The sequence below is a fragment of the Punica granatum genome, chromosome 7, assembly GCF_007655135.1.
Source record: "Punica granatum isolate Tunisia-2019 chromosome 7, ASM765513v2, whole genome shotgun sequence".
NCBI lineage: Eukaryota > Viridiplantae > Streptophyta > Magnoliopsida > Myrtales > Lythraceae > Punica > Punica granatum.
Window position 1 is genome coordinate 7,710,117 of NC_045133.1, and position 67,986 is coordinate 7,778,102.

Sequence of the window (67,986 nt, forward strand, 5' to 3'; positions counted from 1 at the left end):
ATACAAGCAAAGCTCATGCCAGTATATCGCCTCCGCAAATTAGAACATCTCACTTCCTATTCCTTGCTCTGGCTGCTGAAGTCTTGTGCTCCTTGTGTGATGTTTTAGCTGATGACGGATCTGTTCGGCGCTGCAAAATCTGATCCCTTATAGACCTACTTGTGCTCCTTTTTCTTGACTCCTTTCCCTGTACTTGCTAGCCCAGCTACCTCAAATACACCTTCGTTCCAAAACTACTACTCAAACTCCCCCGACGGACCGGGCAAGATATAACTTCTTTTTCCTTTTTTCTTTATATATATATATATTTATATTTATATGTATGTATGTATATACTATTCCCTATAGTATCCTAACTAATGACGAAACTGAACCAATATATGAGTTGCTTAACTCATAATTTTTTTAAAAAAAATATAACTGCAATCACTAATCTTCTTTTCCTCTTTACTCTGCCCGGTTGACAACACTAAAATAGAACTGCACACTGTATGGGTCCCATCTGAGTACAATTTCATCATTTGGCTAGAGATTCCTCCGCTTTACAAATTTTTCAATCCAGCACTTGTTGAGAACGAAAGCCTCCATCGACCACCAGTACTTGAACACCATCAGGTCCTTGAAGTCCATGTCGAGGTCCTGCATGGTGGCGCTCATCCCTTCATCGCTCCCGATCTCAGCCACCATCTCGTTGCTCATGAGGAGGAGAACATGGGTCTTAACAAGGGCTTTTGGGACTAGCAACCTTGATTGGCTACCGACATCACTCTTTTCCAACTTCTTCTTAATCTTCCAAGGACTCTCGTAGAGAACCAGCTCTATGGATACGCACTCTTCTTGAGCAGTCTGGACATGGTCGTAGTATCTCAGTAAAGCAACCTTCTGGATCGTCGACTTTGTCTTCGCCTCCTCTGCTCTGGACTTCTTCCTGCTCTGGGATAGTTGTGTCATGAGATTCGAGCGCCTAGAGTTTTCAGAAGCAGCACTATTATGGGGAGAGAGTCGATCCTCCGAGGTAGACATCTTTGGCAATCGATTCAAAATGAACCAGTGAAGTATTAGGAGAGGGTTAAGTTTCAAACTAATGACAGAGAAAATCGATAACCTTATGCTAATTCCTTCGGATCATGGAATTTAAATGGTGCCAAGGCAATGTTCATTTATATAATATATAGCCGTAGAAATCTTAATTTTGGTATACTATAGAAAATATAGTACTATGATATATCTTTTGTGAACTCTTGAATCGAATTGGTAAGTATATCTATTTCAGTTTTTTTTTTGGTGGAGGTATCTATCTATTTCAGTTTAAAGCTAAACTTTTGGAGCAAGACTTCTATGGACAAGATATTTTTTTTTTTTGCAGACATTCTTTTCTGTTTTATTGAGCTGAGAATATCCGGGATTTGATTTTTAAGTTGTCCAATAGGATTTGATTACTAAATCTATTTCTTTTGGTCAATATTTTCAAATTATATATATATATATATATCTATGTTCTTAGTTACCTATTTATCTATTAATAATTAAATACTGTTTTTTTTCCCTTCTTGTCGGTAGATTATATCTTTTTCTTGTTGAGTTCCGCTTCCAAATTGTTTTTGAATTCGTTTTTCTTTTATGTTTTTTTTTTGCGTCCTTTTTCTTTGTTCTCTTCTCCTAAAATAAGTAGATGTTAGTAAGGTGGACGAACTTATCCGTCCAATTAAGCAAAATCGATAAATTTTTCCGATGGGTTTCCTAATGTTCGAAAGTCCAATTGGCTACGATTAATCCATTTCGAGTCGACTGGATCTACTAAAAGATAAACTCTCATAATTAAGAATTTTCTCGGTTTCACAAGACTTGAACGCGAGACTTACAAACGTTGAACCACTTGAACTAATTCTTATTGGTAAAATTGATATAAACTTCTCCTATAATATATCTTCTGGAAAAAGAAATGTGATAATGAAATAATATCTCAATTCACAACTCAAGTTAGCAAAATATTCCTGATGACATAGATACTAGCTAGATCCATGGGGATGATGCTGTGCTTCCAGCAGTCACTGCGGCATCTGTTGTGTCTCCATATGCAGTCACTTCATCTCATTGAATGCAAGTTGAATGGAGAGAATTATCTTACATAGTCTTGGGGGATGCAAATGGCCCTCCGTGCGAAAAACAAGGTGGGGTTTATCGATGGAACCTTGTTTGAACCTGGAAACAGAGATCCCAACAAGCCGTTATGTATGGCAAACTCCCTGGTGGTCACATGGATGGTGAACTTGTTGGAGAAAGATTTGCAACCCAGCATAGCTTGCATCGAGAATGCACGGGGTTCTCTGGGAAGACTTGAGACGTTTTGTTCAAGGAAATGAGATGCAGATTTATCAACTCAAAGGTGAGAATTATGCATCTCGACAAGAAGGAAAGCTGGCTGTAGACTACTACGGTTCCATCAAGGGGCTTTGGGATGAGCTCGACAACCTGCTGGAATCCACGACTTGCTCCAGCACATGCACTTGTTGAACAATCCAGAGTCGTCAGGGGCAAAGAGAAAGCAAGAAAGCTCATCAATTTCTCATGGGATTGAATCTCGAATTTGCCATGGTTCGTTCCAACATACTTAGCATGGATCCTTTTTCTAATCTCAATCGTGTTTATCAGATGGTTTGCCAGGATGAGCGACAGAGAACCATAGCTCATTCTCAGGAGACACAGGGACAGGAAACCGCTGCTTTTGTAGTAAAAACACCGGCTGAAAGCAAACTTGCAGGACAACAAGGACGGAGTTAGCTTCACTGTGATTACTACCATCGAACTGGACACACAAGGAGCACCTATTACAAGTTAAACGGGCGCCCGATGAACCAGGATTCAGAGTGAAATTCTGGTGGCTGGGACAGTTAGCCCGAGGCAAGAGGATGGAAAGGGTCGAAGGGCACATACATGAAGAAGCAACATGGCTCATATGGAAAGAAAGCTACCGATGGCTATAATCAAGCCAATGCTGTGCAAACCGTGAACCAGTCCATTCCAACGCAGCCCTTCTCTGAAGGACAAATTCAGCGGTTGCTCTTCATGGCCAGACCCGATGAAGAGGGCGAAATGCAAACTGGTAATTGTTTTGATTTTGTTCCCTGCAGTGAGACATGGATCATTCACACCGGAGCATCTAGTCACATGACTGATTGCCCTCATTTCTTGTTTAACTCATCACCTTTACGAGGTGATTTGCCGGTTTTTATTCCTAATGGAAAGTCCGTTCAAGCCACACATACTAGCAGTGCACGTCTTGGAGGCAATCTAGTATTATCTAAAGTCTTATTTGTGCCGGATTTTGACTGTAACATGATATCCATTGCTCGGCTTTCAGAAGAGATGAACTGCCATATAATCTTTTTTTAAAAATATGTATGTCTTGTTCAGGACCGCGCGTCAAGGACGATGATTGGAATCGGCGAGCTCCATGGGGTGTATTTCGTCTTTGCTATATTGCTCAAGCACGTGAAATAAATACAGTGGCAGCGATAACAGAGAATAAGGTGTGGCATAGGAGGCTTGGGCATCCATCATCCCGCATCTCTTTTCGTGGTCTTTTGTTAGAGAATAATGTGATCAAGGATGGTGAGGTTTGCCATAAATCCAAACAAACTCAATCAAAATTCCCAAATAGCTTGAATAAAGCAAGTTTTATTTTCCAATTGGTGCATGTTGATATATGGGGTGCCTATAAGGTTCGATCTCATTTGGGTGCATATTATTTTTAACGATAGTTAATGATTTTAGTAGAGGCTTGGGGGTTTACTTGATGTGAGATAAATCAAAGGCAAAATGACATTTAATATATTTTTGCAATCTCGTGCAAAATCAATTCGATACGACAATGAAAGTAGTTCGAAGTGACAATGGATCGAAATTTTTATCTTGAGATATGCAGGAGTTTTACTTGCATAAGGGAATTATTCATCAGACTTCAAGTGTCGACACTCCTAAGCAGAATGGGCGCGTTGAACACAAATATCGACACGTCCTTAACGTCGCACGAGCATTCCTCATTCAGGCCTCCCTTCCGGCTAAGTTTTGGGGTGAGTGTATTTTGACGGTAGCCTATTTAATCAACATCACACCTACCCCAATACCATTCGGAAAAAAGTCCATACGAGATATTGTTTGGCAAGCCTCCCATCTACTCAGATGTGAGAGTATTTGGATCTCTTTGTTATGCGCAAATAAGACCACCACCGAAGGATAAGTTCCAGGAATGAGCACGGCGATGTATTTTTGTGGGATACCCTTATGGCAAGAAGGGATGTCGTGCCTATGATTTAAAGAATCGAGAATTTTTTGTCTCACAGGATGTTAGTTTTTACGAGAATTCATTTCCCTTCCAAGTATCGAAAATAAATGGAGAGGATAATAGGACACCTTTATTCTTGAGCACACTACCTTCTTGAGCACGCGACTCGAGTACGTGGACCACCTTTATTCTTGAAGCACTATGTGTGTCATACGATAAAGACCGAATGCCTTCTTGCTGTTACTGTTGCCAAGAAATGGAAGATTCATCATATGGATGCGCATAATGCTTTCCTCCATGGGGATTTGCACGAGCAGGTTTATATGTCACTCCCGGTTGGTCTCTCTACTGCTCGACAGGGGCAAGTATATCGACTTCACAAATCCCTTTATGGCTTACAATAGGCTTCCAAGAGTTGGTTCTCCAAATTGGCAGATGCTTTATATGCGTATGGGTTCAAGCAATGCGGGGCCGACCATTCTCTTTTCACTTACTCTAGAGGCACTATCTTCATTGCCGTACTTGTTTATGTGGATGATTTACTGGTGGTTGGGAACTCATCAGCTCATTGCAACTCATTCAAAAGGTACATTAGTTGTTGCTTTCGTATTAAGGACTTAGGCGCCTTGAGGTATCTTCTCGGCATATAAGTGTCTCACATGGAATAGAAATTATTTCTTTGTCAATGGAAGTATACCGTTGATATTCTATTTGAATGTGGAATGTTCAACTCTCGTCCTTTTGATTTTCCTATGGAACATAATCATCGACTTTCCTCTGATTCTAGTGCTCTGCTTAACGATCTAGGGCAATATCGTCGACTTGTCAAGCGCTTCCTTTATCTCACCATCACGAAACCAGAACTCACTTATTTTATTAAGATCCTGTCACAGTTTATGCAAGCTCTTGCGTCGGGATCATTGGGATGCAGTTATTCGCATACTTCGTTATATCAAGCAATGCCCGAGACAAGGAATCTTTATTCGTCCGCAATCATTGGCGATTCAGATTGAGTTAGTTGTCCTATGACCAGGCGTTCCATAACTGGGTATTTTATAAGTATCGGAGGTAGTTTTGTCTCCTGGAAAATGAAGAAACAAACTATTGTTTCTCGTTCTTCTGCTAAAGCTAAGTACAGAGCCATGGCTTCTACAGTGAGTGAGATCATCTGGCTACGTAGCCTATTGTCTTCTCTCGGCATCACATTATCTTGGTCCACTCAACTGTTTATTGATAATTAGGTAGCACTCCATATTGTTGCTAATCCAGTTTTTTGCGAACGCATGAAGCATATCAAGATAGATTGCCATTTTATTCATGATCATACTAAGAATAATGCCATAGCTGCCGCACATATTTTGACTAAACATCAATTGGCAGACATATTCACTAAGGCATTGGGATGAGACGGATTTCAGTTTCTTCTCAACAAGTTGGGTGTTCAGAATTCTCACGCACTAACTTGAGGGGAGTGTTACAATTGTATTATCTAGTATTACCTTCTTGTACCTTTCTTAGTATCCTTAGTATCTCGTATTTTTGTCAACTGTATTTCATTTAGGATAGATATTATACGTGCCTATCATCCTTAGGTTTTTTCCTTTTTGTTGAGATGGGCAAAGACCACGTAAGGCCACTCTTCCTAATGAATAATACAGAGAAGAATATTCTGCCATTTCTCTCGCGGTTTCCTCCATAGCAGATTATTCTGCTATTCCGTTTCAACTCTCATCATATCTAAACCAAAACCTCAAAGTTTTCCAGTTTGATTTTGCAATCAAGTTATGTTTGATTTTAGAGTTGAGTTGAGTTGGGTTTTGATTTTAATTGGTTTATAATAATTGTGTTGTTGAATTATGTGAAAAAGTATGAAAAGGTAATGAATAGTTGAGAGAAAGTAATGATTGTGTTGTTGAATTATGGAAAATGTAATGAATAGTTGGGGGAAAGTAATGATAATGTTGTAGAATTGTGAAAAATGTAGTGAATAGTTGTGAGAATTTAATATTAAAAGTTGACTTAAATTGTTAAAAAATTGAAAATAAAAGAAAAGTAATAATTGTTTTGTCGAATTGAGATAAGTGAAGTTAAAGTGAAGTATAGTTGAGTAGAGTTTAAAAATGTTTTAAAACCAAACAAGAAAATTTTAACTTTACCTACTACACAACAAAAATCAACAACACAATTATTACTTTTTCATTTGTCTTTAATTTTTTTAATAATTCAATTCAATTTTTAATACTAAATTCTCTCAACTATCCATTACTTTTTCCACAATTCAACTAGAGACGTTTTTTAGTTGAACTTCAGTCGTAGTCCGTTCAAGAATCAGAAATCTAGTGGCATTGGTATGTAGACTAATGATTCCCAATTCGTTTGACAACAGACCTAATCTCGATAGGAAAAAGAACATCTTATCTGGCGAATAAGCAATCTGATAAACACCTCCTCTGAAACTCACAATCTGAAAAATTCATCATGCGTACAAAATTGATAGAGATGTTGTAACCAAAAAAAAAAAACCGATAGTGATACGCAACGAATTTAGTTCTAAGCCATCTCATATCTATTGATTCATGATGTGGAAAAATAGATACACACACTAGATTTGGCATCTAAGCCTCTTCTTGGACTGATTGAATACGCAATGATAGTATGTAAAAGAAGCAATATTTTAGTAGCAGCGAGAGACATATACATGACTAAATATATAAGCATCATCTATCAAGCAATTGGCACAATAACTAATGAGCAAAGCTCTGGAAATTGCTTTGCACTGTTCTGCTGCGCCGCGACCAGCATGGAAAAAGTCTTTATTATTCCAAATTCACTGCATTATTCAAACCAGATGCATCGTGGAACCAACAAATGATTCCAACCCAATCTTTTCTATTGTGATTGCATGTGTCAGCACAATCATGTGAGAAGAACAAGTGATTGACAAAGGGCACGCTAAATGACAGGCTTATGTAAATTAGTATAATTTATTGAGTATATTGCACCATATAGCCTAACGTAGACAGATATTCTTAGATCTATCCCAATGTTGATTTTTTAAGGTATCCCAACTTTACTAATTTGATGTCACCATCTAGCTCCAGGGGACAGTTGGTGAAACAAAAATAGCAATGTTGAGATACCTTAGGTAAAAAAACGACGTTAGGATAGATCTAAAAATATTTGTCAATATTAAATTATATGGTGCAATAAATCTAAATTTATACAGCACCAAACGTACGAGCTAAGCTCATGCCAGGATATCTCCTCCGCAAATTAGAACATCTCATTTCCTATTCCCTGTTCTTGCTGCTGAAGTCTTGTGCTCCTTGTGTGATGTTTCAGCTGATGACGGATCTGTTCGGCAAAATCTGATCCCTCGTAGACCTACTTTTCAGTTTAGTTCATCGTTTACCATGGCTATAGTATTAATATAAGTCCTACATCCTTCACTTTTTCTTGACACCCTGTACTTGCTAGCCAAGCTACCTCAAATAGACCTGCGTTCCAAAACTACTTCTCAAACTCCCCAACGAGCCGTGCAAGATATACCTTCTTTTTAACTATAGAAAATATATTACTATGAATTATCTTTTGGTGGAGATATCTATCTATTTCAGTTTAAAGCTGTAACTTTGGAGTAAGACTTCTATGGACATGACAGATTTTTTTTTTCAGATTTTATTTTCTGTTATATTGAGCCGAGAATATCCAGGATTTGATTTTTTTTTTGTCCAATAGGATTTGATTATTAAATCTATTTCTTTTGGTCAATATTTTCGAATTATATATATATATCTATGGTCAATATTTTCAAATTATATATATATATGTTTTTAGTTACTTATTTATCTGTGTTAATAATTAATTACAAATAATCACATAAACAATACCGCTTCAAACGGCCATGGCACCTGTTAAATACGCTTTTCTTCTTGCTGTCGGTAGATTATATCGTTTTCTTGTTCAGTTCCGCTTCCAAATTGTTTTTGGATTCGTTTTTCTTTTATGTTGCTTTTTTGAGTCCTTTTTCTTTGTTCTAGTCTCCTAAAATAAGTAGATGTTAGTAAGGTGGACGAACTTATCCGTCCAATTAAGCAAAATCAATAAATTTTTCCGATGGGTGTCCTGATGTTCGAAAGTCCAACGGATCACGATTAATCCAGTTCGGGTTGAGTGGGTCTACTAAAGGGTAAAACTCTCATAATTAATAATTTTTTTCTGTTTTACAAGACTTGAACGCGAGACTTATAAGCGCCGAACCTCTTGAACTAATTGTTATTAGCAAAATCGACATAAACTATGGATCTTCTGGAAAAAGAAATGTGATAATGAAATAATATCTCAATTCACAACTCAAGTTCGCAAAATACTCCTGATGGCATAGATACTAGCTAGGTCCACGGGGTATGTTGCCACGCTATAGCACCTGAATTTAGCCTTATTGCCTCTATCTATTAGTTTAAAGCTCTGATAAAATCATAAAATACAATTTGACTAAGTAAAAATTAAATCTAAGCCCGAATTATCGAGGACACGAGGAACCAGAGTCACTCGCTACATTTAAATAAGATGGTTTTCGATTCAGTGACTTGGAAAATAAATGTACCGTATCATTAAATCTAGGGCGTTACAATTTTAAAATTAAATCTTAGCCATTAAAAATTTTCATTCTCTAGTGTTTATATTTTAAGATCAAATCCGTCCACTGAAATATAGAGAGCTATCATACCCTTATTATCTGAGAGCCCGATGTTTAGGTTACAAGGCGCCGAACTCTAACCTCCACTTCGGGAAGAGAAAACCAGTCCTTTCAGATGGTAAATGAATAAGAAGGATTCGACGTGATAAGTCCTAAAAAAATCTTCACAAGTTACAACGATTAATATTCGGTCCAAGAAGAGTAATCAATAGATACTGACTATGATGCGAGAAGAAAATGTGAAGGAATTGTTTTGTGTTAGCTTCCCCTTTCAGAATTGCAGAACAGGGCTGGAGCGGGAGAATCTCAAGTCTATGCTCATGCGGAATACAGGACCAATCCGGATCGCAATTCTGGACCCAACAACCAAATCTGGGAATTTCTAAACGGACCGGAATTGCAATTCTTAATCCCCCAACCAAACAGATCGTAAAAGCTTTCTTGGTAAATTTAGAAAATAAAAAGAATTCTCCACATGTGAACTGCTTTTCCTAATTCAGCCTACTAAGTATCATGTAAGTAGAAATCAATATGGATCGATTCAACATTTGTTTCTCTTAAGTAAGATTTTGGATTCGAATTTTGACCGAAGAAAATTCATGCAGGAAAGTTTCACTCTTTAATTGACCGACCTGACTCGACCTTAAATAATTTGGGGCCACTAGACTTCTGTGTATTCTAGGTGGTGCATAATAAAAGGTAAAATGTATATCATACAAGTAGAAGATTTCGACATTACAACATATTAGAAGAATCTATATAGATGTGAAGATTTCACTTCCCATGCTAACATAAACACTCCAAATGACTTCACCATTTCCTTTTAATTTGGCCACCTATTTTTCCTTCCCAATAGTATATATTTCAATCAACCAATTAATTACATATGTAAAATTTTCAGTGAACTACAAGTAGTCGATCCCATATCGACTAAAAAGTTCAATAAATAGGTGGTGACACCTAATCCTATGCATAGTCATATAATTTTTTTTCCTCGGCCATGTGTGGAACCTTACAATTATTGCTCTCAACACCCACGAGATCCCCCTTGAATGATTGACCACAAGTCGAGCTCTCTTTGTGCTCGGACTAACTACTGTGAGGTGGGCTTCCTATTTCATACTCAAACTGAGCATATGGTAGCCCCACATAAGCATGGTGTTAGTCCCATATGAGCATTTGAATCGCACTTTTGAAAACTCTCCACATTGTCCATTGAGCCCATTATGGTGTTAGCCTCACATGAGTGTGTGAAACCTGGTCTAATACATTTAGAATTTCCATTAGGTTATGAGTGGTATCTGAACCAAAACCTCAAACTTTTAGCTAATTCTCATCTCTCTAATATTTACGATATTTTTATTATTTAATTATTAACAAAAATATAACACGTTATTTTTGTATTGAAACTCTTGAATGATATCAAAAGTTTTCTTATTTGAAAAATAAGAAAATTTATCGATTTATGAATAAATAATAGTAAATGATATTTTGAAAACGAAAGTTTATTTGACGATAAATTAAATATAGGGCAAAAGACAGAACTTCCCTTGAAGTTTATGGAAAAGACGCTAAACCCCGTTTTTCCAGCAAAACGCCCATCTTTTCCCATTTGACCCGTTTGATTAGCGGAGTTGTTAAGAGACTTACAGAGTATTCTTTCTAACCATCTATGGTTACACTAAGGTAATAATAATTCAATATTTGCCCAAAAAATAACAATAAGTCAATGGACAAATTAAAAAATATATAAAAGTAAAGAAATTCATTAGACTTTGTCCCTTGCTGATCTGACTTATATTTATGCCAAGGAATAACGGAGATCAACCAAAATACAACTTAAGAAGAATTCTTCCTTATCTTGAAACTCAGGATAAAAGTAAGGAATTTTTATTTGTCCATTGACTCATTATTTTTTTATTTGGTAGAAAGTTTTATGAATTTTATTTTTATATTTTTTAATTTGTCCATTGACTTATTATTATTTTTTGGGTAAATACTGAATTATTATTACCTTAGTGTGAACATAGGGGGTTAGAAAGAATATTCAGTTAGTCTCTTAACATATCCGTTAGTCCAAACGGGTCAAATGGGGAAAAGTGGGTATTTTGCTGGAAAAATGAGGGTTTAGTGTCTTTTCCATAAACCTCAACGGAGGTTTCTGTCTTTTACCAATTAAATAATTTTTCTATAAATACGTAAAACCGTATAACGCGTGTCTGTACCTAGTAATTACAAAAGCTAATGAATCCATCATTGTTCTTCTACAGGTATCACTAATGAAAACAGCCGACTTTGCGAGGGATATTACAGAGGGAAAATTCCCTCCATAGAGAAGTTTTCTGCAACTTCAATGGGTATGAACAAATTCATCTTGATGATAAGAAGACTACAAGGTCTTTGTCAAATACAAACTCCAGGAGTCTCGCATATACGCTGGAACTTCTAACATGCACCGCTGGACCAGAAGGCCATGCGATGGGGAGGGCTCGCCGTTGAAGCTCGTATTGCAGTACTTGACTTCTCTAGAGCTTTTTCCGTTTCTTCCCCTTCACTGATAAAGGAAAATTCGTCTCTTGGTCCTTGACATGATCTTGAGAGTCCAAACTATATGCATAAAGTGCAATAGTCCATGGCATGATTGCCTTAATTGATAATGATATCCCGTTAAAAGATCAATAATCGGTTTAATTATACATATCCTATGGCATAATCGTTTCTTCAGTACCTATCACAAGTCAATTACACAAAAAAATAAGATTACAAATTGACCTGATAATGAATAACAAATAGAAATGCAAGGTAAAATACGATCGTCCCAAACCAAGCAGGGCGAAGATTAATTGATGACAATAACAATAGGAGAATTGATCTTTTCATTTTTCGACGTATTTGGTTTTCAATGAAGAAAAAATAAGTTCCTTGGAAAAGCATAGTTAATGACGCGAAATCAAAGGAACTGCCTAAGAAAATTGAGAACCTTTATATGAGTGGGGCTGGTTCATCTCTGGTAAATCACTGACCCGATATATATCCAAGCAGTTCAACATTTCAATATCACCATCATTTTCTTCTTCATGAGCATCTTCACCCCCATCGCTGATGTTCCTCTTCACAGCCCTAAACATCGTAACAAGGTGCACTTCCCCCTTCGACCATGTAGAAGAACTCGTTGGAGATGAATGAAATCAGCTTCATTTGCCAACTTATATAGAGAAAATATAGAGAATTCCCGTATCCGCCCATATTAGTACGTTTCTATTATTGAAAGCTTATGAATTTATTGGATATTAATAATGGACATTTTGAAATTAATTAGGAAAAAATGTTGATATTATTTCCAAGTTTTGAAACCAGACTGCAGGCGGACCACGTGAAGATCCTAAACTTCTAAAAATTTTAAAACAGACTGCACGCGGACCATGTCAAGACCTTTTACTCTAAATTCACGAAGTTCCAAATTTTAAATCAGAAGTAATAACTGCTTTATTGCACAAACTTCTTATCTGGCGGATAACCGATATGATACTCACCTCTCCTTTCGAAAATCACAACCCCGAAAAATCGTCAAAAAATACAATCTCTATGGAATTAAGGGAATATTTCTTCAATTAAAATTGACAGGGATGTTGTAACCGGGCAAAAAAGAACAAAACAAATTGATACAGAGGTGCAAATTAAGATGCCTTCAGTTTGACTTATTAAGGAGGTATAGGGAGTCATATCCATTCATGATAACTGCTTCCTATTGAAACATAACACTAAAAATTTTTCGGTTATAAGGGTGACTTATGAGCTTAATACAATAAAATATAAATCTTAATAGCTAATAAATGTATACAGATAGCCTCATTGAGTATCGAATCTAGAATTTTTTGATTACTAGAAGAAGGTATACATTATTGTGCTACATCCTCTTTTACAAGAACACCAAAATTTTCAAGGAGAGATAGACAATTAACTTATTATAATAGAAAGAATACCCCTTACACTATTTAATAAACATTTTTTTTAGTAGCACTTATTTCTCCACTTACATATTCAGCAAGGCAGACAAAGAAACTCTTTTCCACCGAAAAGCTACTTTTCTTCTCCTTTTTCACATTGTACAGGCATCCTTACAGGTAACTTTTCATATGAACAAGAGTTGGTTTTAGTAGTTCGATACTAGTTTCTCTTAAATAAGGTTTCATATTCGAATCTTGTGAATAAAGAAAATTCTTAAATTTTTACCCTTCAGTGAGCCGACCCAACTTGAATTGGATTAATTGGGGTCAGTTGGACTTCTGCATACCAGAGTATACACATTGAGTTCTTGATCCTCAACAAAAATGGACTGTCAAATTCTTTTCGTGTTGTAAGGGTGGCTGATAATCCTAATAAGTGAACTTTATGTTGAGCAGTGCTCGGTAAGTTGAGCAATCCTGAATATACCCACAATATTTATCTCTTTGACAACATGCACAAATTCTCTACTCTTGGGCATTCCTCAGCAGTGGGGCTAGTACTGAGCTCTGATATGATGGAAAAATTTGTCGAAGAACCACTACCAACTCTTGGAAGATTAAGCCTTTGAGGTGGATCCAGACATGAGAATGGGACACTGATTAAGGATGTAGTCCGGATAATAGACGAGGTTGAGGATGCTGCTTCATCTTCGCCTGAATAAGAGCTTGCTCACAAGAGGATGTTGCGTTTGTTTGTTGCTAGTCAGCAGGCTGCACAATCCCTACACCAAGAGGAACTATCAGCATATTTCTTCATAAGTTAAAAATATAATGGAAAAACAACCAAATAACTCGAATAGATAAGAAAACCGTATATCCTTAAGTACCTGAATGAAGAACCTGCAATTTCTATTTGGCATAATTAAACAAACAATGACAGAACTCAACATGAAATTAGCAATCCGGCAAACCTTATGCTGAAATATACTTGGTTTAGGCAAGTCACTTCACTTCCAACGGTCTCGTGTAATTCTTTTCCCTATAATGAATCGCCATAATTTCTATCCCTCTAGGTTATTATCTAGAAATAATAACCCGAACTAGCCCATGATAAAGTTATTTTCTGAATCCTTTTCCTATATACATCATCGTAATAGATTCACAGACTTGATTTGACATCTAAGCCTCTTGTTACACTGATTATATATTGGTTCCATAGCTGATTAGTAACTACTCTTCGAAGATAAATTTGTGGTTGCTGATTTTTGTTCAAGGTGTGAAAGAATTACGAACATAGTGATAATATCGAATCTTGATATGCTGGAAGTTTCAACCCTTATCGTTCCTCCGATGATTCTATCAAAATGACAACACTAAATGTAAACAGGCTCTTCCGCCCAGCAGCAACCCTTTATGCATAGTTATGAGATCCACCTCCAATTCTCACCAACCTTCCGCCATCCCTCGGGGAAACATTTGCCACTGAGGAAGCCTTTCCGCCTCCTGTCTATATCTGCAAACAACAAAAAGGATAACCATAGACAAGTAAAGTCTCTACATTTCATTACAATCCTTGCAATAGCAAAACATTAGATATGAGCAGCCCGAATCTTGGCCATAAATAACAATTTTAAGCTCTGATATTACAGATCGCTGTTTAATTTTCTAGTATGCCTAATAGAGCTCATCTGTTGCTTCAATATCAAGAAAAATAACAAATCAAAAATCACAAGGTAGAAAAGATACCTGCTCTCGGGGATTCGGTTGATTCCGCTTCCTGGTAAATCACTGAACCGATATTCGGGCAGGTTCAACATCTACGAAACCATCAATTTCTTTTTCATCATCACCTTCATCCCCTCTCCGTTCTCCCCCACTCACAAGCCTAAACATCTTCAGAAAGCACATACCCAAGAACTTCTCAATGTAAAACCATAAGATTACTGAAACAGGCAAAATATACCCCACTTATATACAAAATGCCATAAGAAATCCTCTTAACCGCCCGCTTTAATTTCATTCCATTGAAATCAATATTACATTTGAGAATTTAGTTGCCGGTAATGGAAAGTGATATCTGAAATTTTCCACGTTAATCTAATGCTTTATGCATAGATATTTGTATTTAATAGGGATATAAACTTGTTACCAAGAGAGCTGAAATGTAAAAGTTTACAATTGGACAGCAAATGAATCATGTGCCCGTTTATTGCATGTGCTCCCGTCAGCACAACATACGAAAACACGTGCACTTGTTAGAAAGCACATAACACATCCAAATTGTTTAGAAGTATCCCACGTCGGGGTATGTGAGAGTTACTAGGCTATGTAGGGAGCAGATGCAAACTCTCTTTTCAGGACAGGCAATACATTCTCTTTTCCAGAGGCATTTGCCATTTGTTGCCCCCAAATTGTAACCTCCAATCTACTAGATGATCAAGGAAGCATGTCCCCATCTATTCAACTTCCCGGTTTCACCTTCGAATCCTTCAAGAATGTGTTCAGGTAATATTTGCAACATCAAAGTGACAGTTGTAGGAAGTTGTAAATATTATAGCCACAATTTTTGTTTCAAGAAGAAAAGGAACATAACTTGCACGGTCTTTGTAGAATGACCGAGAAAACAATTTGTGTAGCGATAATAATATCAAAATGAACATTTAGAAATAACCATTCATTTCCGCAATGTCATGTTTCATCTTTTCATGGAGAAATCGAGAAGACCATATGATAGTTTTAGAATATAATTAAAGGTTGTTGGACTGAAACCGTAGAGTCATTTCGTACTTAGTTTTTTGAGTCGTTTCTGCACTAAATGGGGTCAAATAAGATGTCATTGGAAAGCCCTAGAAGTCTAGTTTCCAATGCATCAAATTGTTCGTAATTTGGAGTTGTCTAGGAAAAGTTATCATCATTTTCATGAGTTGTGTCCAGGAAATCCGAGAAGATAGAATTAGAGTTAATAGGGTGTTTAGGGAAGTTAAAAAGTCCTTGTGTCCTTATTCTATAAATAGGACGATCGTGTAAGGATGTGGCAAGTTGTCTTTGAAGTAATCAAGTTATATTCTAGAGTAACTCATTTTTTGAGTTGTTCTTCTCTGATTTCGAATAACTTAGGTGGATTCCTAAGGTTATTCGGGTCATTCGCTCGTTGTGTTTTGGGGCTTGGTCCTCTCTTCTCTCCTTACCGCCATCATCTTTGAAAACAATTTGCCTATTTGATCATAAACCAATACTCATACTGTCTGGCTCCATTCTTGAATGGTAACCTGCTGGAAGAAGCTATTGTTCCCTTCTAACACAGCAATCTGATATAAATAAACTATCAATTTTATCTCCATCACATACAATCTTCCTCATCACAACCTTCAACATTGCCACAAATAAACCAATGGAGATGGGCAGCAGAGATCACCCAACTTCAAGTGGTATAGCTATACGAAAAGGACTCCCCCAATCATCAACATGAATTCCTTCTACCAGAATAATATATAATGCCTTTCCGCTGGCATTTAAGGCCCCTGACGTACCAAATGACAGATAACTTGGTATTGCTTCCCAATTTAGATCTATTGTATACCTCATTTGGCATAAAACTCGGCCCATGAGTTGGCATGCACAGCAGAACTCTGAACTCAGTTTTTCATTTCTCTATTGTACTGCTGCAGATTGAGAAAATTATTTTTCTGAAAAATAGATCATCAGCATTAATGTAAGTAATGACTCCTACCACAGGAAACTGGGAATGTCTAATTCATTCAAACAAGATGCCTCATGGAACCCGATCTTTTTCTTGTGTTTGCATGTGTCAGCACGAGCATGTGAGAAACAGAATTTAGGTCACCTCCAAAGCCACGGCAATCCTTCACACCCGAGAAAAACCGACCTAGAATATCCAGCGCCTCTTTCAAAAATCCTGTTGCATAAATGGGTAGAAAATTCATCGGAATGAATTTCAGAAGTCTTTCGCCCAATCTGAAAAATCTTCTTGATCATTTTGGATGAGGGAAGAAAGTTAACAGAGGCAGGTCAACTTAGCTGTAATGAATGGAAATGAAGCTTCCTGTCGAGCATTGAGAATCCATGACAGAGAGAACTGTGGGAGCCCCTCGAAGATTGAGAAAAAGTTTGGAATGGAGCGACCAATGGCGAATATAGGACCCAAGTATAAGTGGGTGCAAATTGCGAAATTTTCTTGTCTTGTGATATATACTGTATTGGCAATTTAATTTCATATATTAGAATCACTACAGTTAATCTCGCACTCTATGTCTTCGGTTGGGAAACATAAATCTTCAACGACTTTTTTCGTCAAAAAATCCCTAAAAAATTTTAAACACTGTTCCAACTGATGAAAATTATATTTTTAAAATTAAAATATTATACACAATTGCATTGTGATGTTATAATTTTAAGCAAAAATTTTCAAAATTCAGTGGAGTCATCAATTGACCCAACTAAATTCATGGTGGATCCCCTGGACCTGGGGATACTGGCATACTGCCAAGGTTGCTGGTTCCAAATGCCTATTTCATAAGAGCCATATTATTTCCTTCATGAGCAACGAGATTCTCGTGGAACAGGGAAGCGTCACTATGTAGGACCTCAACACACAGACTCCGGATACTCGGTGGTGTTCAAATACTGATGGTGATGGAGGCCTTCATTCTGAATGGACGGGGGATTGACTAGTTTGTGAATCGGAGTTGTCTTAAATTGAACAGTTAGTAAGCAGTTCAATTTTAGAGTTGTTAACTGGGCAGACCGAGGAGGTCGACGTTTTCCATTCTTTTTTTTTTTGGATAAATAAGAAGGTCGACGTTAGTGATATTGAGGACAGAATTTTTTTTTTTTCCTTTTTGCCAACGTTAGTGATTTCCGCTACTGACTTGGACAAACTTATTATATTTTTTTATACCATGCTGTTATAATGATCTTCTATAATGGGTATAATTAGGTGAGGACCAAATTTCACGTGGAGAATTTTTAAAGAACTTACAAATTGACGAATTAAAGAAAAATATGAGAAACTGTCTTTTACCTTTCGATTTCCACTCTCACACAAATCACCCTCCCTCTCTCCTCTTTCTAACTCACAAACTATTAATCTCATTAAAAAAATATACATCTAATTGGAAAAATATATATTTGCAATATCCTAAATTATGCCAGGAGAGCTTTACTATCTTAATGGGCAAACCCGACTCAAATTGAATTAGACGGGGCCCGTTCAGCTTCTGGATACCAGGATGTATACCGAAAAAAATTTATGTCCCTAATTAATTCAAATATCTATGCATAAAGCATTACATTAACGCGGAAAATCTATTCATTGAGAAGGGTATTACTTTCCATTTTAGAAAAATTGATTCGCAATGTAATATCGATATCAATGGGAAGAAATTAAAGTGGAAGGTTATGGGGAGTCCTCGTGTTTCCTATATAACGAGTTGGGCACAAGGCCAATTTCAATCATCTCGCAGTTATATCTTGAGGAATTCTTGTGTTGATCCTAAGGGAAAGATGTGCTTTATGATTATGTTTAGGCTTGTGAGGGGGGAAGAACGTAGTGGGGATGAAGGTGATGATGAAAATGAAGCTAGTGGGTTTTTTCCATGTTCAAGCAGCCCGAATATCGGTTTAGTGATATACCAGAAGGCGCAATCAACCGAATCCCCAACAGCTCGTATGTTTTCTTCCTTGTGGTTTCCATAGGAATTCCTCATTTTTTTCTTTCTTGATGCTGAAGCAAGTGATCAGTCATTAGATCATAAAATTCTAATTAATGGTGAAGATTTGAATGGCTCATATCTAACATTTGTTATCGGTTAAATTCTTTATGTCCCTCTAGGGATCTATCTTCTCTTTGAATTGCAATTATTGGAGTGAAACTGCTGGAGAATTGAATTGTGTAATGGTTATCCTTTTTGCTGTTGGCAGATGTAGACAGGTTGGGGAAAGCTTTCTCCGTGGCTATTGATTCCTTGAGGTCATGCGGAAAGTTGGCGGGAACTGGAGGTGGATCGCATATAGAAGATCTCGTTTACATTCGGTGTTTTCTTTTTGATAGAATAATGGCAGGAATAGTGTAGGAGTTGAAATTGGCAGCATATATGATATCAAACCAATATTATCAATGTGTTCCTACTGCTTCAACCAAGAATAAATGCAGCAACCGCGAAATTTATCATCGGACTGTAGTCATTGTTTACCTATCAAACCAATCAGTGCAGGTAGAGGCTTTAATGGAGTCTGTAAAATCATATCGTCCTGCAAGTGCTTCCTAGTTCATGCATGTCTTTTTTTTTTTTAATTATTAAAGGGTTGTGAACCACGGTTTCTGTGCATCCAGCGGGGAGATGCACTTACTCAAACTGATACGAAGCAGGATTCTTCTAACTATTTTGATGTGGTACATCTCTCATTACCAAGCATTATCTTACCTCTGGACGAATCTAGTATCAATATATACTTGTCGAGAAAATATTCAGTGAGTAATACACAGCCAAGTGACTGTGTAAAACTCAACTTTCGAATGACACATGTAAAGTAAAAAAGAGAGAGAGTTGTCTAGTAGGACACTTGACTACATATTACGCACCCAATATTTTCTCAAACTTGTCCATGCGTAAAAAAAGATGGCAAGATAATGATCCGGAATTCAGTCAATGAATGTATCAGTCGATTGATTGAAAACGTTATCAACCTGCCCTAAAACTCTAAAACCCTAAAAACCAATAGAAAGATCAATACAGTGTTTAACAAAGAAGAAAGTAAGGATCCCATGGAAACATGATCAAGAAAGATAAATGGGGTGGGTCGACTGTCGTTGAGATACCAAAATAACTGTATATAAACATATATTCATTACAGAAATCGAGCAAGCTAATAACAACTGCATCATTCGCAAAATGCCCCTCTGTCACACATTTCTCCTCAGCAATATCTTCCGATTGCATTTATGCCCTTTAATGTCAATACGACTGACTCAAATATTGATAAATAGCGACAAAATTTTTTTTCCGGGTAAGTGTTGGTTCTTTCATTCCGCTCAAAACAATATTTTTACATCAGGCATATTCAACACTTTACCAACAAGGATTGATTTAAGCAATTTGGTAATTGTTCCCTTTAAACAAGGTCTCGCATTCGAGTCTTGTGAATGGAGAAAATCCTCGATAGCTTTCCCCTTTGTATTGCTGTCATCTTTTTCATACCTTCTGTACAATATGTTAACCATTTCCATGCCCCATTTTCCGGCCGTGACTCGACAGTCCAAAAGTCACAGAGAGCTGCTGCAGATGAGAACTCTACACATCAGAGTTCTATCATTGATCGAAACTCTATTACTCCAACAAGTCACACAGCTATACAGCAAGCATTCTATCTTTTCTGCTCAAACACGACATAAATGTAAAGGACAACCCTTAATGGCAATTAAATTGCTGGAAAGGGATATCAATTTCAATCGGAAAGCATATATCATGAGTAGATATCGAGATTCTGTCGAGATTCTTTATGTTTGTTGTATCAAGCTGAAGGCATGTTTGCGCATCTCTATTCATAGAGATTACTCTTTATTGGCAGTCGTCCCATATATTGCAATATGGCTCTTTTCTGATAGTTTCCTTTGCTCAGGATCTACCTGGAGATGGAAATCATTTATATTTTAGCTCATATTATGAACTTGAAAAATCTTGGGCAATGTACTATTGAATTACAGAATTTTCCTTCAGGTTTTTCCTATTATTGCTTTTTTTTGCAGGACGAAAAATAAGATCGAGATGATTACAAAAGAGTGATGGCTACATAATGCTTTTGAAAGGGTGGAATTTGGAAAGTGGACTTACCTTGGGGATGACGCAGTCAATATGAGCAGCACACCTACATTTGTCGCAATAATAAACGCCATGTCTCGGTGCCTGGTTGTCTCACGCAAATCGCAGATTGCTCGTCATAGAAGTCATCAACAACTCTATCACAGAGCACCATTCGACAGATGTGAAGTTCATGTTTAATAGAGGAGGGTAGAGGCATGCAACCGTAGTGAAGATTATAGTTGCAAGGAAGACATCGATAGAGGTCTATGTTGCAATCACCATAACACAAATTGCACAGTACATGGCCTTTCTGTTTAAAATAGGTGAGGATGTGCTCATGACACGGATGTTTCAGTCAGTTTCGTCATAGCACAACGTGCATGGAACTGGATCTCACAATGGCTGCAGTAAAAGGGGAATCCATAACATCTGTTAAGAAAGCAATGCAAGGACTGGATCTATTGAATGGCTCGGAAAGAAGAATCAGTGGATGTTGTGGGTAAAAATGATGTTCTGATTCCGGTGGTAGTCCAGCACACGTTTTTTGGATGATGATGCTGCAACCCTCTCAACACACATAAGCTAGGCCATCAAGAGGTCCCTTGCAGGCATCACACAAGTTTTGGCTGATTATATGACACTGAAACCTCATGGGGTGTTCATGGATATGCTGAATATTGATATCGTTTCCTCTTTCATAGCAGAGAGAGATTGGAGGGTACATCCCACACGGAGGCCAAAGAGACACTCTTCACACTTGAACCCAAAGCCGTAGTTATAAGAGCAGAGAGAACAATCGAGAAAACGTGCCTGATAAATCAGAGAGTAGTCTCGATGAAGAGGGTGCGAAATCTCTTGTGGCAACTCGGTGCACAATACATGGAGCATGAAAAGGCAATCCGGGCAACAGTAAAAATTATCGAATATCTCCTCCTGGCAAAATTTGCAGCTGATACTAGGTTCCCCTTTTCCGAAAGGATGTCAGTTGGTGGGGGTGGGAAAAATGATAGATATCTCGCCTACAGTCCTCCACACTGTTCTGATCATCTTGAGGAGGTTGCATAATGGAAACAGCACATTTCACGTCGAGATTCAAATCGCATTCATTACAGTTGTGTGCAAACTGATAGTACCCCGTGCAGACTTCGCAAATGAAGGTACCCTGAAAATCAGCAAGCAAGTGAGCTTGTGTTGAGAATGGAAAGGGTGTTGAAGTATCTCTCGGGGTAGTAGAGCACAACATTCGTGCATCATGAGTACGGAGCCACGGCAACCACAAGCAGGACTGGAGATCTTCTATAGGCATGCTTGCAATCAATTTCGGTCGGTACAATCACATGGATGATTGCGAGATGATGCTCATGAGCAAAGTGTTGAACTCGGGCTCGGGCCGTCCTGGGAGGAGGTAGAGTTGCAGCTGCACATCCCACATGCCACGTGAGGTTACACCCACGACATTCATCTGTACATGCCACCGGCAGACAGATGGCGATTGCACCCACAACAGCAGCGATCACTGGAAAAGCAGGCGTGTATGCCAGTAAATACTAGCGGATGTTGCGGATGAGAGGGATGGTGAATCTCGGGAGGCAAATGGGCGCAGGACTCGTGGAGGAGGAAGTCACAATCGGGGCAATGGTAAGCTGGAGTTGGACCGACCACAGAAAAACCGCAGATGCCGCAACGGAAGCTGCAATTTTCGCTCCACTCTCGCGAGACCAGGCCATGTTCATGGCTAAGGAGGGTGTCAGCTTTCATTCTTGAGAAAGACTCAAAGGAAGAGTGAACTCGGTGAGACAGAGACTCCTCAGAAGTTACAAAAACAAGTGAATGTGATGTGCCAAACAAATGCAGTAATAATTTAATATTTGCAAGTTGTAATCAGAAATGCAGCCATCCAAAGATAATATAGGGTTTATTGGGCTTCAACATTTGACTTTTTACCGTTTTGGTCATAAATCCTTTTTCTGTCATTTGTGTCTAGTTTTCGGGCATTTTCTACTTTAGTTCGAACGTCACAATTTCACCCCCACCCCCCAACCCAACAAAAAAAAAAAAATTTGCCCTAATATTTGAGATCAAAATTTCCCCCAATATCTCAAACTGGGGAAATCAGGACGGACGGGGCATCTCCGCCGGGTACCTCTCCCCTGACGAAGGTCGTCGGCAGTGTCCGACCTTGCTAGCAACTTCCGTCAAGGAGGTGGAGGCAGCGGGCCCTTCCCGCCATTTTTTTCTTTTTTTATTTCACATTTTTTTATAATTTGTGTACTTAAAAAAAGAAGTCGCTTTAAAAATAAATGCTTGAGCAGAAAATGTCTTTTTAATGGAAAAATAGACAGCAAGATTAAAGTGGCAAAAAAAGCAAAAGATTGAGGATGAGGAAGATTAAAAAAAAAAGATTTAGAATAAAAATAGTAGAAACACAAAAAGTTGAGGGTCAAAAATACCTTTTTTTTCTTTTTTTATCATGTCATTTGAAATTTTTATACTGCCACGTTTGTAAAGATTTAACAAGGAAAAAACTGAAAAGTTCGTACCCATTATTCAAATCTTACCATTTCTTTCATAGAATATATTTTAATATATTTAATGTTCTACGATGTGTCATATAACTATATTAAGTCGAACATTATTAATCAGTTGATTGGGATAAAAAGAGTCGCTTATTGTGAAACCTTTGTCCTACCTGCCACGATCTGGAGGTTCGTTTCAGACTTTTATGCATAGATGAATAGATAGCTACTGTGGAAGTCTACCCTTTAACAAACAACAATTCTTCTTAAGGGACAATTGCCTGAAAAGTCCAAACATTTGGACTCAATTAGAGGTTTCTCCCAATGTTTTATCCGTTGTCAAATTTGTACCAGTTTTCACACATTTCAACGGTGCGAGACCGGATATTTTTTAAAACAATAACACTCCATCTATGCGGTAAATAAATCGATTGTAGAATTTAATATTCTGGGAACTAAGGAATAAATTTTTCGAAACAAATAGAGCTTGATGATGACCTCGACACAACACAAGTCGGTGTTGTCCGAGGTGACTCACTTTACCCTTCCAAATATCCAGATTTGAAATATAAAGGTCAGGGAAAGAAAATAATATTTAAGAACCACTTCTTAGAAAAGTTTCAAAACCATGAGCCTTTTATCGCAATAATTAAAACGTCGTAATAGCATTTTGCCTACAACTTTCAGACTTTTTGCGCAAATGTCCCCTTTTAATAGCATCTGTGTCTCCATTTACGTGTCCAGCAAGGAAAACAAATTCCCCGGTCCCAAAGGGAAAGGCAACCGAACTAAGATACTCGACCTTCAATTTTTTGCGCCGAAATTCTTACAATCAATTCTTCAAATTGGACTGGGAATTCGAAACTCAATCTCGAAGAAAATAGATTGTGAATATTTTTTTCGATTACAAAGGTGGATCATAAGCTATACAGGTTAACTTTGAGCCGCACAGCCTAAGCTGTTAACACACATAAAATATTGGATAAGACGAGCAAATCTTGAACATACTAACATTTATCCTCTCATCCTCTCGACAGCAGTTGCTCTCTCCTGAGGCACTTCGGTGAGGGTCTGACTCTCATACGAAGCCAACCACCGCCAACTCTTGAAATATTAATGGCATGTTTGGTTTGTAAGTTAAAATTACTTTGATTTTAAGTTTAACTTTAACTCAACACACTATACAACAAAAATACACATTTTCCAAGTCAAAAATTTTAACTTTAACTTTAACTCAACACACTATACAGTAAAAATACATGTTTCCCAAGTCAAATTTATAATCTCAACTCATTTATCATTTTCCACAATCAAAATCAAAGTTACTTTTAACTCTGAAACCAAACGCACCATAAGCCTTTGAATGGAGTCGGACATGAGAAGGGAACACTGATTAAGGACGTGGGTGTGGATGATAAACACGAGGCTGAGGATGCTGCAGCATTGGCGCCTGAGTAGGGAGAGCTTGTTGGGGCCGCTGTTCAATGATGTACATCACTAGATAGGCGGATTCAATTGGAGAGTCCGAGCTTGCAATTGAAGTTCTCATTGTTGTGGGGCAACAGGCTCAAGTTTCTCTTTCCAGCACTCATGGGTTCAGTCACATTTGGATTTTAAGCATGCTACTTCACTTGAGCCAGAATAACAGCTCCCGAGATAGAATTCATGCGCCAAGGGGGACTTCGAGCATATCCCCTGCATTTAAACGATCATAGTTCCATTATTTGACAACTCTCCGCCAGCTCATAAATGCATGTCATTGATAGAACGGAAAGCACTGCACGGGGCGGAATATTGATGCCATGTGAAAGTAAAAGGTTGAACAAAATGGATAAACAACAAAATAACATGAATAGTTAAGTAAATTGAATATATAAGTACTTGATGGATCTACAATTTCTAATCGACAACATTCAGCAACCAATGACAAAAATTGACATGAAAGCAATGGAACAAACCATATGATAGACTATACTTAGAATTTGGGCAAGTCGCTTCCTTCATTTCCAATAGTCTTTTTGTTTTTCTTTCCTCTAAAATGAAACATCGTAATTTCTGTACCTCTTGGTCATCGATCCAGATAAAATATCCCTAACTAGCCCCAAAGAGTTAATCACTGGGAAAAAAAAAACCAATAGAGTTATTTTCTGTATCCATATCCTATAAGCATCATCAAAATAGATTCACACACTCAATTTGACAGTTAAGCCTCTTTATGGGACTGATTTGATATTGGTTCTACAGGTATTTAATAACTTCTCTGCCAGGAAAAAATTGCTGTTGCTGAATTTATTTGAGGTGGAAGAAGAAGGAACATACTGATAATATCGAATCTCAAGTCTTTCAAGCTCGATCTCAGATATGCTGCAAGTTTCAACCTCCGACTATTCCTCGCATGATTCTATCAAAACGAACATGTGGAATGCAAACAAGCTCTTCCGCCCAGCAGCAACCCTTGATGCCCGGATATGAGGTTGACTTCCGGTTCCCACCATCCTCCCATCAGCCATGGAGGAAACATTTGCCACTGAGGAAGCCTTTCCGTGACACCTCTCTATCTGCAAACAACAAAAGGAATAACCATAGACAAGTCAGACCTCGAGCATCTCATTCTAATAATTACAATTCAAAGGGAAGATAGTTCTCTCAAGGGACCACAAAGACTTTAATAGATAACAAAAATTAGATATTGACCCGCTCAAATCTTGGCCATTAACCAGAACTCTATGTTGTGATTACTGATCCCTGTTTAATTTTATATTATGCATAATAGAGCTGATCTTTTACTTCAGTATCAAGAAAGAAAAATTTCTCCAATAAAAAACCACAAGATAGAAAAGATACTTGCTGTCAGGGATTCGGCTGATTGCTCTTTCTGGTAAATCACTGAACCGATATTCGGGCAGCTTCAACATCCACAAAACCATCGGTTTCTTTTTCATCATCACCTTCATCCCCACTGCGTTCTTCCCCCCTCACAAGCCTAAACATCATCAGCAAGCACATCTTTTCCTTTGAATAATGAACACAAGAACTGCTCAATTTAAAATTGCGGGATGAAGGAACAGGCCAGTTGTGCCAGACTTACATAGAAAGAGCGAGGACTCCCCATAACCGTCCACTTTAATTCCATCCCATTGAAATCAATATTACATTGAGAATTCAATTTCCTCAAATGGAAAGTGATATCTTTCTCAATTAATAGATATTTCATATTAATGGGTGCTTTATGCATAGATATTGGAATTAATTAGGGACATAAACTTGCTACCAAGAAAGCCGAAATGTAAAAGATTACAACCAGACAGCACATGAATCACGTGTGACCCTTTATCGCACGTGCGACTTCAGATTTTCTCCTCAGGAACGGATATTGCAGTCTCTTTTCCAAAGGCATTCACTTGGAGAATTAAAAATGTGGCCACTCGAGATGTTTCGTAGACATACAGAATGTAACTACCGACTCCTAATACATGATCGGAACTAACTCATATACCTAACAAAGTAGCATGATAGGAGCAAAGGTAAGGTGTTTAGAGACCACTACTACAACAATCCAGTGCATACATATTCATGTACTCTGCCCCCAAAAAGAAAAAGAAGAAGGAATTTAGTTCATGACTCTATATATAACATTATGTAATTATAACGTACCTCTAGTTCTGCACATAGAGAAAGATTTCTCTGTTAAGCTCTTGAAACCACTCAGTTCTGTTGCTTTGTCAATGTACAGCTCTGAGAGTGCGGGATCAGGTTAAGATAACAATATAAATTTTACGAGACTCGATAAAGAATAGAAGCATCACCACATAACTACTATAAAGAGTCTTATGTGCATATATAAAGATCAAGTAAACTATCATGCATGTACTTACTAATTTAGCCAACACAACAGCTCCCAAAATGAAAGCAAAATGTAATCCAATAGGTATACTTGTTCAAATAAAATTACAGCAGTAGAGCAGCTATCCTTGTCCAAGTACTCTAAAATAGATATGGCGATAAAAATGGAAAAGGAATAACGTGGAACAATAACAAGATGAAATGGGAACTAAGGATAATAATATTCAGGAGTAAAGAGAGGGAGAAAACTTAAACAAAAGAAGAGCAGAAGCAACAGAAACTACCAATCTGTTCAGTTGAAACAAGTAGAGTGACTTTTAGCGTAATCCTTTCCTTCAGCTTGATGGTGCAGAGTAAAATAACTTGCTCCAATATATATCATCAAACTAACAGCCCATTTTTTTTTCTTGATTGAGAACACTCCAAAACATCATGAATTGATTCTTAATAAATTGGTTCTTAATAAAAAGCAGAATAAAACATGCACATATAAATATGCTAGAGACTAACTTCAGGCTGATTGACATGAGCTTTACATTGTGTTTGCAAGCATAAAATCGGCAAAGAATCCAAAGAACTTAGGTCTAGTAAGGTCTTGCTTCAAAGTGAATCCTTTAAAGCATGTTACTCTGTTCTCCTTCATAGACACACTCAAATTTATGCAACTACGGAAAAGAACCTCAGTTTAGGTGGGAGGTCCTTGTAGAAGTTCGATCAAACATCATTCATCAAATTAAGGAACTACATGTGGCAGAATTTATCTTTTCAATTCTAACAGCCAAGTAACATGCAAACAAAAAACTTCCTAAACTAGGAAATAATAATTGCCACATGATGAACTCTACTTTGCCCTCATTAACTTCAGTACAACAACGTGACAAGAGAATAAAACTTAAAATCGCATTCCTTATCTAGCCCAGCACACGTAATAGTCATAAGAATAATGAACAACCACTTTAAAACAAAATCACAACGAATTAAGTAATCTTTCCAAAATAGTGCTTCCCGTTACCTTTAAGCAACCGAAGGTTCGTCCATCAATCGAGAAATAAAACTCATACAGAGCAAGACCTCTATCAGGCTTGTTGAAATTGAATCTGATTGAAGAAAATGTCATCCAATTCAACTTAATCAGCTAGTCTCTTTTATGAGATAGTAAGAGAGAAACTTGTTGCCTAGAAGGGTAATAAGAACTACCCTTTACAGCCGTCAATCCCAAACTTGACAATTGGAAGTCCAAAATTAATTGTAGAGGACCTATGTCAACCAATGAGAAAGGTCATGAGAGTTACTTCCCATCATCATATGTTTCTAATTCAGAAAATCATGCTAAGCAGGAAGAATGTCTGACTGGATGCAAGTTAAGGAGATAATTCATTGTTTTTGAAGTATAAACAAGCTTAGAGCCAGCAGACGTTTGAATATCTTGGATCGATGAGGTTTGGGAAATTCCATAAACCAGTAACAATAATAGCCATATAATTGAACTCATATTCTATGAACTCAACCATTGAAGCCATACAATTCTTTCATGAATCCGACATCGCCAATCGCCAACAAATTGTAAGTATATTCTGCCCATTGGGTAGTGTAAACAATTTGGCATAAAGACTGTAAAACTTGCAAAACTATGAACTACCCCAAAAATGGCAGGGTGTCTGGCTCCTTGACGGGGTCATCATTGCATCAAGATTCAACCTGAGTTCCAAACACTTGAATTATACATCTTTTATCAGAACAGGAGCTGTTCCATTCATCTACCACTATCATGAGGAGAACTTCGCAATGACTAAGCTGACCAGCGTGAACACAACATAGAGACCAACAAGACAGAATCCCCAAAACCGAGGCACCCGAAACCTGCTCCAAGTTATCACCAACAGAGACCCCATCAGGCTCAAGAGCAAGAAGACAAAAGCGATCACAATTCCCACGTGGAAATGAAGCACATAAGCTCCCGGATATAAATTTGTTGTCTGAATCACCAGGGCAGTCCCGAGACCGACAAGCATGTTAAACATAGGCCCCGCAAAGCACCCAGCCATGGCCATCGCAGGGTGGCCTGCCTTGGCTACTGCCACATCAGCAACGAGATCTCCCACAGAGTTCCCCCAAGCAAGGATTGTTAGACCGAGAAGAGAAGGGGGAAGTTCAAGGATATCCCCGAGAGCTGCAAGGCAGTTTAGTAACTCTCCAGCAGCAGTTGAGATCCAAAACACGCTCATTATAAATGCCAGGAGAATTAGAGGAAGCTGCTCTGATTTTGGAGGCTCTGTTTCTATCACAAAGTGAAGGATTCCCAGGGAGGAGCTCATTAAAAGGACAACAAGCCAGAGAGGGAAGTGGGTGTTCGGCAGGAGGAATGCAATTGGGTGGTCTATTGCCATAAATGAGTTGCAAGCGTAAAGGAGGGCTAACGGGCAAAGAATGATATTTACAGATACATAGAACCTGTTCCACTGCGAAGGTGAAGTTCGTGGGATTGTGGCATTCAGAAGAATCGAGACGGGAACTCTCCATACTTGAAGAATCTGTAGATAAATGAAGTTACAAGTAAGAGCAAGCAAGCCACACCACTTATTTTGTATATCAAATTCCCTCACAAATGCAGTGGCAAACCTCAACCATGAGAAGCCATAGAAAAGCACCAATTCTTTTGGGGCTTAATGAGCATGGACAAAACGCGAATCTAGTGAAACTGCTCGAGGTGATGCAAATGGACGACAATGACATTTCCAAACAACATTAAATCCTCTTTTCAGCATCAAGAACAGAAAGCCCACAAATCACAATACCTGGAATTAGTCCAATTTACAAAAGAGAATGCAAATTGCCGAAATTACCTTACTAAGAGCTCCACTGAATCCCGAGCTAGATTTTCCTCTGGCCAGACTACCCCCAACTTCTCCAATCTCACAGTCCGGTGCTTCCAGCTCGTGAAGCCGGACTTCGCTCTCCCCGTCCTTCTTCCTCTCCTCTCCCAACCCGAAATCCATCCAAAACACAAACCCAACAAAGAACACATAGAACCCCACAAACCCGATCGCCTGCCACAAGAAAATCTCCCCGCTGAGGTACACCCAGAAAAGGAACAGCGCGGCAATCATATAGAACAGCACATCTCTGACGAAGGGGGCGGGGTCCAGGGAGAAGGGCGCGGCGTGGATCGCGACGAAGCCGACCACGAAGGCAGAGACGAAGGTGCCGGCAGAGAGGATGGCGCCGAACCCGGTGCGGTATTGGCCGGAGCGGACGGCAGCGACGGAGGAGAAGACGTCGGGGGCGCCGTTGCCAAGGGCGAGGAGGGTGATGGCGCCCATGCTGGGGGAGAGGCGGAGGTGGGAGGAGAGCTTGGTGGTGACGATGGAGAAGTGGTCCTGGGCGGTCTTGATGAGGACGTAGAAGTAGAAGAGGAGGAAGAGGGAGAGGGATGGGATGGAGAGGAGGGAGTTCTGGCGGAAAATGCAGTAATGGAGGCCGAAGTAGTTGATGATGCCATCGCTGCGCCTGACCGAAGAACAAGATTTGGTGCTGTTGAGGAGTCCCCGGCGAGGAGGAGCTATGGAAGGAAAAGATGGAGAAGAAGGGACCGGTGGGGAGATGAAGAGGAAGAAGAAGAGGGTGGAGAGAACAGTGAGGGAGATTGCAGAGGCCGTGAGGGAAGGAGAGGAGAAGAAGGCCATGTGGCCATTACTGCCTTCGCCTCTCCCTAGAAATGCAATCGGAGTAGTCCGCGTCGAGCGAGTGAGTGAGTGAGTCGGAGGCAAATCGGATCTAAACCAACACGACGCGTTTTCCTTTGACTCGGCAGTCGATTGGATCGCTGGCCCCTGCTGTCTCCTCCGCCCGGCGTTTCCTCACATCACATGAATTCATAATCTTTAGTCGCAATACCTCTTTTTCTTTTCTCTCGTTTTTTTTGGAAATCTATCAAAATGGTCCGTGAAATTTGAGTAGGTCGTCACTTTGATCCACAAAATTTTTTGGGTAAAATGCATTTATGTTTGGATTGAGGGGTTTGGAGGTGTTAGAAACCCTCCATTAACATTATTTGGGAAAATTTTATAAAGGTTTTTTTGTGGATGAATAATTTTATAAAGATTTTGGAGGAGTTTGAAACGTCTCCAAACCCTCTAAATAGCATAATTCTAAACCCTCCAAATTGGGAGGCTTATGAGGTTTCGTGCATCTCTTGATTATAAAAATAATAATTCGCCAATTCGACCTCAAAAACAAATCTAAATATAACAATAAGAGTCCAATCAGATCCCTCGAGACCCTTTAATCAGCTTCAACTAAACAAAAGTTTCGGATCCTCTTCATAACCCATCAAAACCTTTTCTCCTTAGCCTTTCAAAACCCTTTGAACCTCTCCCCCTCCTAACCTTCTTAACGAAGAATATTCGAACATAGAGTAACTAGCTCTCTTAAGGTTCAAGAAGGCACATAATTCCATTTGTTTAAAAAATAGGCACTTAACTGCATATGACTTTTTTCTTATCAAACGTTATTTTTAGAAGAAAATATATATTTGGGCCATAACTTTTAAATATTTTTCTTAAGACCATACATTTATCTTCCCCAATAAAGCCACCACGTTACATAAAATGTTTGTGTAAGTAAATTTTTACAATTAAAAAATTTTCTTTAATTTAAGAAAATTTTGAAAACTCAAACAAAGTAAAAAAAAATCAAGACAAAGAAAAGCGGACGAAGAGAGAGGGGAAAGGCCTCCGGCAATGCTGCTTTGAGTGGTGATCACTTACAGTAGCCACTCCATCCCATAATCATTTTAAGCGATTATGCAATTTAAAACATGGTGCATTTGTCTAGGAATATGATTCTTTTTATTTATTTATTTATTTATTTATTTATAGTAACAATGCATTCTCAACTCGTCTCTGGCCACCGCCACGCAAGACGAGGTCTACGATGTCCTCCAGTGGCATTGCCAATGGCGATGGGGACCGATGACATACCAATTGCCCTTTCTTCTCTTTACTTTTGCACTCTATCGCAGTTTTTAGCTCCGTTTTTTGTTTTTTATTTTTTATTTTCAAAATAAAGAAAATAAATTTTAAAAAAAGAATTTTATGTTATACGGGACTTATTCAATAAAAAACTAAATGAAAGGCCTCAAAAAAAAAGAAAATCAAAAGTTATGATATCAATTGGTGCTTTTCTCCAAAAAAAATGGTCAAATAAATCTAATGGGGCTAAGGCATATTTTCTTAAAAAATAAGATTGAATGTATTTCTCTAAATGTTATAGGAGGCGACTGCTTTATACCCAAAAATTTTTGTCATCAATTGCCCCTAAACTTCTATTTTATCTGTCAAAATAGTCTATGTTAAATTCGGAGTAATGGAAACCCAATGTGGTTGTCCATGCGGATTAATGGTATCGGAAAAATTAACAAATAAATAACCTGATCGAAACGACATCGTAATGGATTTATTTTGAAAATTTTAAATTTCTTTCAATTACTTAAAATTAAAGAGGAAGAGGAGGACCTTAAAAAAAAAAAAAAAAAAAAAAAAAAAAACAGAGAGCGAGGAGGATGGGCCGCCCCTACTCTCCCTGGATTCTGGAATTCTAAATCAAATAGAAGAAATCTATTACTAATATAAAAGTGCAAAGCTAAAAAATTGTTTCTCCACATTTTATAATTCCGAAACTACCCTTGACATGTAAAGTTTTTTCCTTTTCAAACGTATCATTTATTGCATGCAGACATAATTAGTGCATTTTGATGGGCCCCTCTATATTTCCAGTGCAGTTCAATATTTCAATGAGACACAACCCCTCCAATGTCCCTCCTTCATGGGTATTTCAAGAGAGACATCAGACACGTCTGTCCAAGGAGAATAACAGAGGTCTCGCCAATCCCGCCAATGCCGCCCACGCTTGCCCCGGCCTGTTTTTCTAGTTGCCTCCTGCTCGCTATGGCTCTTCTCCTCAGTCGTTGCCTTGTCTTCCCCTTTGGCCCCCTCCCGCTCCCGCCATTTAGTTTCTCAAACCCCTTAACTTCTCTTCTCCGGGCACAAGTCCCCTCGATCTTCCGTTCCTGCAATAATCGAGCCACCCCCCGCATCGAGTATCGCCGCCTGCCGCAGGGCGTCGATGCTTGACTCTACTTTCTACAGGAGTCGCTCTATTATTCGAGAACCAACAGCCGCTACCGATGCACTTCACCCAATCTCAAGTTGTATGCATCCGCCGAATTTAAAAGGTTTTGTGGTGTTGAATTAATACTATTCAAATTCGCTGAAATGCCACTGTTTCAGTTTTCTGTTTAATCTGCCCGCCCATGATTGGGATTAAATATGCCATCCTCGTATAGAGTATTAAATCGATCCGGACTATCCGATTTGGAACATCTCTTCTCCTTCTTCTTCTACTAGAAAAAGCAAACATAGTGGCTTGTGTAGCGGATCGGACTCTCTTATATGTTCTATGACGCTGAGTGACCTTTCATTAATTCGAGTACTTATAAATTGCAAGTTCTGTAATCTTTTTCATGGCCTAGGCTTGATCTGATTTTTCAGTACCTTCTGTTTTTTTTTTTTTTTGCGCCAAGAATGAATATTTTGATTGTCTGAACTATTCAATTTTGCAGCTTTTTGAGACATATTATCATCCAAATTATTGCATCCGGTCCTCATCCCTGCATAATTTTGCATAATGCCCGGTTGTTCTAATTTAGCATTTTAAAAAAACTCAAAAATATCGAGGAAATTTCATTCAGAAATGAAGTATTTTGAGACCATCTGACTGGCTCATCTCGTCCTTACTTTCATATATATATATATATATATATAGATTGTGTTATTTTAACAACATGCTTAACAGCTGTCAATAATTTACGTCCAGATTGATTTGACACTAATCCTAGGTAAGAGGACCTGTTATTGTTGTAATTTACAACAAACCTCTAATTTACTCTTATGTAACTGTACCTTTAAAAATACCCTATTACATATAAAACAATCATAGGAGGATTGAAGACTGAAAAATGGCCATTGGGGAAGACAGGCACAACACAAGGTTTATTTATTTATTCTATCACGAACTACGTCGTTGTTTGGATACCTATTGACCTTTGTTAGGAAATATTTTTAGCGAATTTCAAACTCTGGATTATATATAAGGTGCGTCAATTGTAATTGTCACATTCTTATTAAAACAAGGGTTAATCACCTAGAAAAATACGATATTTGCACTTTTTCCTATATATAGTAGAAAAATAGCAAATAAAAGCACAACATTTATTTTTTTTTCTAAATATAGCACGTTTTTTGGAGAGTAGTACAGAAAAACATAACTTTTACATTTTTTCCTAAATATATCACGATCTTTTAAAAAATAGCACAAAAAGGCATAACTTGCAGGCACGATCTTCTTTTTTAATGTACTAGAATCGTGACTAAACCCGGATGTCGTATTTTTCTGTACTATTTTTTAAAAGTTGTACTACATTTAGGAAAAAGTGCAAAGGTAGTATATTTTTGTGCTACTCCACAAAAGTCGCGATATATTTAAGAAAAATATAAAAGTTATATATTTTCTATGATATTTTATAAAGGTTGTACTATATTTTAAAAAAAACGTAAAAGTCGTATTTTTTTAGGTTATTAATCCTTAAAATAAATGACTTTTCAGCCATATATTTACTATAATTTTAAATCTTAGTATTAATGCCATGTTTAACCGATCAGAAGTCACAACGTGCTTAATTCCTTATTTTATCGCCCTCTTCTCTCTCGCACGCATATTTTAGATAATCGAGTGGCTATTAAGTTAGGGACTCGATGTATTGATGATTTGCAGAATTTTCTCCCAATGTAGAAAGGATTTCTTATATGACACTATAAAATGGATTTCAAGTTTTTAACTGCCACCCTGAAGCACGAACCTTAATAAAATATAAAAATTGTTTCCCTTAGAAACTTCAAAGCCAAAATCAACGAGTCAAAAAGTTCAGACATAATGGAGACAGAGCTGTCTTCCTCCTGTCAACTTTATTAGATATTTTAGGCGAGAGAGACAATTGACAGCAGCTGCTTGAGTGAACCTCAGAACTCGATAGCCCAAATTTTCTAGGAAGCAAAGCATCGAAAGCCCAAATTCAGACGATTGCATATTTGCTTTGATAAGGAGAGTTTTATCTTTTTTATAAGGAGAGTTTTATCTTTTTTTAGTGAGTCGATCTGCTCGAACTCAACTAATCAAGGACTGTTCAATTTTAAAATATCTAGATACGCACTACAAAAAATAACCACTAGAGCTTCATGAAAAAATGCGAAAAAAAAGAAACTATCTTTTGGGGAATTCTAAGGCGATTTTTTTACACCATTTGAAAAACTAATAATGTAATTGTAGAGTGCTTCATTAGCCAAAATGAAGCTAAGCATTTGAGCCAAAAAAAAAAGGAAGCCAAGAAATAAGAAAAACAAGAACTTACCCCCAAAAAATAAAAAGAAAGAAAAACGAGTAAGGAAGAGGAAGATTAAAGGAAATCTAATTCCTAATAGTAACCATTAAAAATAAGAGAAAGTCTATGTTGCAATCGATTACATCATATAAATAAAAAAATTATTAAGATTTATTGTGAATTACTAAAATTCTAGTAAGTTACTTGAATATATAGTAAATTAGCAATAGAAAAAGTAAACAGTACCAATTCCAAAGCAAATTACACCAACTTTCAAATAAGATATTCAAATCATGAATAAAAATACACAAAGTTCAAAGAACTTCACTTAAATTTTTCAGTAAAATACTTAACTTTTAATAATATTTTTAATTGATAATTTGGCAAAACCAATTTTGTTAATTGCACCGTAGAATCCCCTAACTTCGTTTGGGCTTACTATATATAACTCTATTTTTCTAAACTTCTCTAAATCACCTTTGCGTTCTTCCTAAGTTCAAAGCTTAAACAGAAAAACTCCAGCCCACAAAATTGAAAACAAAAAGACCCCTCGCCACCCAACTACTCTCTCTTCTCCTATTTTCTTTACATGACAGTGCAGCGCTCCATGCTCTCATCGTTGAACCTCTTCAAGCAACATTCCGAGGCCGGAGGCCGCATCATAGGCTGGTGCATCTCGTTCCCATGGCCATGGTGGTGCGGCTGCTGATGGTACTGGTTCATCATCACGCCCATGGGTTGCTGCTGATACGGGTTCTGGTCATAGCCGCCGCCGTGCATCGCCGGCAGATCCTGACTTGCAGGCATATCGCCCATTTGGCCCATTGGCAGGTAACCTCCCATTTGACCCATTGGCCGGTACCCTCCCATGTGGCCCATTGGCGGGCAAACTCCCATGTGGCCCATTGGCCGGCAACCTCCCATTCGGCCCATTGGCCGGTGACCTCCCATTCGGCCCATAGGCCAGTAAACCCCCATTGGGCCCATTGGCATACCGCCCATTCGGCCCATTGGCGGGTAACATCCCATTTGGCCCATTGGCCGGTAACCTCCTATCTGGATCATGAAACCGCCGCCAGCACCTGCACCACCACTGCCGCTGTTAGGGCGGCCATTGGCATGATGATTATCCATTCCATTGTAGATGAGCAGGGCTCCGTTATTTGCTTGGCCCCCATCATGGTGGTTTCCTCCACCCTCATGGCCATTGTTGTCCCCACCTCCACCTCCTCCATTGCCATTCCTGCCGCTGTTCTGAGCGTTGTTGTTCTGGCTAGACGAACCCCTCGGAGGGCCTAACAGCTCGGCGTGCTTCCCATACTTCTTGAGCTTCTTGATGAGCATGTTCGGGTCCACGTTACCCGTCACCGTCACCAGCCCTTGACTGGAATCTATGACAATTACATTCACTCCTGAACCACAAAATTCACAATCCTACAGTGAAAAATCAGTTAAACTGAGCTAAACTCGCATCAGATAGCAAACATCTTAGATGAAAAATCATGTCAGGAGGAAGCCAAACATCCATTTTAGACAGTTCCAGTGACATTTATCACAAGGTTAGTTAAAATCCACGTACATGTTCAAAACTTTACTGACATGGTACTACTGTCACACAACGATACTGTACACCTGCCCCCACTGAACCAGGGGTCTCCCTGAGAAATCTGGATAAACTATAGGGGCCTAAACTTAATAACCTCAAACTTATGCCTAGAGGACTTGTCACGAGAAGATATCATGGGATGTTTCTGAGAAGTCTGAAAACAAGATTTTACCCTTCAAGCAGAGTTGAAACAGCCATGAAAATTGAAAACACGCTCCTCAGGGAAACAGAGTAGGGTTATCTCAGCTAAATATTCGAACTTTCGGGGGCAAAAATGGTGCCAAAGTAATGGAGGGCAACCTTCGATTTTCTGGAGCTTCATCACCTTCTTCACGCACCCATCATCGTAGATGTTCACCTTCAGCACCCAGCTCTGCTTACAGGCAAAGAAACCCAAAAGTCAAAATCAAAACACAGAGAAAAATAGGAAGAGCGAAGAACACAGCAGGAATGAGTACCTGACTCATATTGTGAGAGAGATAGGGAGTGGGGGACGAAGACGGTGAGGGGACAGAGGAAGGGGACTGTGGAGATGGGATTTTTATGGGGGCCCGGAGGCGGTGTGTGCGAACATTATTAAATACGTCCGGAGCTGCTCCCTTCTTATTCTGCGGAAGAGGAAAAGAGGAAAAGCTTATATATAGTTTCCTGGGGTTTGCTACGAGAATATATCGACCGTTTGGTTTAAATGGTAAGAGAACCTATAATGTATATTACAGTGTTTATTTCAGTGATAATGATATATTCACTAGAGATTATCAAAAATAAATTATCTATTTATTGAAGAAAATATTCGCTAGAGATTGACGAGAATCAGTTTACACGAACTTTTCCACGTTGAGTGTACTATTCTGAAGTTCTATTCGATCACAAAAAAGGACTTAGGAGACCTCTGATTATGCAAAGGGTTGCTCGTACTTTAGAACATCAAGATAATTAACCGAACTTTTTTTTTGGGTTAATGAGGGGGCCGGAGCCCAATTGCATTAAAATAAAAGTAAATTAAGTAATTCAAATATGCGCATGTTAACCCCTATAATATCTCCAAACAAAACACGATCGAGGCCTCAAGGATAACTAGTCAGTTGATGAACCCCAAGGGGGAGAGATATCGCATGATTCGCCAACCATTCTGTACATAATGCTTGAGTGCTAGACCTCGATGGCCATTACAGGATGTGCTTTTAGCAAATGTTGGCATATATCCAAGAAAATTGTATTCATCAATGAAATTTAACTAAAAGCATTTCCCTTCATATATTTAGCGCCGCCACCCCACCCCCCAACCCCCAACCCCCCCCCCCCCCCCCCCCCCCCCCCCCCCCCCCCCCCCCCAACAAACCAGAGGGGAAGGTGAAGTTGCCGAGCATAATTACCATCATAACAACATCTTCCATAATTAACAAACTGATAGTTGAATAATAAACGTATCACCCGCATAAAAGAAGAGAATATAAGTTTGAACACTAATACTGTGTTTGGTTTTAGAGTTAGCTAGAGTTTTGTTTTGATTTTAATTGGGTTGTAATGATTGTATCGTTGAATTATGATAAAAAAATATGAAAATGTAATTAATAATTAAGAGAAAGTGATAATTATTGAATTACTGTGTTGTTGAATTGTTGAAAAATTAATGAATAATTAATAAAATTTAGTATTAAAAATTGAATTGAGTATAATGGAGTTGTATGTAAGTTTATTTATGGGACCCACTTTTTTGAATTGAATGAGTTGATTTTTATTGTGTAATGAATATAGTTAAAATTAGAGTTAAAATTTTAAAATCATATTGCAAAATCAAACGGGGTTAAATCATCATTCGATCTTATAAAAATATTATTGACTGAAAATTATGTTTGGAACCCGCGGGGTCGTGCGGGACTCCTTCCTAGTAAATATAAAGAGGCCTAACTGTCAAATCGAGTGTGTATTATTTTGATGATGTTTATAGGATATGGATACCGAAGGTAACTCTATTGGGCTCGTTAGGGTTATTTTATTTGGATTGATGACCAAGAGGGATAGAGACTACAATGATTTGTTTTAGCGGAAAGGAAAACAAGACTATTGGAAATGATGCAAGTAACAGGCCCAATTCGAAGTATAGTCCATCGTGTGGTTTGTTCCATTGCTTTCATGTCAATTTTAGTCATTGGTTGTTGAATGCTGTCGATTAGAAGTTGCAGATCTATCAAGTACTTGAATATTCAATTTACTTAACTATTCGAGTTATTTCGATGTTTATAAGTTATGTGTTCAACCTTTTACTTTCACCTGGCATCAGAGCTGAGTTCAACATTCCGCCCCGTGCATTGCTTTCCGTTCAATCAATTACATGCATTTTATGAGCTGAGTGTCAAATAATGGAATTATGATCGTTTAAATGAAGGAGATATGCTCGAAGTCTCCCTTGGTGCACGGATTCTATCACGGGAGCAGTTATTCTGACTCTAGTGAAGTAGCATGTGTTAGTGATATGCCTAGGACCAGTTTATGTATTTGAATATTTCATTTTATGCCAACAAAATTTATTCTCTTATTCATATATTGACTATATTTATTAGAATAAAGTTCTTAAGATATTTTGAATCCATGAGCGCTAAAAACTAAAGCTCGAGCCTGTTGCCCCGCACCAATGAGAACTTCAACTGCAACCTCAGACTCGCCAATTGAATCCGCCTATCTAGTGGTGTACATCATTGAACAGTGGCTCGAACAAGCTCTCCCTACTCAGGCGCCAATCGATGCTGCAACTCCCTTGTATCTAAGGGCGGATGGTCTGAAGAAGAACGGACCCAAACTCGGATTCAGAGAAGACGAACTTCGGAGACGGTCGAAGAAGATATTGATCATGAACTCAGAGTCAAAGAAGATGGCATACACAATCTTTATTGTTGAATGATTGCTTCGAGGCACGGGTCAATACTTTTCGAAAAGAGTTATTCACTCCCACACAAAGTTATTAAAAGATTTCAGCAAATCTCTTGGAGGACACAACGAAGGTTTTGTGTATTCTACGATGAGCAAACTCGTAGAACACCCTACTCTTACTCAATATTTTGAAATTGTGTCGAATTAATTGATTATGATTTTTGGCACTGAAGCCTTTATTTATTTATGTTCAATAGGCACCATTGGAAAGAAAATACATATCTTTTATTTAGAACGTGTTCCACAAAGGAATTTAAAATAATAATAATTAAACAATCAGACACACCGTTTGGTTATTTGTCCCTCAAATAACCGCAAGAGTTCTAATGTATCGGTCAAAGCTTTTGACCGCTCAATATACATATATATACACCACAGTTAAACACCGTTCTATTAATTTATGATTTCTCTTCCACTATACTAGGCGTAGGCATCTCTTATAACCAAAAAGAAAATACCATTTTATCAGTATATACACACATATATACATATATATATATATATATTAAACTCAATTTTTTAATTTTGCCCACTACTTATACAAATTACACTAAGTAATTTATAGAAAATATGAGCCCAATAAATTTGTAGCCTACTGTACTTATCATGTACATCATCCACGCCCACAACTTTAATCAATGTTCCATTCCCATGTCTTACTCCATTGCGTTTGGTAATGAAGAATGGTTTGATTTAGTGTGATTTCACGGGATAAAGATAAAAATAATTGAAAAAAATTTATTATTGAAATTGAAGAAGAAGATTAAAAAAAGTAATAATTGTATTGTTGAATTGAAGAAAAAGTAATGAATAGTTAAGATAATTTAGTATTAAAAATTAATTGTAATAATATAAAAAAAAGTATGCGAGAAAATTTATTATTAAATTAAAATATATATATATATATATATATATATATATATATATATGATTGTGATGTTGAATTGATGAAAAAGTAAAGTAAAGTTAAATTAAGTTAAGTTAAATTTAAATCAGTTTCCAAACAAAATATTTTCAAGAGTTAGCCGGGGTAAGCATCGTAGGTATCAGAGTCTGGTGTAAGTCCCTAAACCCTTACTGAAGTGCCCCAAAAGAGAGCAACTGTTGTCGAGAGGATGAGAGGATAAATGTTGTTGGTATGTTCAAGATTTACTTGTCTTATCTTATTTTTTATGAACATTAGCAGCTTATAAACCACCCTTGTAACCTATAAAAAAACAATTAATTCATATTCGTTGAGATTGAGGCTTTGAATTCCCAATCCATTTTGAAGAATTTACCTGTAACAATTTCAGTGCAAGCAAAAGGTCGAGTATCTTAGTCTGATTCTATTCTTTCGGAGACCATAGGAATTTTCTTACATAGGTGTTATTAGAAAAGGGGATATTTACTCGAAAAGTCAGAATGTTTTAGGCAAAATTTTATTATGACGTTTTAATTGTTCCAATCTTCACCGTTGATAAATAACAGTATATTAATATATACTTATTTTGAAAGTTTTATTTTTATGATTAGATATTACATTAATATTAGTTCAATTCAAAAAATTAAAGATTATCATATATCTTATGTAGATGATAAAATCTTCTAGAAAGTTTCAAAAATATTCCATTATGTTGATATCTTATAAAAAATATTTTTTATTTTTAAATTAATAAAACTGTATTTTTTAAATAAAATATTTTGTAATTAATAATAACTTATATAAAAATTAGAAAAATATTTTATTGTACCCTGACTTTTTCAAAATGTATCGTTATATTTTTAAAAATAATAGTTTTTATAAAAATCATTATAAAAATTTAAAAACTCAAAAAAGGAACTGTTTTTATTAAAAATTTAATATAAAAATAAAACTTTCAAAAATCTGATAAAATTCCATTAAGAAACTGAATAATTATTAGGTCATCTTATCGGGCCCAATGCAATTTCTCTATTGAAACGTATATTATATAGAAGATATATAGAAACATATGATATATATAGAAACTTATATAATATATATAGGACCCCTGTATATATAGACGTATATATCTTAGAAGATATCACGAGTAAAGTTATTTTAGATTTACTAATTTATTAATGATTTAGCAATTAAAAAAACTCAAAAATCCCTAGAAAATTTTCTTCAGAAATAGCGCGTTCTAAGGCCTTCTGATCTGGCCCATCTCATCATTGCTTTCATATATACATATATATACACTTAGATTTTGTTATTTTCTCAACATGCTTGATAGCTGCCAATAATTTACGTCCATATCAATTTTGCTCTAATCCTAGGTAAGGGGATCTGTAAGTGTTTCAATTTACAAAAATCCTCTAATCTACTCTTACGTAATTGTGCCTTAAAAATACCCTATTACATATAAAACAACCAATAGGATGATTGAAGAATGAAAAATGGCCACTCGGGAAGAGAGGCACAACACAAGGTTTATTTATTTATCTATTTATTCTATCATGAACTAAGTCATTGTTTAGATATCCATTTGACCTTTGTTACTAAATATTTTTAGTGAATTTCAAACTCTGCATCATATGGAAGGTGTGTCAATTGTAATTGTAGCTTGTTATAAGATCACATTCTTATTAAAACAAGGGTTAATCATTTGGAAAAGTACGACTTTTACACTTTTTCCTAAATATAATACGACTTTTGGAAAACAACACAGAAATACACTACCATTATATTCTTTTAATAAATATAGCACGATTTTTTGAGAATAATACAGAAAGACACGACTTTTGCATTTTTTTCAAAATATAGCACGACCTTTAAAATATGGCACACAAAAGGCAAGGCAAGACACGGCCTTCAAGCACGATCTTCTTTTTAAACATGCTAGAATCGCATCTAAACCTGGAGGTCGTGCTTTTATGTGCTATTTTATAAAGGGTAAATTACAAAAAAAAACCCAAGTTTTATAAAATGTCTCAGTTTTGTCCTAAATTTTGTTTTGTAACAGAAAAAACCATAAGTTTTCTAAAATGTCTCAAAAATGACCTCCGTTATAACTTCCGTCAATTTTTGCCTACGTGTGACTTACGTGGACTGTTAAAGGGACCCACCATCAGCAGCAAAAATTGACGGAAGTTATAACGGAGGTCATTTTCGAGACATTTTAGAAAACTTATGGTTTTTTTTGTTACAAAACAAAATTTAAGACAAAACTGAGACTTTTTACAAAATTTAGATTTTTTTTTTGTAATTTGCCCTTTTATAAAAGTCGTGCTATATTAAGGAAAAAGTACAAATGTCGTATATTTTTGTGATACTCTCCAAAAATCGTGCTATATTTAAGAAAAAATACAAAAGTCGTGCATTTTGGTGCTATTTTCTAAATATAATGCTTTTTTAGGTTATCAATCCTTAAAACAATGACTTTTTAATCATATATTTACTATAATTTTAAATTTATTATTAGTGCCATGTTTAACCGATCAGAAGTAACAGCGTGCTCAATTCTTTATTTTACCGCCCTCCTCTCTCTCACACACACATATTTTTGATAATCGAGTGGCTATTAAGTTAGGGATACGATGTACTTATGCTTTGCAGAATTTTTCCAGTGTAGAAAGGATCTCTTATAAGACACTATAAAATGAATTTCAAGTTTTTAACTGCCACATTGAAGCACGAACCATGGTCAAATATAAAAATGGTTTCCCTTAGAAACTTCAAAGCCAAAATCAACTAGTCAAAAAGTTCAGGGATAATGAAGAGAGAACTGTCTTCCTCTCAAATTGTCAACTTTATTAGATATTTTAGCCAAGAGAGACAATTGACAGCAGCTGCTTAAGTGAACCTCAGAACTTTATAGCCCAAATTTTCAAGAAAGCAAAGAATCGAAGCCCAAATTCGTTGGGGTGTGCACGGATATTAGGCATATCCAAAACCGATCGAAATCTACTCGTTATGGTAAGATCTGAATAGCTCGTATTTAAAATAGGGTAGGGTCCGGGTATTAAAATAGAGAATCAATTAAAACCGGTTCCGGTTTCGATTATTGCATATGGGTTCTCTAAATCGGAATCGAAGCCGGAACCGATATTCAGACTCTGATAATAATTTCCCTCATTATATATATATATATATAGTTATGTTAAGATATTCCTATATTTAAAAAATATAGTCACTAATTTAAAAAAATCTAAATATTTGTTGACATTCTAGTTTACGTGATTACTAATTATGAATGAGACATTTCCGATTTTATTTAGTGAGACAAAAAAATTTACAGCTTGGAACCTGTAGTATAATATAAGTTCAAATTCCATAACTCAATAAGGTAGGATCTAGTTTCAAAATTTTAGAACTTGTCCCTTACAAGATAGGGTCCAAGTATTGTAAAATAAATAGGGTATCTGGACTCATACACCCCTACAAATTCGTACGATGGAATATTTTCCTTGATAATTAGGTTCTCACGCCATCGGTAAGGGTGTATAAATGTAGCCGGATCGGCTTGCTAATTATGTTCTCATGCCATCGTTGAGGGTGTATAAATGTAGTCATATTGTCCTATTAGACTCGACTTGGTGTTATTCGTGGATGGTGTAAGGTCACAATACCATGTTCTTGTGCTATTTAGTTTATATTTTTCAATAAAATTCGGGCTTAAGCCTCGTAATTTACCCTAAAAGATGCTAAATTCATTTTTGGGTGATTTGGAAGTAACATTAAGTTTAGTTCTCTAATCGATAAGGGTCGTTAGAACTTAGAAGACTAGTAATAATCTCTTTAAATAAAGTACTAGAGCTTGTTTGTCACTTGTTTTTCTTAAACAAGTTTCAAATTCGAGTCTTGTAAAAGGAAAATATTCATACGAGTAGAGCTTTATTTATTAGTGAGTCGACCAGCTCGAACTTGATTAATCAAGATCCGTTATATTTTAAAATATCTAGATACGCAACACAAAAGATAACAACTAGAGCTTCATGATAAAATGCGAAAAAAAAAGAAAACTATCTTTTGGGGAATTCTAATGCGGTTTTTTAGCTATTTGAAAAACTAATCATGTAACCGTAGAGTGCTTCTTTAGCCAAAATGAAGCCAAGCATTTTTAGCCTAAAAAAAAAAGAGGCCAAGAAATAAGAAAAACAAGAACTTACTCAAAAATAAGTCAGAAAAACAAGTAAAGAAGAGTGAAACTAATTCATAATACTAACCATTAAAAATCAGGGAAAGTCTATGGTGCAATCGATTGCATCATACAATCATAGTAAATTATTAAAATTTCTGTGAATTACTGAAATTCTAGTAATTTACTTCAACTTTTAGTAAATTTTTGATAGTAAAAGTAAGTAGTACAAAGCAAATTACACATATGCCCGAATAAAATATTCAAATCATGAATAAAAATACACAAACTTCAAAGAACTTTACTTAAATTTTTAGTAAAATAATGAACTTTTAATAATATTTGTAATAATTTGTTTGATAAATTGGTGCAACCAATTTTGTTAATTGCACAGTAGAATCCCCCAAAGATCATTTAGGGTTGTTATATATAACTCTATTTTTCTAAACTTCTCTCAATCACCTTTGCATTCTTCCTAAGTTCAAAGCTTAAGCAGAAAAACTCCGACCCAAAAAATTGAAAACAAAAAGTCCCTTGCCACCCAACTACTCTTTCTCTTCTCGTATTTTCTTTACATGACAGTGCAGCTCTCCGTGCTCTCATCATTGAACATGTTCATGGAAGATTCCGAGGCCGGAGGCGGCATCGGGGGAGGTGGACGATCGTGCATCTCGTTCCCATGGCCATGGTGTGGCTGGTGTTGGTTCATCATCATGCCTGTGTGTTGCTGCTGATACGGGTTCTCATAGTACCCACCGCCGTGCATCGCCGGCAGATCCTGACTTGCAGGCATATCGCCCATTTGGCCCATTGGCCGATAGCCTCCCATTTGGCCCATTGGCTGGTAGCCCCCCCTTTGGTCCATTGGCATACCGCCCATTCGTCCCATTGGCCGGTAACCTCCCATCTGGCCCATTGGCCAGTAACCTCCCATCTGGCTCATGAAACCGCCACCGGCACCTCCACCACCACTGCTGCTTCCTCCACCCTCATGGCCATTATTGTCCCCACCTCCACCTCCTCCATTGCCATTCCCCCCGCTGTTCTGAGTGTTGTTGTTCGGGCCGCCCAACAGCTGGGCGTGCTTCCCATACTTCTTGAGCTTCTTGATGAGCTTGTTCGGGTGCACGTTGCCCGTCACTGTCACAAGCCCTTGATTGGAATCTATGGCAACTTCATTCACTCCTGAACCACAAAATCCACGACCCCAGAATGAAGAATCAGTTAAATTAAGCTAAACTCGCATCAGATAGCAAACATCTTAGATGAAAAATCATGTCAGGAGGAAGCCAAACATCCATTGTAGGCTGTTATAGTGACATTTATCAAAAGGTTAGGTGAATCCACGTACATGTTCAAAACTTGACATGGTACTACTGACACACAAAGATACTCTACACCTATCCCTCAGAACTAGGGGTCTCAATGAGAAATCTGGATAAACTATAGGGGCCTAAACTTAATAACCTCAAACTTATGCCAAGAGGATTTGTCACAAGAAGACATCATGGGATGTTTCTGAAAGGTCTAAAAACAAGATTTTACACTTCAAGCAGGGTTGAAACAGCCATGAAAATTGAAAACACGTTCCTCAGGGAAATAGAGTAGGGTTCTCTCAGCTAAAGATTCGAACTTTCAGAGGCGAAAATGGAGCCAAAGCAATGGAGGGCTACCTTCAATTTTCTGGAGCTTCATCACCTTCTTCACGCACCCATCATCGTAGATGTTCACCTTCAACACCCAGCTCTGCTTACAAGCAAAGAACCCCAAAAATCAAAATCAAAATCAAAACACAGGGGGGGGGGGAAGAAGAAGAGGAAGAGCGAAGAGCGAAGAGCGAAGAACACAGCAGGAATGAGTACCAGAGTCATATCGAGAGAGAGGGGGTAGCAGAGGGAGACGGTGAGGGGACGGAGGAAGGAGACTGTGGAGCTGTGGAGGGGATGGAGATGGGATTTTTAAGGGGGCTCGGAGGCGGTGAGTGCGAATATTATTAAATACGTCCGGAGCTGCTCCCTTCTCATACCGCGGAAGAGGAAAAGAGGAAAAGCTTATATATAGTTTCCTGGGGTTTGCTACGAGAATATATCGACGTTCAGTTCAAATGGTAAGAGAATTTATAATGTATATTATAGTGTTCATTTCGGTGATAACGAAATATTCACTAGAGATTATCGAAAATAAAATCTTTATTTATGGAAGAAAATATCCGCTAGAGATTGATGAGAATCAGTTTACACGAACTTTTCCACGTTGAGTGTGCTAATCTGAAGTCTTATTCGATCGCACGAAGAGGACTTAGGAGAACTCTGATTATGTAAAGGCTTGCTTGCACTTTAGAACATCAAGATAATTAAATAAACTTTTTTCTTTTTTGGGGTGAATGGGGCCGAATCCCAATTGCACGGAAATAAAAGTAAATTAAGTAATTCAAAGACGGGTATGTTGGCCCCTATAACATCCCCAATCAAAACAAAATTGAGGCCTCGAGGACAACCAGTCAGTCGATGAACCCCAAGAGAGAGAGATATCGCAGGATTTGCCAGCCATTCTGCACACGGTGCTTGAGTACTAGACCTCGGTGGCCATTACTGTACGTGCTTTTCTCAAATGTTGACATACATCCAACATAATTGTATTCATCAATGAAATTTAAGTGAAAGCATTTCCCTTCATATATAGGTAATCCCCGCCCCAATGATATATATAGATGAACAACGTGAGGGGAGGGTGAAGTTGCCGAGCATAATTAACATCCTAACAACATCTTCCATTATTAATAAACTGATGGTTGACTAATAAACACATCTCCCACATAAAGAAGAGGATATAAGTTTGAATACTGAGAAAGACGGTTGTTAAGAAGAAATTAACTTAAAATGTTTCAATTCGTAATTATGAGAGTAATATCTATCACTTTTTTCTTTTTTTTTTCTTTTTTCTTTTTTTTTACATAAAATAAAACCTCTTCCGTAGTGCTTTAAATCTTTTATCTTTTAATACAAGTAAAACTCCTGTTTGGGGTTGCCACCTGTCTTCCTAACAAATTTTCCCTTTTTTTTCAAAAAACTTCTATCCAAGCTTAATTAACATATCTATCTAATATAAATTTATTAAAATTTCACTTTTTTCTAAAACATTTTTCCATTCTTTTAGCATTTTGAATTCAAAAAAAAAAGTATCATGTAATACAAATGATCCATTCTTTATATGTTGGCTCGTTCAAAATTGAGGACCAAAGTCTTAGCAGACTCGTGTTTTATCTATTTTGAAAATAAGTCACAATATATTAATTTGTTACCGTTTTAATTTCAATTTTACTAAATCATCATTCGATCTTATGAAAATATTGTTGACTGAAAATTATGTTTGGAAACCTCGGGATGGTGTGGGGCTCCTTCCAGGTAAATATAAAGAGGCCTAACTGTCAAATCGAGTGTGTTATTTTGATGATGTTTATAGGGTATTGATACCGAAGGTAACTCTACTGGGCTCGTTAGGGTTATTTTATCTGGATCGACGACCAAGAGGGATAGAAATTACGATGATTCATTTTAGGGGAAAGAAAAACAAGACTATTGGAAATGAAACAACACCATTCTATCAATATATACGCATGTATATATACATATATATTAAACTCAATTTTTTTAAAAAATTTTGCCCACTAATTATACGAATTACACTGAGTAATTTATAGAAAATACGTGCCCAATGAATTTGCAATCTACTGTACTCATCATGTACATCATCTACGCCTACATCTTTAATCAATGTTCCATTCCTAGGTCCGACTTCATTGCATTTGGTAACGGAGTAAAGTTAATTTAGTTTAATTTCAAGGGATGAAGACAAAAATAATTGAAAATTTTTATTATTAAAATTGAAGAAGAAGAAAAAAAGTAATAATTATGTGGTTGAATTAAGAGAAAAGAAATCAATAGTTGGAGGAATTTAGTGTTAAAAAAATTAATTATAATAATATATAAGAAAAAGTATGCCGGAGAAATTATTATCAAATTAAAAAAAAAGATAAAAAAGTAATGATTACATTGTTAAATTAATAAACAAGTAAAGTGAAGTTAAGTTAAAATTCAGTTTTCAAATATACCATTTTCAAGATTTGGCAGTGGTTCGCGTACGTATTAGAGTAAGGTGCAAGTCCCTAGACCCTCACTGAAGTGCCCCAAAGGAGAGCGACTGTTGTCAAGAAGATGAGAGGATAAATGTTGTTGGCATGTGCAAGATTTGCTCGCCTTATCCAATTTTTTATGATCATTAATAACTTATAAGCCATCTTGTAATAAAAAAAGAAATTGACAATTAATCCATATTCTTTGAGATTGAGGTTTCGAATTAGTGTTATCAGAACCGGACCGGATGATGAACCGGAAAGGGTATGGGTTTATGGGTCCAATCAGGGGTTCGATGGGTCGGACCACACGTTTAATTAAAATAAAATAAATATTCATATTATTAAAAAAATTATGATAATTAAGATAGAAGTATGATGATTTCAAAGATATATGAGAATAGTATAAGAAAATATAAATATATTTAATATTTCTTACTTCAAAATAAATATTGAATTTTAATAAGTACTTAAAAGTAGAGTTAAAAGAACAAGAAAATAGTGGTTGTTTGGTTGGTAGTATACTAGTATAAGAAGTAAGAGGTCATGAGTTCAAATCCTTACACAACCAAACAATTTTTACAATAAATAGTAAATCCATAAAACCCATAGAACCGGCCGGTTCAATGGAATTTTGCTCAAAACCGGCCGGTTCTATGGGTCCAGCGGTTCAAATGTGCATTTTGGATTTTTAGGCAAATCGGACCGGACCTGATGTCGATTCCCGATCCGACCGGTCGAACCGGCCGGTCCGGTCCGGTTCTGATAACAATGCTTCGAATTCCCAGTCCATTTGAAGAAGAGTAAATAGGCAATTTCATCACTGACTTTCGCGGTTTACATCAATTTAATCCCGCATCTTTTAGTTACATCAATTTGGTCCTCGACTTCTGAACTGCTACATCAATTTGGTCATCGTTACATCAATTTAGCTCCTAAGTGGTGCAATTACATCAGTTAGTGCTACGATTGCATCAATTTAGTCCTTATGTGGTGTAGGTGTATCGATTAGGTCCCAATGCGACATCAATTTAGTCCCATGCCACATCAATTTTGTCCTACCGTTAAGTATGAATACTGACGGTATTAATGCTGGAAATTGTTACATTAATTTGGTCCTCTTTCTACATCAAATTAGTCCATGTGCTATTTTTGAACAAATTGAATTGAACTCCCCCCTTCCATTTGCTATATCAATTTAGTCCATGCATCATTTTTAACAAACTAAACTAAACTCCTACCTTCTTCCTTCCTCCTTTCCCTACTGAACAAAGCCATCTTGGAGCTGCCATACCAAGTTATGGCCAGCTCTAAGCGCCTGCAGAAATTTTTTGCTTTTCTCCTAAAAATTTCTGCCTTTTCCCTCCATAAATCCTCATCGCCCCTTGACATTTTTGTGTTTTTGCATGCAAAATGTTATGGCTTCACAGCAGGGGCAACGACGACGACAACAACATAATGATGGACATCAATGTCGCAGATAAGCTTTTGGGCTTGTTTCGTATGGGAACGTACACCATACACTATTGGTTTTTTTTTTCACTTTTTTTCTGGATTTAACAAAGGGGGATTCAAAAGTTTCCAAAGTTTTCGAGAAATCGTCAGTTTCGCTGTCAATCGGAGAAGAGCAACTCACTGGCTGGAGCAAGGGAGGAGGCCGCCATTGATGGCTTCTCCGAGAGCAGAGCCTCATTCTCAAACAAAAAGGCAGTGAAGACATTGTATAGCCTCTGATCTTGTTTGCTTTTCCCCTTCCTTTTTACCAGATGAATCTGGTGAAGTTTCAACTCAAAATTTTTAGAACACAAAGTTTGAGAACTCATGGGCTTGATTTCCAGCCAGAGAAGGCTACTTTCGATATGAGTGGACTTGGACAGCAAAACCTATCGAGGTTTCAGATTCTGAGTGAATTATTGACTGTATGATTGTTTGAGGCTCAAACTCCAATTTGGATTAGGCCTTGGATGAACCCAACCATGGCTGCAGCTTTTCTTAGCTGCCATGCCGAGCTATGGACACTCTTCCTGCCTGCCACCTTTTTTCAGTTTTTCTTAGCCCTTTTTGCCTCACCCATTTGCTGGTCTCTGAGCCGGGGGAACTCAAGATATCTAGACAGTGATTAATCAAAGACTAAAAACGACGGTTCAATATGCTGCTGCTTCTGATTCACTCACCTCCGGCAAGAAGATAAAACACAGTCAGTCTCATCACAGGCTCCGCAATCTATCGGAAAGGGCCAAACAAACACCAAAGCAGAAGCCAGCAAAACCCCTCTGAGAGCAAAGCCATCGGAAAACCTTTTTTTTTTATTATTATTATGTGAAAGCCTGATATATTAAAAAACAATAGATCCCGACTAATCTAGATTCAAGCCGAATTGCCCACTAAGAATAAATCCCTTACAATCTATGGATTTTCTCCATTCACAAAAACCCTCATCCGAGACCTTGAAGGGTTGCACCGTTTTCGCCAGCCCATGTTGATTGGAGAAAATCAGATGAGACTGACACACCGATTCAATATGTGCCGCCTCCCATCTCCTCCTTTTTCTTATTATATATATATATTCTTCGGTTACTCTTCCGAGGGGAAGAGAAACAAAGCAACACAACAGTCCCACCACCAGCATCAAACTCGGAATCAAGATCTCGTGAAGTCCGCCAAGGAAACAAGAATCGGTCATGAAAGCCACAATCTTCCTAAAACATAATTGAATTGATCTTTGCGCTTGGAGTTGAGGAAGGCTCAGATCTAACCTTCCTGGTGAACCAAAGGGAGGCCGATAGGCGCGGAATAGCCATTGCTGCAGCACCCGGTTGCTCGTCAGAGTAAAATTCCAAAAAGAGTAACTAGTCAATTTCGTCCCTGAATTTTGAGGTTTCTTCTATATTGCTTGTTTGAGTCTTCTCTTGATGATCACGTTACTAAAACTTGGAGTTCATAAACTTTGCACTTGAATAAAGAGAATGCACAAAGAGAGAGAAGGAAGAGAAATGATGATATCAGCAACATTAGTATGTAATTGATGTAATGAACATCATTTAATTTGGGATTACATTAATTTGCCCAGACGTTATATCAGTTCAATCATTGAATTTAACGGGACAGTAACGTCACCTGCCATTTGCCACGAGGATCAAATTGATGTAACCGATGATCGATTTGATGCCACACCAAAACTCAGGGACTTGTGGTGCACCACTCAGGTACAAAATTGATGTAACGATGACTAAATTGATATAGTAATTCAAAAGTTGAGGATTAAATTGATGTAATCAAAATGTGACGATTAAAAATTAATGTAAACCGCGAAAGTCAAGGACGAAGTTGCCTATTTATTCTTTTGAAGAATTACCCGTAAGAATTTCAGTTGCAAGCAAAAGGTCGAGTATCTTAGTGTGATTATCTTCTTTCGGAGACCATAGGAATTTTTTTACATAGGTGTTATTAGAAAATGGGATATTTACACAAAAAGTCCGAACGTTTTAGGCAAAAAAATTATGACGTTTTATGTTGTATTTGGTTTTAGAATTGAGTTGGGTTGAGTTTTAATTTTGATTGATTTGTAACGATTGTATTGTTAAATTATGAGAAAAAGTGTGAAAAAGTAATTAATAGTTGAGAAAAAGTAACGATTGTGTTGTTGAATTGTGAAAAAAAAGTAATGAATAGTTGAGAGAAAGTAATAATTGTGTTGTTGAATTGTGAAAAAAATTAATAAATAGTTGAGAGAATTTAGCATTAAAAATTGAATTGAATAGTTAAAAAAATTGAAAGAAAAAAAATTATTGTGTTGTTGAATTAAAAATAAGTGAAGTTAAGTGGAGTAGAGTTAAAAAATTTTGGGAAACCTAACAAGCCCTTAAAATTGTTCCGATCTTTATCTTTGAAATGGGTCAAAGGTGGTAAAAATCGACCAAAAATCCAGACAAACACAAATCTGTAAAGATTTGAAACCTTAAGTTTTCTTCCCAACGGATAAAACACATTGGGAGAAATCTTTAACTGAGAACAAAATGCTTGAGAAAAAGAGTTGTTCGTTAAAGGGTAGACTTCCACGGTATCTATCTATCCACAGTATATAAAAGCCGAACGTCCAAATCGTGCCAAATAATTAAGATAAAGGTGGTTTCACATTAAGTGATTTTTTTTTAATCTCGACCAACTTATTAATAACATTTGGCTAAACATAATTATGACACAATACAGATCATGAAGTATAATAAGTATATAGTAAGAAAGAAGTTGTAAAGTTTAAATAATGGCATATTCTACAAAAAAAGAAAAAGAAAAAAAAAAGAAACGTCAAATTATGTTTCATGGTGAAATGCTAATTTTTTCTAGTCTTTATAAAATTAAAGAAAATATTTTGGCCCATAGATCTTCCGATAACGTTACAAATTCGTCAAGCCACATATAAAGTACAATAAAATTGATATGCTGCTTACGCGTCGTTTACGTGTCTATAAATCAAAACCTACATTACATATTGATGACGTGTCGCTGAAGTGATTGGCTTGTATTAGATTGATTTTCTTTGAAAACCGATTTTTACGATTCGTTTAGTGACGTGGAGATGATGGGTGATGTGACAAAATGTAATTGGTAAATGTGGCGCGAAGATTCAAAAATAATAATATAATATTGTAGGTAAAAAATATGAAATAAAAATATGTATGACCAAAAATACTATGGGCAATATGTGTCAACAATAGACAGATGTGATTAAAAATTTGTGAGATTTAATGGCTGCAATCAATATTCCATCATGAAACATAAATTTGAGCTCCATTGTAAAATCTACCTTAAATAATTTAATTGAGACGATTTCGGATTCCTTTTTATAATCTTCAAAAACGACAATAGTATAAAAATCTCAAATGACTTCTCATTAAAAAAAAAAAAGAAAACACTTCTATTTCTCAACCTTTTGAGCTTTTGCTATATTCATCCTAAATCTTCATTTTTTATCTTACTCATACCCAACCTTTTACTTTTTTGTCACCTTAATCTTGCCGTCTATTTTCTGTTAAAAAGCCATTTTCCGTGCAAGAATTTATTTTTAAAACAATTATAATTTTTGAAAAAATTTTAAACACACAAATTATAAATCAAATATGAAATTAAAAAAAGGAAATTTTTTAAAAAAAAAAAACTAGACGGGGGCCTTGGGGCGCCCCCGCCACCACTACCTTCTCGACGGAATTCGCTGGTTGGGCCAGACTCAGTCGGGGGAGAGGTGGACGGCGGGGATCACCTTCCGCCCTAATTTCCCCCAGTTTGAGATATCGGGGGGGAAAATCGATCATGTAGAACACAACACATCATGTAGAACAGCCCATCCCTGACGAAGAAAGCGGGGTCCAGGGAGAAAGGGGCGGCGTGGATCGCGACGAAGCCGACCACGAAGGCAGAGACGAAGGTGCCGGCAGAGCGGATGGCCGAACCCAGTGCGGTATTGGTTGGAGCGGACAGTGGCGACGAAGGAGAAGATGTCGGGGGCGCCGTTGCCGAGGGCGAGGAGGGTGATAGCGCCAATGCTGGGGGAGAAGCGGAGGTGGGAGGAGAGCTTGGTGGTGACGATGGAGAAGTGGTCCTGGGCCGTCTTGATTATGACGTAGAAGTAGAAGAGGAGGAAGAGGGAGAGGGATGGGATGGAGAGGAGGGAGTTCTGGCGGAAGATGCAGTAATGGAGGCCGAAGGAGTTAATGAAGCCATCACTGCGCTTGACCAAAGAACAAGATCTGGTGCTGTTGAGGAGTCCCCAAAGAGGAGGAGCTATGGAAGGAAAAGATGGAGAAGAAGGGATCGGCGGGGAGATGAAGACGAGGAAGAAGAAGAGGGTGGAGTGAACAGTGAGGGAAATTGCAGAGGAAGCCGTGAGGGAATGAGAGAAGAAGGCCATGTCGCCATTACTGCCTTCTTCCCTCATCTCTCCCTGCCAATGCAATGAGCGAGTGAGTTGGAGGCAAATCTAAACAGACAAGACGCGCTTCAATTTGACTCGGCTGCTCCCCTGCTGTCTCCTACGCTTGCTTCTATCAGAATGGTCCCTAAACTTTTGGTAGGTCACCAGTTTGATCTACAAATAAATAAATAAATAAAAAGAGTAAAATGCACTTGGGTCTTTTGAGGTATGGAAAAAAGGCACATAAAATCCATTTATTAAAAAAAATAAACACTCAGCCGCATTTGACTTCTTTGACCAACCATTATTTTTTAAGAAAAATACATTTTTGGGTCATAACTTTTGAATATTTTTCTTAAGACCATATATTTAGGATTTTACCTAATAAGGTCACCACGTCACATAAAATGTCAGTGTAAGTCATTTCTTACATCTAATTTTTTAAAAAATAAATTGAAAAAATTGAAATCTCAAAGTAAAAAAGAAAAAAAAAAGGAAAGGCACATGATGAGAGAGGGAAAGGCCTCGTTGCTTTGGGTGGTGGTCACTGATGGCAGCCACCTCCATCCCATAATCATCTAATGGGATTACACGATTCAAAAAGTTGTGCACTTGTTAATAGATCCAATTCTTTTTTATTGTTCCATTTCATTCCTGGTGGCTGGCCTCTAGCCACCGCCATGCAAGACGAGGTCTTCGACATCCTCCGGTGACATTGGCAAAGTCTGCGATGGCCAGTGATGTCTCAATTGCCCCTTCTTCTCTTTACTTTTCCTCTCTATTCGCAATATTTAGCATCTCTTTTTGTATTTTTATTTTTTATACTAAAAATAAAGAAAATAAATTTAAAAATAAAATTTTATGTGTTATGGGACTTATTCAATAAAAAATAAATGTATAGCCTTAAAAAGAAAGAAATCCAAACCTTATGATCTCAACTGGTACTTTTTTTCAAAAATAATAAATTGATCGAATAAGTCAAATGGATTTATGTGTTTTATATATATATAAATGAAATTGAGTGTTACTTCTTTAAACCTCAAGGGAAGTAAGTGCTTTATACCCAAAAATTTTTATCATCAATCCCCCTTAAACTTCAATTTTATCTGTCAAAATAGCTCGAGATTAAATCGGAGTGATAGTAATCTGATGTGCTTTTGTCAACGTGGATTAATGGCATCGGAATTTAAAAACTGATATGCATATTCAAAATGACATCGCATTGGGGGAGAGAGAGAGGAGGGTGGGGCCTGCCCCTTCTCTCTCTGGAATTTTAAATCAAACATAAGCTAAATCTTCCTAAAAGATATAATTAATATATTTTTTTAATATTCTACATTAAATGGTCCTTGAATGGTGATGAAATTATAAGACGTCATTGTAAATAGCGAAGAGGATTTTTAGGAGAATAATTAGAAGGATTTAGCAAAACTCCGAACCAACTCCCAGAGAATATATATTCATGATCTTTGACATATTTTCTGATAACAGAACTTCATCTCTCAACCATATTGAACTCTGAAAATAGATTTGTGTTCCTTATTGTGCACAAAATAAATCGTGCAACTTTAGATAAGGTATTGAAGGGGATGACAACAATATTGAAGGGGTTATTCTTCATATGGAAATTATCCCCACGTGCGCTTATATAAAACTAACCGAAGCTTTATTTCAATTTTAAATGATTAACATCTTCTTTTTTTTTTTTTTGCCATAATCACATCTATAGAAAATTTTATCATGATTGCAGTAGCTTCTTGTACAACTTATAAATATACGCACTTGTGAAAGCTGAGTTGAGAGGGTCCAATCTGATGATCTAAAAATGCGTTACATACATTACTGATGATGTTTTTTCTTGAATTTTTAAATTTCTTTATAATATTAATTTACAATTCAAAATCTTTATTTTTTATTTTAATATTATTTAATAAATCATGAATTTTTTATTTTCAAATAGATATTTTTTAAATGATTGTACAAATAGAATATTTTGAATTTTCAAATTTTACATGCTTATCTGCATAATATATTTTAATTTATAAAGTTTGTCAAATTATAATTTTGCAAATACGTTGAATTTTTAAATTTTCATTTTTCTTTGTCATGATCATATGTATACATATATGATATCAACGTGATGCAATCTTTTAATTTTTTTTTTCAAATAATATATTTGATAAGTAGAGGACAACAATAAGAAACCTCCGCCTCTATGATAGCTGAAACAAACCATTCGAAGCTTAGTAGCATAAGTTGAAGCAAGGGGAAAAAAAAATTAAAAGACACCGTGTGTAGCACGGGCATGCGTCTCGTAATACTATAAGACAGATTTTGATTTTTCCATTTGGAAATATAACCACGATTATTATAATAATTAGTTTTATGGAAATTAAAAATGCTTAATCTATTTATATTAAGTTCATTAGCACTTTCTCTATCAAAAAAAATATATTATCTACCAAAAAAAAATCTCGACCGAAAAAAGAAAAAGAAAAAGTCATTCGGACGGTACTGCAATGAATCGTTGATTTCTATTTGGGCTTATAGAAACTCTTTGATTAGAAGCTTAGGGCCCAAGCAGAAGAATGATTTCGCAGCCCAGCCCGATGAACTTATAAGCCATATATAAACGTCGTCTGGTCTGGCTCTGCTAAGAAAATCTAAAAGCACTTCTAAATCCTAATCATGTAAGAGTATACCATATTTTATGCCACTAGTCGTTATGCACACACGTTACATAGACCTGTAAAATTTTTAAGTATGTTAGTAGGAAGACACGTGCGTAGCACGTGGCGCCTCCTTTGTAATGTAAAAGTCATGATAGTCACACTCGTGTAAGATTCTTTCTCACGTGAGTACTAACTGTGCGAGAGAGAAGCATTTGAGATAATCCATGTGATGTGACATCCAAATATATATTTCACCTTCCATGCTTTCAGTTTATTTATATTTCACAAGAAGCTTAAACGATAGAACTCAATTCCATGGAAGCAGCAACAAATCTAATCCAAGGACAAATGGTGACTTGAAAAAGTCTTTATCGGACCAACTAGGAGTTGTTCAGAGTTGTTCATGTAATTCGGTATTTGTTTTCTTTAATTATTAAGATTATAAATTTGAGTCATGTGAATAGAAAAAATTTACGATTGGAAAATTTTTACCTTTTAGTGGGTCGTTAATACTTGAAGTATTAATAACTATTTAATCCAAAAATAATAATAATTAAAAATGACTAAAATCGATCTAATTTTAGTATATTTCAATACTTTATTTCAGACATTTAGTACTGGAATTGATAATTTTGGTAGAATTGTTATACGTACTCGTTCTATGCAAAGAACTAAAAGGACGTTATTTTTATATGAATCTCAGTACTTTATATTTTTTTAAAAGTTTCCTAATAATTTTGTAATTTTTGGGGTAATTTTTATTAGAAACAAATTTATTTTGGGTGACCTTTTTCTATATTCAACGAAAAAGAATTTCGTGAATTTTTTTTATTTGGTGTATTCGTCAATTATTTAACAAAAGAACTAAAAAAGGAATGCAAGAACGACAAGAGGGTGGACAAGTAATTTTTTATTTGTTTTTTTTTTAAAAAAAATTGTATGTAATTTTTATTTGTTGCATTTTTAATTTTTTTACTAGTTAAGATGATCACGTGCGTTGCACTTTAAAATAATCTCATTTGCTATACTATTATAGATATTCTTAGAATAGAAAATAATAATTGTATAAACTCAAAATCATACAAAATGGTGTCTCTTTTTTTTTTTTGGTTAACGATGTTATTCTAAAATAACAAGTGGATCCAAGGGACAAGTTTCATCATTTTAGTGATTAACGATGTCAATTTTTAAAAATATGAAATATATAGGGCTATTTTTAAATAACTAGTAGGTCTAAGGGACACGTGCCGTCATTTTATTGGTTAGAATTGCATCTTTAGGTTAACGACGACACTTCAGCATCTCCGTCAACTATTGATGGAAAGGGTGATGGCAAGATAGTTCTATAGTGAAATGAGAGTTTGGGGTGTGTCCCAAATTTCTTTTTTTGGGATGAAACTGACAAAAAGTAAATAGTTTGGGATGTTTGAAATTATTTTCTCTTTTCTTTTCACTGTTCAGATGATAGTATTTCCTCCGCTCCTCTTAGTTATAATTGTTTTAATCTTAAATGACTTTTAAAGTGCTTCATTAACTCATTTATCCTTCATTAAAAAGTTAAAATTAACAATGAAAAAAGTAAAAGAAATTATACAGGCCTAGCTAACCAAGAGACCAGAAAATATACTACTTTATTTTTGGCCAAAGGAAAAGCACTATTTATTTTCCGTTTGGAAGGAAATACACTATTTGGAAAAAAAGTTAAGAGAGCGCGTATATTAGGTTCCTGTTTATCGGCCAACGAAGTGGACAAAGCTAAGAAGAAAGGATTAATTTAAAGGAAAATGCCCAATTTTACTCTCTGTTAAATATAACAAAAAAAGGTAAGAGTATTAAAAATATAAACATAATAGAAAATATTTTATTTTTGTTTACAGCAGACTGTGTATTTTCTTTTAAATATTCCCTTTTTCTGTTAAATTTTTTATTTTTCATTAGTTTTCCTTTAATTTGTACAAATTTAATAAACAAAAATAATACTAAAATAATAGATACATAAATATAATAGAGAATATATATATATATATATATATATATAGGATTATGGAGGGAGAGAGAAAGGGGACAACCGGGACTTCGTTCGCCCTCTCCCCTTAGTACAATCTATGACAGCCAGAGGCAGTGGCGCATCCTTTTATTTATTTATTTTCAATTTTATTGATTTTTTATTTTATAAAATATTTTCTATTTTTGAATTAAAAAGAAATATTTTTCTATCGAAAAAAATTAATGAAGTTACAAGTGGTTATAAAACAGAATTTGAAAGTATGGGTTTTAATTTTTGATAAGTTTCTTTTTTGGCCAAATTTAGGAAAAAGACTGAAAATCATGCTTTTCTTCAATTAACCTAAAAAGGAAAAAGAAAAATGGAATCTCAACCTCTAAAAACTGTACCTAAATTGGTTAACCAAATTAACAGTCATAATACGACCTTATTTCATTTACGATAATATATATATATATATATATGTATATAGCTGGCATCTTCTAAAAACAATTTGGCATGTTCGATCAATTTCAACCCGTAATGATTATGAAGGAAATAACTCTTCTATATGTACCACTATTAATGTGTGAAACCAATTCTAAATGGAATATACAAACACTACTAATAATTATTACGTGCACCTTTTCCAAGAAAAAGAAGTAAAGCAATGTCAATGAACAATTTTATTACGCTAAATTTCAAATTATTAAAAAAATGGAATAGTTAAAAGTATGTGTAAAAAACTTCAATTTTAGAAACCTTCTGAAGGGATAATTTTAAGGCAGACAAATGCATAATGAGAAGGAAATTAAGACCTTACTCCGTCAATTCAACTTGTTGGCAATTTCTTTTCTTCCTATTTTCTACGGAATTCTATGAAACAGAAAAACGGAACTGAACAGAGAAACAAATGGATATATGTTATTATACATTGTAATAACGTTATCATGAACCTGCTTGATGAGGCAATTTCAACACCCTGTCTTGGTGCAGTAACGAACGACAAATCTCTAAGGTTGTGAAGCATGAGATAATCCATTCACAATGTAAAGGGTTGCATGCAAGAAGAGAGAAGAGAGAGAGGGAGAGGGAGAGACAAAGGGTCGGGAAAAATAGCGTCAGAGTTTCTATTGACGGTTTGACTGGTAAATATTCTATATACCGAACAGATACGTCCATATGTAATGCAGTCTATGCATAGCAAAAAGGCACATTCTTGGGTTGACAGGTTGGGAAGGGTGAGGTCATTTTGGGTTGGCAGCTAACGGGTGGGAAATGAACAGGCCTGAGAGAAATATAAAGAGAGTAATGGGAGTTAAAATAGGAATTTAGACATGAAAAGACACCATTATATGGAGGGCCATATTTCACAATAATTATTCTTCACGAGCATTACAAGCGTGGAATAGAGATTATAGGATTGTTTACATGCATTGAATTTACAGAGTTAGTATCTTTAAGGCTGTCTAGATACATTGAAAGACAAAATAGAAATTATTGAAAATCGATAGATACAAGAATGAGGCTTCACACTTTTATATATATATATATATAATAGATTTGTCGTTTTTATATGTCGTAAAAAATTCATATAATTAAAAAAGGAATACTGTAATTTTTATAATTTTTAAAGTACATTTTATTTGTTGTATCATTGTGTTATTCTCAATATTTAAAATTAAAAAACATAAAAATAAAAACAAAAATCATGCACCAACACAAAATGGGAGTGATACAGAGGGAGAGGCTAGATGCTGATGCCACACTGCCTGCCACCCCAACCAAACTAGCTAGGGAGCTCAAAGATTGCTAGCTATGTGGAACGAGGAGTGGTGGCCGCTGGCAACGCCATAACCTCCTATTCGAGCGACATCTTAGATTTGAGATGTTATTTGAATAAGGGGGCAAGGAAGTAGGTGTCTTGTCAGATGTTGCAGGTGAACTCAGAGATTATTGGTGACCTCAAGACATAGGAGCTAGGAGCCCACATCGGCCACTCTGCCCTCTCGTGTTCCTTTTGCCATTTTTTTAGATAAAACCCTACATTATAAAAGAAAAATTAAAAAGGAGACTGTTTATCTTGTCAACCAATCTACATTAAGAGATCTAATTGTGGCATGAAGAAGTGTCATCATGATATAGTGTTATGCTATAATTTTCTTTAAGTAATAAATAGATTATGTTTCAATCATATTATTATTTTCACGACGTACTTAATAGTTGTGAATAATTTACGTCCGTATCGAATTGACACTAATCCTCAGTAAGAGGACCTGTAATTGTTGTAATTTACATCAATCCTCTAATCTACTCTTATGTAATTGTACCTGTAAAACTACCCTATTACATCAAAAACAACCAATAGGATGATTGAAGATTGGAAAATGGCCATCACAAGGGCCTTTCTTTTCTTTTCTTTTCGTTTTATGCCCCCAATCGAACTAAGGCCATCTCCAGCGCTAGTCTGTGGGCCGTCTCTGATGCCCACGTCGTAGGGATCAAGACAAAAGGAGAGACGGCGATGCATTGGAGGGGCCGCATCTCCAGCAACTCATCCCTCTGCAGAGGACGTATCCAGCGCTGGACCTATCCAATCGCAAGCTGCCCCCATAAGGGACCCACCCATTTTTTTAGAATTTGACCGTTGGGCAAATTCTTCAAAAAAATTTAATTTATTTAAAAGATTTAAAATTCAAATGTTTTTCGCACAACCACCAGCATGGTTGTCTAGTGATTAAACTCCAAGCGTTCCACTTGAATATTACGAGTTCGAACCTCACTGAGAACATAGAGATCGTCACTATGTTGGTGTATTATGGGCTGGCGGTGACTGGCTCATAATACTTAATCCAGTGTATCTTTGACTTAATTCACTAGTGTGCTGGTGGGGCTGCGGTGACCAAGTTGGGCTAAGTCTCAACGAGTTATGACGAAAGGAACATTTCATGGTTGTCAGGTTCCCTTAGTTGGGGTAACCACTGAGGGTTTATAACCCGATCTAACCTTTTTTATTTAGCGAAAAAAAAAAGATTTCCACCCAAATATTCTACTCGAAATCCTCCAAATTAGCATACTCCCTACCTTCTTCTTCGACTAGAAAAGTGGATCCAAATCAATTTAACCTCAACGCTTTCTTCAATTACATGCAAAATCTAAAATTCCCCCCAAATCCCCGAACTTCAAATTCTCAAACCCCAATTCCTAATTTCCAAAATCCCAATTTTTCCAATCCAAACTTTCAATTTCCATTTTTTCTACTCAATCCAGATCAACAAGCACTTCCATTTCCCTTACCCACCCCGTTTAACCCATCGTCCGGAATTACAGGTACATCCTCATCCCAATTTATGGGTGGCTTGGGTTTGACATCTGCAAGTGCTGCGGGGTCCTCTAATCAATCTCCACATATAACCTCGAATTCACCATTTATTTAATTTTCCAGTGGCAATGGCCTGGACGCTATCGACCTTAACGACAATGCAGTTGAAGTAGAAGATGGTGGCCGCAATACTGGTAAATGGCCATGGAAGAGGATCAGCTGCTGATAAGTGGCTGCTTAAATGTCTCCAAAGATCCTGTGGTTGGCGTCAATCAAAATTTAAGTACATTTTGGAACCGAGTCCACCAGTAGTACCTTCAAAGCAACCCAGCCTTAATGAAGAGAGAGACAAATGTGATGAAGCAACAATGGTATAAGATCAACAAGGATGTGAGCCTCAATGGATTCTACGAGCAAGCAACACGTCATCGTTAAAGTGAATCGAATCAAGTCAATATAATGGAGATGGTGCATAACCTATTTCCCCAAAAGCACGGTCATAAATTAAAAATGGAGCTCGCCTAGAATGTGCTCTGGAGGGACCGAAATGGAGAAATTCTATATCTGGAGGTGACGGTTTAAAGTGAACAAAAACGAGTGCTTTCGGGGCGTACTCGACATCGTCACAGCCCGAAACACCAACGGACCGAGATGCTGCTGTGGAGTCTCTAGTTCGTCCATAAGGCATCAAAGCAGTCGAGAGAAAGAACAAAGGAAAATCAAAAGCACCCGTTGCTCCTTTTTCAATGAGGAGATTTGATAGATTAAATCCGAACAGTAAGGAAACTATCTATGATTGAGGATTTGAAAAGTGTCAAGGGAAAGACGATCGAGCTGAAGAATAAGGAATTAGCGATGCAAATGGAGTTGAAGAATAGGGAATTGGCCTTGCAAGTCCTTAATGCAGACACGAGCACTATGACTGAGAAACAACTAGATTTTCATGAGAAGATGATAGCAGAAGTTCTGTCAAAGTACATGTAATTTATGTTTCAAATTTCAATCTTTGCCGTGTAGCATTGTGTTTTAAGCTATGTAAAAATTTCGCAATAGCATATCCTATTGAATATTCAAAATTTTAAAAAGTAGCCGTTCTATTTTAATATTATATTAAATATTATTATCATTATTTATTAAGTTATTTTTTATTAAATTAAATATTATTTTATATTTCTCATTATTTAATTTTTTTATTTTGTTTAATTAATTTAATTAATTTTTTACTATTTTTTTTAAATAAATTTCTGTAATTTCTATTTTTAATATAAATTATTCATATTATATAATATCAGATTTATTCATTTAACTAATATAAAAAGTATGTGGCCTCGTATGGGAGACCCAAAAAGAAAGACTTGCACTGATGTGGGATGTTCCTTTTTTTTTGGTGAGTTTCGCTTTGAGGTGGGGGCACTAGAGTTATATGGAAAGACTTGCATTGAGGATGCTATAAGTGATTGTTCGAACAAAAATTTGACCTATGTTGTGAAGTATATTTAGCGAATTTCTAACTCTGCATTATACATAATGTCTGTCGATTGAGAATTTAGTCTATTATTAAATCACATTCATGTAAAAACAAAGACCTTTTAATCATATATTTATTATAACTTAGAAAGTTATTATTAATGTCATGTTTAATAGGTTAGATGTCACGACATGTGCCCAACTCCTCACTGTGTCATCCTCCCTTCTCTCTCTCACACCCCATTTTAGATACCGAACGGCTATTATGTAAGGTGTTAGGGACCAAAAAATTGCCCTGACCCGTTCGGCCCGACTTATCGTTCTAGGTTCACATTGATACTCCAGATTGGGTAACTAAATCATATTGAATATATTTCATTATCTATATTTCTTGATATCTCTCATATTATCTCTAAAATATTTTGTCAATACATCATATGAGATATTATTTTATCTCTAACCACATATATAGCAAGTATATCTACTTGTTATTTATTATTAAATATTCTACATAAATTACGATATCTAAATACATATATCTCGGGACTCCTATATATATCTCTTCAGGTATCACTAAGCCCTAAGTTCAATTCTTCTACCTTCTTCAATACATTCTCATTTAAGCATCCGAGAGGGAAATCAGGATTCCCGCCTGTTCTTCCCCTACACCTCGAGGCTCGTGGTCTGCACGTGATCAAAGTCCAAAAATCAAGATCCTAACATTGACACCCTCTATGGGAAACAATACGAAAATTCATATGCGTCGACTGTTTTCCACCATATCGAGAAGTGATAATTCTTACAACAAGAAGTGAAGCATATCTCAACTTGGGAATGGGAGGTTGTGTACCCCTCACGGCAAGTTTCAGGGATTGATGCGACTGAGTCGCGCAATAGGGTTACCTCATGATGGTCGCGACTCTCCTCGCAAAAGACATACAACACCATTGCTCTGAGGATATCACAAACTAAGTTCTTGCTTCTCAACTTTTGCTCTCATAATCGATCAAAAAGAAAATTTTGATACTCGAAATTTAAATCAAGGTTTACTTTGTGAATCTTGCCATAAATCTGATGAATTCCCCTCAATTTCGTTGCATCACAATTTTTTGACTTTCCCTGACAAAATTTAATATCTATTAAGAGAAATAAAGTTTTTGTTTGATGAAATAAAATATTCAGCTTTCCCAATTCGATACTTGGATATTCATTACTCGAATCCTTACATCTAGTTATTCATTGAGCATGAATTTTTATCACAAAATACATTATTTATCTCCCCAGAATTAGGGATTTAGAAAATACTAAGGGACTGGGGGGCTGCACCATATTTTCCTCGGGCACGACATCCGTCAACGATGCTGACATCTCATCCTTGAGAATCTCAGACTCTTCGTTATCAACATAAGGGAGACATGACGATCTTGATCATTCCCATGAAAAAAAATTGCACCCTCGAGTTGATCGTGGACCAGTCCATCCATTGTGCAAGAAAAAGAGCCACTATGACATATCAAGCGTCGACCTCCCATATCGCTCGACCACCCACGCGTCGCTTGAGGACCCCTACTTGAGGCAAGCATTCTGATAAGTGAAAAGGTTTTTATCCAATGTATAGTCTTTCTTGCAGGTTGAGTATAGCTCCAGCTTTGACAAGATGCTCGCTTTACATGACTACTGCCACAATTACCCAACTCTCTGAGAACCTAGGCCTCTGGTTTCTACACCAGGGATTAAAGGGCCTTCGCTTTCTACAACAAAGGGCCCTTGCTTTCTACAGTGTGGGGATTCCTCACATCCGTTTGGGGACCACGACCATCGTTTTCTACAATGGTGAATCTTGGCATTTTCTTTCTCCCACAAAGGGTGGGGAAAATTACTTGAATGGTACAAAACTTTTTAAGGTGTAACACAAACGATACAAAACTTTTTTTTGTAACAATTTGGTACAAAACGTATCAAATTGTTTCAATCAAGTCCAATCCATCAATTTTCGCTGATGCCGTTAAGACCTTATGACGTGGCAAGCGACGTGGCAACTCCTATCATATGTGGCTGACAACTTAAAACACACATTAATAAGGTGGGAAATAATTAGGGGCTGAAAAAAAAATAAAAGACAAAAAGCAAAACTTGAGAGAGAAGATAGAGGGTTGATGGGAGATGATGACACTGGTTGTTTCATTGTTTCGTTCTCTCCTTCTACTTGCGATCAGGCTAGGGTTTCGTTGTAGGCAGTGAGAGGAATCAGGGCACATGCAAGGTTTTGGTTTGTCTTCAATGCCTCACGATCTAAGCTCCTTAGACCCTGCTCCCGTGTATGGTAAGTAATCAATTAACTTACCGTGTCAATGATGTCTGTGGTTTAGATTTTACATTTTGGGTAAAGTTAAAAGTGTGTAAGCTTGGATTATTAGGTGTTGCTGTGTTTTGAGTTTACTGATCCTCTTTTTCTCCCCGAAAAGAATAAAAAATTTGAACTTGCGACAATAATGGCATTTTTGTTTGGTGTCGGGTGGGGCTCAACTTCTTGTTGACCTGAAACTTTCATCACCCTCTCCATCCCCTTCCCTCTTTGTCTTCAGCTTGCTTTATTTTGAAGGATTTTGCTTTGATTTGATTAGTTTACATCTCTCTCTCTTTAGTTGGTGTTGTTCGGTGAGTTTTCTGTAAACCTTGAATTGCTTCTGCATATATAAAAGTCCATCCTTTGATCTTGCATGCATTGACTGACTCTTTAGCAAATATTTTTTGTTTTATGTACTTTAGCACATGTTACTGTCTTTGACTGAATGGGCCGAAGAACGGTTATCTTTTCGCATCTGATCATTTCGGTTCAGCAGCAATATAATGGTTGGATTCTTCTTTATCGCTCTATTTTGAGTTTTTTCATCCTCATTTTCTCCCGAAAAGAATAAAAATAATTGAACTAGCAATGATAATATGGTTTGTTACAACTGACTCTTACCAAGTAGTTTCTTTTGGGGTTTTTACCCCGAATGACTTATGGTTTACCCGTTTTGTCAAATCTAACATATGTTTTTTTTGTCAAATATATCATATGGTTTACTTTTAGTATCAAATCTATCCTGACGTTATCTTTTTCGTCGATATCTAACGGCCGTGCTGACGTGGTACGTGAAGGGATAGTGGGCCACACTTGCTGGGCGCTACGTCAGTACGACCGTTAGCTGTCGATGAAAAAGAAAACACCGGGATAGATTTGATGCAAAAAGTAAACCATGTGATATTTTTGACAAAAAAAAGCATATGATAGATTTAACAAAACGGGTAAACCGTTGATCATTTGGGGTAAATTCCCCTTTTCTTTTTGATATA

At 36.7% G+C, this 67,986-nt stretch overlaps 3 protein-coding genes across 3 annotated transcripts; all 3 read right to left on the bottom strand.

Annotated features, from left to right (window-relative positions):
- Positions 1–28,559: 28,559 nt before the first annotated feature.
- LOC116213830 (cation/calcium exchanger 5) lies at positions 28,560–30,997 on the bottom strand. The gene is made up of 2 exons (XM_031548912.1): positions 29,954–30,997; positions 28,560–29,641 (listed from the first exon to the last, which is right to left on the bottom strand). Exons 1-2 carry the CDS (start codon positions 30,791–30,793, stop codon positions 28,877–28,879), a joined length of 1,605 nt encoding a protein of 534 aa, XP_031404772.1. The 5' UTR covers positions 30,794–30,997; the 3' UTR covers positions 28,560–28,876.
- Positions 30,998–36,129: 5,132 nt separating this feature from the next.
- Positions 36,130–37,617, bottom strand: LOC116214364 (heavy metal-associated isoprenylated plant protein 33-like). Its single transcript, XM_031549780.1, has 3 exons — positions 37,609–37,617; positions 37,451–37,523; positions 36,130–36,956 (listed from the first exon to the last, which is right to left on the bottom strand). Exons 1-3 carry the CDS (start codon positions 37,615–37,617, stop codon positions 36,130–36,132), a joined length of 909 nt encoding a protein of 302 aa, XP_031405640.1.
- Positions 37,618–45,733: 8,116 nt separating this feature from the next.
- Positions 45,734–47,033, bottom strand: LOC116214365 (heavy metal-associated isoprenylated plant protein 34-like). Its single transcript, XM_031549781.1, has 3 exons — positions 47,025–47,033; positions 46,836–46,908; positions 45,734–46,347 (listed from the first exon to the last, which is right to left on the bottom strand). The coding sequence occupies exons 1-3, from the start codon at positions 47,031–47,033 to the stop codon at positions 45,734–45,736; spliced, it is 696 nt and encodes a 231-aa protein (XP_031405641.1).
- Between the last annotated feature and the right edge of the window lie 20,953 nt (positions 47,034–67,986).

Bases quoted from the DNA above. Each gene is read 5' to 3' on its own strand.
- LOC116214364 (XM_031549780.1), bottom strand. The intron at 36,957-37,450 runs GTTGCCCTCCAT...TTTGTGGTTCAG, and splicing joins GAAGCTCCAGAAAATCGAAG to GAGTGAATGTAATTGTCATA.
- LOC116213830 (XM_031548912.1), bottom strand. From the start codon at position 30,793: ATGGCCTTCTTCTCCTCTCCTTCCCTCACGGCCTCTGCAATCTCCCTC. The intron at 29,642-29,953 runs GTAATTTCGGCA...ATTTATCTACAG, and splicing joins TCAGTGGAGCTCTTAGTAAG to ATTCTTCAAGTATGGAGAGT.
- LOC116214365 (XM_031549781.1), bottom strand. The intron at 46,348-46,835 runs GTAGCCCTCCAT...TTTGTGGTTCAG, and splicing joins GAAGCTCCAGAAAATTGAAG to GAGTGAATGAAGTTGCCATA.